The sequence below is a fragment of the Corylus avellana genome, chromosome 8 (genome assembly GCF_965113065.1).
Source record: "Corylus avellana chromosome 8, dhCorAvel1.hap1.2, whole genome shotgun sequence".
NCBI classification, from domain to species: Eukaryota; Viridiplantae; Streptophyta; class Magnoliopsida; order Fagales; family Betulaceae; genus Corylus; species Corylus avellana.
The window spans coordinates 13,953,569-14,025,657 of NC_142497.1; the positions used below are offsets into that span (position 1 = coordinate 13,953,569).

Below are 72,089 nucleotides of genomic sequence, written 5' to 3' on the forward strand. Positions count from 1 at the left end.
TAACAAAAGAATCTCATACCGAGTTCTTGGGTTAATCAAAATGGGGAACCGGGAGTATACACCTATGCCCTAGGCCTCATGTGTTTGTCGATTTTCACAGATTTATACTTTCTTAAATAACAACTTAGTATACACTCATGCTAAATCTTTTGAGAAAGAAAAGAATTAAAGTATACACCCTTGCCTAATTCGTTTCTTAGGAAAATCTATAGCTTAAGGAGTATACACCCATGCCCTTAGGTTGACAAACATTAAATATACCGGTATGATTGGCGCATTAGCATATTGTTATCTTAATTATTCTGATTAATGGTGGATATCAAAACCCTAATCCTTTTTAGTTTTAGTTTATCTTTTTATTTTATTTCTTTATTTTAATTCAATCATGACAATTGAATTTTATTTGTTAATTAAATAGGAAATTACTTCTAAACATAATTTATCAATCCTCGTGAGAATGATCTCATATTTGCCTGCTCTATTATCGATTGATCTTGTGCACTTGCAAGTAAAACGTATCAAGTATTTACCTATTAATTTAGGTGTGTATTTGGCACAAGAAGTTTTTGTTGTGCCAAATACCCCGGCAACGGCAAACATTAATTAATCTTGATATGATTGGAACATTGGCATATTGTTATATTAAATGAGTATGATTAGTGGTGGATATCAAAGCCCTACCCTTCCATTTATCTTTATTTCTTTTTCAACATATCAATTTCGTGACAATCTTGATATTTAATTTAGAAAATCAATTATAAGCAAAATCAACAATCCTTGTGGGAATGATCTCGTATTAATTTGTCGCACTATATTATCGTTTAATCTTGTGCACTTGTGAGTTAAAACATACCAAATATTCGCCTATTAATTTAGGAGTATTCGGCACAACAATAGTATGAATTTCCTTATTAATTTATGATTGACCATTGTTATGCGGTTAGTGGTAAAATCAATCCTCTATTCTTTCTCTCATCACTAATATCTTTACTTTTATGTCTTTACTTTTATGCATTTAATTTAGTTATAAACAAAATCAAATCAATCTCATTTACATTAAGTTATATTTTATCTTAAAAAGCTTGATAACAACATCCTACAGTCCTTGAGGTTCAACACCCTCTATCCCTATCCGACAAGGATTCATTCTATTACGAGTGGTTCTTTTTATTATTGATATTTTTGGACACAAAAAGACTGCATTACTTGCTATTATGATTCACGAAGGCACCAATATTGCACTAGAGGTCCTTCGATACTTATGCTTAAGGGAGCTCATGGCAATTTCATAGGGTTCTTGATGACGGTGTACTATAATCAATGCAACACTGCCATGAAGGAATGGTTATACGGAGAAGAATTGTGTTGCTGCATAACCACTTGGTCATGTCCTCTCTCCTTTACGTACCCCTTACTTTCCACATTTCACATGTATTTATTTTAGCTATCTTCTTAAACACTATAATATTTGAAGAGGCATATTCATAAAGTGCACGTAGTGTTTTTCGAGTAAAATGTTTTCCGTTCATTTGGCACATATGAAAAATCACAAATTTTTATTTTATTTTATTTTATTTTTATTTTCATTCAATCATATTAACATATATAAATTAATTTGTACACACAACATATATATATATATATATATATATATATATTTTAAATTAACCTACAAATTTAAGTTCTGACGATGGTCCGGTAAATTACGGCGATTTGACAATAAAAAGCTCAAACTCACGCGAAAAATTATTTACAATTTTTTAAAAAAAAATGAAATCATTTTACGGAACTAAAGAACCTTTTTCGGTCAAACCGCAATATTTTCGGTAGGCTATTATTTTTCATTGCATCAAATATCAATATATATATATATATATATATATATTTTTTCAAAAATTATTTTATGCCAAAATAAAGGAAGTCTTAGATTATATAATTTTGTTTTATTTCGTATACGGGAAAGGTGAGTGTGAGTTGAAAGATGTGTATGTAATGAGATTTTTAAACAAGTGCGATAGATTTGAAATATTGTCTGATTTTGAAAGTTGTAAAAGAATTAAACTAATTACTTAATGGACATAAATTTCCTTCAAACTAGTCTGGAAAAAATATTCTCCAACCTATTTAAAATAGGAGTAATTCTAAATGGCCTACTTGTGTCCTACTAAAAATGATGTGGCTATTAAAATCACTCTTGGATCAAAACTCAATAATGATCAACCAAAAGCTCAATGGTGAATTTAATAGTCACATCATTCTTAGTAGGACACAAGTAAGATACAAGTAGGCTTCCTAGAATTACTCTTAAAATAGTGCAAGTGTTTATAAACATTTAAAACGCACATTAAATTCTTAACGTCATTAATAGCAATTTACTAACTTAAACTAAATTTAATATGCGTTTTAAATGTTTATAGACATTTTACACTATTTTAAATGGGTTAGAAAATATTTTCTGCAAACTGATTTAGAGGAAATTTATGTCCTTAGTGAAATGAGAATTGATCATTTTTACACCATCATGATTATTGATTTTAAGAGAGTCAGTGTACATTAATTATGGTGGCAAACTTTATTATTGACAACAAAGTAGGGTCTTAAATGCACATTAGAGGGTGGCTGTATTAATATATGAAAAATTAGGTTCAAATGAAGCAAGAGCCTCATCAACACAAGTAATACATTAATTTGTCCATTTCTATTTGCAGTACCCAAAGCAAATTAATACCATTGGCCTTCCTAATAAGCATCTGAACTTACTAACCGTTGGATTCAACCCTGCTTTTTCCAAGTTCCCAATCCAATGGCTCTCGTCACCACTAGCGTTACGTAAAAACATTTAAGATTTGAAGGCGCATGTCAAACTGAATACACACAGATTTCCCCTAACAGAAAGTGTCAGTTTCAATTATGCAAAAACAAACAACATTTAAAACTCTCTCTCTCTCTCCATTTCATTCTATTTAGTGTAAAATAATACTGTAAATTTTGTCTTTCAAAATAATATTACTTCTCATTTTACACCGAGAAGAGAGGCGTTACTCATATTATATAGAGAAAGCCTAAAAGTCCTGTTTTTGAAAGAAAATGAATTTGGAAATGACACTCTCTAGCACCTCAATCAAGCAACCCAAACCCAAATCTGAAACCACCGCCCAATCCTCAAGCGTCCCAAAAGCAAAAGACCGCCATTCCAAGGTAAATGGCCGAGACCGCCGTATCCGGTTGCCGCCATTATGTGCTGCCCGTGTGTTCCAGCTTACTCGTGAGCTCGGTTACAAAACCGACGGCGAGACCATAGAATGGCTCTTACGCCAGGCCGAGCCATCCATTGTCGCTGCCACGGGAAATGGTGTCGTTTCCACTACTTCCACCTATCCGCGTTTAGGTATCTCGGACTTTCCTTGCAAGGCTCAGACTCGCGTGCATGAAAATAAGTTAGTGTTTTCAAGGCCTGAGCCAGTGTTGCCGCCTTTTGAATTTGATTTGATTGCAAACTTTGATTTAGAATTTTCTGCCAATGAGATCGCCATGTTGCAATCGGTAACAGAGATTGAGGAGAAAGATCAAAAGTAAGAGTGCTTATTGAAAATTTATTTTACACCTCAATGTACTTCTTAACTTGTAGTTTATCGCTAATTATGTAAAACTTGATTCATCTTTCTTCCTTCCTTTTTTTTGTTGTTTTTTTCTTCTTGGGGGTGGGTTGGGTTGAGAAAGATCAAAAGAAGCTTCATTTCTGGTTGGAAAGAAAAATCGATTCAAATGTTATACAACATATATTTTATTTTTAATTTTTCACAAGATTTCAACAATAACACGTGTGAAGATTTTAGAATAAGTTTCATTCATTTAGTCCTTGTTACATATACGGCGTAATTTTCGGTTCATTAAGGGTTGAGTTGCCACTCGAATCCCCTTAAGGTTTATTAATTTTTGTCAAAATGTATATATCCGCTTACTCTACAATAGACAAAGTTTTCCTCCAAACTGGATTAGATGAACTTCTTTCAATCTAGTCTATAAAATTAACACGTGTCTTTTTTTTTAATAACATGTGATATGCACATGAATTTTTAATATTATTTATTCTAACTTTGTCCTTGCTAGTAAAAAAATATGTGCATCTCACATATTCAAATGACACATGTTAATTTATAGATTGAGTTAGAGGAAGTTTTTCCAACCCAATTTGGAGGAAAACTCTATCCCTCTACAATGTGCATGTGTGATTTCATATAATTTTTGTTATTTATTTGAATGAAAATGGACAAAGTCTTATATTTAAAATCTTTGTAAACTCATGTCTTGAATTAGCCAAATTAAAAAACTACGGTCTAAAAAATAAAATTCAAAAAGACGTAGAAAAGTTGTAGAACATTTCCATCTTTTGGGGTGTTATGATGGTAAAAAATTTAAAAGTTAAATACTTTTTTGCCCCTTATGGTTTAACAACTTTATTTGTTGGTCCCTCAGTTTCATTTTGTACCACATATGGTATCTCGAGAATGGTTAAAAATGGAGATGGTACCTCCATTTAACTTTCGTCCAAAGTTTGACAAAAATCCACGTTAACACCCCTAAAAAAGCAACATGTGTCCATATACTTAAATAAAGGCTAAAGTCCACCTACTCCCTCAAACTACCACTCAATTGATAATGTCCCCTCCAAACCTTCAATTGTGACAATATCTCCCATAAACTACCAAAACATTATCAATGTCCTACAATGCTAGTAAAAAGATAAAAATATCCCTATGTATTTCTCACTAAGATAAAAATACCCCTATAAATTCGAGAAAAAAATAATAATTTTTTTTAAAAAAAATAATAATAAAAAAGAAAAAATTTTAATAAAAAAATAATTTATTTATAAAAAATAAAAAATTAAAAAAAAAAAAACGATTTTTTTTTAAATGAAAATTTTAATTTTTTTCAAATGGAAATTTTTATTTTAAAAAAGTACAATTTTTTTTTAAAAAAAATCTGATTTAAAAAATGAAAAATTTTATTTTTGTAAAAGTAAATTCCATTTCTTTTAAACGGAAGTTTTTATTTTAAAAAAATTATAAAATAAAACGAAAAACGAACATTTTTAATTTTTATAAAACAAAAATCGAATTTTTTTTAATTTTTTTCTTATAAAAATGAATTTTTATTATTATTAAATTTGGCCCCTCCTTAGATTTTTTTTTTTTTTTTTTCTATATAAGTTTTAGTATTTTTTTTTTAAAAAAAAAAAAAATTACTAAGGGTAGTTTCTCATTTGGGGATATTGACGATGTTTTGGTAGTTTGCGGATATTATCAATTAGATGGTAGTTTGAGGGGGATATGTGGACATTGTCAACTGAGGAAAAAAAAAAAAAAAAATGAAAAGAAAAGAAAAAATGGTGGCTCGAGCCTCCCCATTTTGCCCTAAGGGGTGGCCGGCCACCCCCATGGGGTTGGCTGGAGCCACATTTGGCCAGTTCCCCAACTTGTGGCCGAAACCACCCCCAACGCTATTGGGAGTGGAAAAGTTTTCTTCCAAATTAGATTGGAGTAATTTCCTTCAACCGAACCTATAAAAATGACATATGTCCCATGAATATGTGAGATGCACATGCTTTTTTAATAGTTGGGACAAAGTTTAAATAAATTTTATTAAAAACTACATGTTATTAAAAAAAAATTGACGCATGTCACTTTTATAGACTATATTGAAGGAGAGTGGCTCGGCCACCACAATTTGGCTTGGCATTGTTTCGGCCACCTCCAAAAGGCCAATTAAAAAAAGAAATTTTTAGGGTTGGCCTTTGAGGGTGGCCGAACCACCCCAAGCCAAACGGAGGCGGCCATTTTGCAAGTTTGGGGGTTGTTCGGCCACCCCCAAACCGGCTAGAGGTAGCTCCCGCCACCCCTTAGGGCAAAATAGGGGTGGGTGGCTCAAACCACAAATTTTCTCTTTTTTCATTTTTTTATTTTTTATTTTATTTTTAATTAGGTATATGAACACATGTCAATTTTTTAAGGATGATGACATGAATTTCCGTCAATTTTTGGACAGAAGTTAGACGGAGGTACCATCTCTGTTTTTAAGGATTATTATCTATTATCAAAATGAAATCGAAGAGTCAAAAAAATAAAGGTGTTAAACCAAAAAAAAAAAAAAAAACTAAAAGGTACTTGACCCAAAACTAAAAATGTTGTGGTTTTGGGGAATAATCAAACTCGAAAACGGACCCGATCAACCAATCAAGTCGAAAGCCAAGCTATAGCACTCAATTGGGCATTTTGATGGATGGTTATCAGTTGGGTGGGCGAATCCCAATTATTAACATTGTCGGCTCAGCAACAAACATCATCCAGGAATGTGTTGATTATTAAGTAATGCAATCAAGACAAGCCATTGTATTATTTATAAGGGGAGAGGCTTACATACAGTTCTTTTAAACTACCGCAATCTGCGGTAGTTTAAAAGAACGGCTCAGATTTTCCTAAGGGTTAAAGAACCCAAAACTACAGTGATTTTTTTTATAAAAAAAAAAAAATTGACGGCAAGGAAGATGCCGTTAATACTCCCCAGCCAAACGTTATCTCCCTCTTCCCCAAAACTTCTGTGAGTTCTGTCTCTCTGTTCTCTGGTGTGCTATGGGTAGAAAAGCCCAAAATCGACAAAATCTCCAGCCTCTCGGTGCTTGTTGACGAAGATGCCCGTTAACTCGCATCTCTCTCGTCTCCAAAACTTCTCTGAATTCTCTCTCTTTCTGTTCTCTGGTGCTCTATGGGTAGAAAAACCCAAAATCGATGAAATCTTCAGCCTCTCGATGCTTGTCGACGCCGGCAGCCCTTAAACGACGGTGACCTTTCTTATGCTTCCAATCCCGTTGTCGCTATGGGTAGAAAACCCCAATATTGATAGACCTGGGATTTCTTAGGGATTGTGGCGCAACAACTCTACCCAAAAATGGAGTCCTCGCCTCTGCCCAGAAGTCTGCAATGTTGGCCAGTCGTGCAATAAGCCAATAAGGTGCACAGTGAAGAGCGCAATGGGAGATGGGCCACACTGTTTTGGTTGATTTTGGCATGTCTTGCCATTATGAATGATGATGGTGCATTGGAAATTTGGTTTTGTTTGCAGCGCCAGACAGAGCCTTCGTCCTCATTTCATTTAGGACTTCAAACAAACACCCCATGTCCTACTCTTTCCTTCCTACTCTCTTTTCATTTTCAAAATTCAAATTTTCAATCAACTCCCTGTGTGAGTGTGACCCATTAGTTTGAATTTGCAGCTGCCTAGCAGTAGCAAATATCTGTGTGTGATGCATTTTTGGTCAAAATTAGGCTGCTCCGAAAGAGCTCTAATTAGGAAGTCTGCAATGTTGGCCGCGATGCATCCGGTGAGATTGATGTGCATTGCGAATTTTATGTTTTTGGGCCATTTTATGGTTGTTTTTTTTAAAAAAAATTTTTTTGTCATTTTGAGTTGTAAAGAAATTCAATTAATTCCATAAATATGTTAATTGTAATTTGGCACATTCCCTGGATTATGATAAATTTTCTAGAATTGTTGTTGGCATGTATGACTACTTCTGGTTCTTTCAGATATAGTTAGACCAAGTTTGGTTGTAAAGATGAATTTGCCCACACAATTTGTGCACTTCAATTATATTTCAGGTTGCAAACTGAATCCGGAAGCATGAGGAAGCACCTCCTACCGTTGCATATCACTGGTTGGATTACTAAGTGTTAAACAAGAATGACTTTAGTGCATCACTCTTCTTCTTTTTTTCTTTTTCGTTTTTATTTTTTATTTTTTATTATTATTTTTTTTTGTAACAGTGCATCACTTTAAAGTTCACACTAAGAAGGAAAATAACTCTAAACATAAAATGATCATAATTTCTGTCATAGAGAAATAATGTTGTAGTTTTAGAATTGGAACTATTAGCTAGTACTGACCATTCTTGAAATTACACTGACAAAATGAGCTCTAACTTAACAACAGACCATTCTTGAAATTTCAAAAAGAAATAAACCAACCTCAAAAGCTCTACACTGACAAAAAGAGCTATACCTTAACACCAACTAATGGTTAGGGAAAAAAATTCACCAACCTCAAAAACTCTACCCATGTTGCAATCCATTACAAATTACAAAAAGAGCTCTACACCAACAAAAAGAGCGAGCTCTACCTTAACACCAACTAATGGCTAGGAAAAAAAATTCAGCAGAGTCATGTCATGGATGTCCAAACTTGTAAGGAGAGTTGAACTACTCGCAATATCCTGCAATTTTTCAAATGAATTAATAATTACAATAGTTATTAGCACCAACATTATATATGCCTTGAATAAACATTCAAATAAAATCAATTGAAATGAAAGAAAGACATAAGAAAAAAAGGTGAATATCGGTACCTGGTTTGAATGACAATATGACAAAGGATTAGAACTATCCACTCTATGCATCGATGAAGTTGTACACTGACCCTATTTTAGTTACACACTCATTAATAAATGAAACTCATATTAAATAAGTACGTAACATGTATAAATGTGAAACATAATATAAAGTTTATAAATGTGAAACTTAACATAAAGTTGTAAGACTTACATGTATATACTGATTTGCTTGTGGGGGAAGATTGTTGATACTTTTCTTCTTTTTTTTAGCTACTTCAGTACAACTTTTAATTCGACGTCTTCCCTTGCAACCTTGCATCTTTTTTATGCCTTTAGCACTTGTGATTGCCATCTCATCTAATGGATTTTCTTCAGAATTTTCAACTTGGCTAGGATCAAACTTCTTTCTCATTACATCTTCAATCTTTTTGCTTAACTCAGCATAGTTTTCCAATGCTATATTGTATGCTTCTTCACATTCAGCTGCTCGACTGATAAGCTTGACATACATGGGGCACAAAGACCTATATCGATTTGTGACTTCTAAATTAGTGTCTATTATTATTTCATGTCCATTGAAGTCTTGCACGATCTCATTCCTTGCATTTTTGGTCCACCTCTTAAGGATGTACTTCTCTGGAAGTACCTTGATATTCATAACATCAAGAATTTTTAAAGCATGACCACACAAAATTCCACATCTCTCAAACTTTCTACAACTACATGAAACATTGTTTTCTAAAGAATTCCAAATGACTCTACGATCCTGAGGCTTATCATAAAATGACACTATATATTCATGAGATGAGTTTCTTTCCACATGCTCCTTAACATAAGCTCCTTGGAACTCTTCATATTGCTTTTGAAACTTCAAAAATGGTCGAGAAGTATAAATCTTTGCTGCTTCTACCAACATAGGTGATGACATCTTAATTTTTGGTAACTTCTGTCTTAAGTTATACTCCGCCAACAATTCCTTGTAACGCTTATCATTAAGTAATCTTTCAAAATGTGTGAAGAACTTTACAATATCATAATCTGACTGTAAATAATTCTTCAACCCAGAGTTCAAACTTTCACTTAATTGTGTAGAATTTATTCCTGCAGAAAAAGACATCTTGACATATGCTTTAGCCCATTTCTCTTTCACTTCAAATAAACGTTGTAGCCAAGAATTTTCACGTACATTGTACTTATGAAGCATAGCATCCCAAGCAATGAGCAACTCATCTTTATCTTCCCAAACTTTAAAACATGCATGGAGATCACTTTTAAACCCATTCTCATTTCTTAACAAATGACCAATATGTTTCAAAGCATTTTGCATTAAATGCCACGTACACAATCGATGGTAAGTATTAGGCATCACCAATGATATAGCTTTTGCCATTGCAGGATCTTGATCGGTAAAGATTGTATTTGGCTTTTTCCCCGACATTGACTCAAAGAAAGTTTCAAACAACCATCGGAAGGACTCTATAGTTTCATCGTACAAAAGTGCAGCCCCAAATATCACAACCTCTCTATGATGATTAAACCCAACAAACATTGCAAGCGGTCGATACTCCTTATTAGTTCTATATGTCGTATCAAAAGAAACTACATCACCAAATAACTTATAATCAATAATCATTTGCGCATCTGCCCAAAAAATATTTGTTATCTGTTCTTCTGCATCCAATTGTAATGCATAATAAAATGAGAAATTCTCTCGCTTTTTCTTTTCAAAGTATTTAAGTAAACCTCCTAACTCGCCATATTTCAACTCTCGTTGTCGTTTACTGTGAAGGTAATTCTTTTGATCTTGCTTGGTGTAACCAAGAACATCTCTTCCACCGGCTTGCCTACCCATAAGCTCATACGAATCTTTCAATTTTATACCACTATCTTCAGCCAAATCGATTTCCAATGCGTGTACTTGTGAGATCTTCCTTTGTGATGGCATCATGTGAGCACATTGTGAAACATGAAGAGCATGATTATGATTGAGTTCAAAACTATGTATATAATATTTTTCATTATTCTTACCAAGTCGAATTTTCATATGTGCTTGGCAACCTGTCCTTGTTTCAGCTCGCTCATGTGTTTTTTGACCATCTCTCTCCCATTCAACTTTAAATCCTTGTTTACAGCATACAAATTGTCTTGAAGTCACCACACCATCTACCTTTCTTTTATTACACCAATCTTTACGAATACTAAATCCACAATCTCGTCCATACTCATTATAAAAGTCGTATGCCTCTTGTTCTGAACCAAACTCAATGCCTACCTTTGGCATATAATCTGTAACCACATTTTGATCAATGTTCTTGTTCGTCTCTTCCGTGTAACTATTCGAAAAATAAATCACAAACCATAGTCATTATGAGTCTTATAGTCATTGTATGCATATTTTATAGTCATTGTAATCACAAACCATAGTCATTGTGTGTTGCAAAATATCTCAAAAAACAAATCCATTGCGAGTATTATAGTCATAGTATGCATGTTTAAAAAAAAAAAAAAAAAAACCGATAAAAACTAATCTTTCACCCAAATACTGAATCTCTGGTAAAAAAAAAAAAAAAAAAAAAACAAATACAACCCTTCCATAGGAAAAAGTAAATGAATCTTTTGTAGAACGTATATATATGACACAGGAAAAAAAAAAAAAAAAAAAAAAAAAAAAAAAAAAAGAGAATCTTTTGTAAAAAATAAATAATAATAAAATACATCTCATAAAAAAATTCTAAAATGAAGAAAATTATACACAACATGACGACAAATACTAACCTGTCAGGAGAGTGATTGACTACCTCTGTACTTGGAAAGAAAGAGTTCAAGGTCATGGCTTTTGGAGTCTTCAGTAGGGCCGGCGTTGATTAAAAATTTTTTGGGTTTTCTACCTTTAGAGAAGAGAGATAACGTTTGGCTGGGGAGTATTAACGGCATCTTCCTTGCCGTCAATTTTTTTTTTTTTATAAAAAAAATCACTGCAGTTTTGGGTTCTTTAACCCTTAGGAAAATCTGAGCCATTCTTTTAAACTACCGCAGATTGCGGTAGTTTAAAAGAACTGTATGTAAGCCTCTCCCATTTATAAGAATAATGTTAGGAACTATCTTTTTATCCTTCTAAAGCTGATATGACTTTTAAAATCACAATTAAATTGTAGATAAATCATACTTAAATTTTGATCCAATGGTGATTTTGAAAGCAACATCAACTTTAGGAAGATAAAAAGATAGTCTCTAACATTATTCATTTATAAATGCTAAAAATGGTCGTGGGACAGAAGAGATGGGGGTAAAATGGTGAAAAGCTCAACCTGCAATAAATAATTTAGATAATCACACGCAGACAGCATGAACTTTTTTTTTTTTTTTTTTTAATTGAATAAGGGAAAAAAGGCTATAGGGAAGGATCTTTACCACTCTTGATCCAAATGGAAGAAAGAATAGAAGATCCTGTGAGAATGTTTCCAAAAACAAGATTGAAAGCGACCCATTTATCTAAATCATGTGTACAGTAATTGACACATCTAGATACTTTCGACAGCATGAACATTATTAAGCAAAGCCAACCTTGTTGCAGTAAACACCAATTAGTTTCAAGTTCTTAAAAGGGTTTTCTTTCATTTTTAGTCATTCTTAATAAAAATGCCAGCAATATGCCTTTTAAGGTAATTACCAAGATCCAAACCATACATGTGACCTCAAAAAATGGCACATGCAAGCTATGAAAACTTGTGCACAAGTTGGAACAGCGTCGACAAAAAAACAGATTGCAGAATCTATCTAAGCGCAACTGCCCAGGGTAACAAGCTGAAAGGAAGAGTTTTACATCAGACATTAATCGTTTGAGAGAATGCGGTCGGTCCACAATCACATGAAAGGAGATGTACACAACGAGGCCTAAGCATAGCAGTAGTTGTGCCTTTTGGTATCCACTCTGAAAGGAACCCAGCCAAAAATGCTATGAGAGAGCTGTACAAATCTTTAGTATTGGTTAATAAAATATAACAGACGAAAGACGAAGTCTATTATTACCATTCAATCTTGATCCAGTGACTCCAAATGCTTATTTCTAAACATCCCCCTTCTTTTCTTCTTCTTAATCACAGATGCTGGCACGTCTGTATCAAACCACATACATCATATACAAAGCATTACTGAATTTAAGAACATTGCAAAAGAGTAGAAAATGGCTAATCCTGAAAGATGATTTTATCTGAAAACAATCTTGATGGGACTGATAAACCCAATCACTAGTACCAAACAGTCAACAACCCACGAATTAAGCCTGCTATAATCCCATGCATTGGTATATGACACGAAACACGCAACAACTCTATAAAGCTTTAGGGTACAACTTGCAATGGCAACATCAATCTTATTTATTTTACTAACCATCTGGGGCTGCCTAGAAGAAGGTATATTCAACTTGTCCAAACGAATCCAAATATAGGCCCCCACATTGGTATATGAGCTGAATCTGCTAGAGATATAAAAGCCTATATATTCTTCTGTTTATCCTGTACAGTGCTAGAAAGCGGGACAAATCTAAAGATAAACCCAAATCAAAAATCATCATTAGATTGGGTGCACAGAATTATGTGAAGTAAGGCATTCTAGGAGAATTATGAAGAGGGTTTCATACAACTGCAAGCTTCTGATATGAATTTATGCTCTATTTCATTTAGTGAGAGAAAGCGTCAAAACAAACAGTATTTGGTTTTCTTGAGGCTATGGTACATATCTAGATCCTTGTCTTAATTCATGTAAAGGACATACTCAATATTTGAGTTCTGGTGGTCTTTTTTAATATAAATAAAAACATGTTTTTCAAAATTTTATTAGGAGGACATTTAGATTAAATACTACTTAAACCTAAGTAATAGCAGACCATTGAAAATATTGACAGTTTGTGTGATAAGCTAGGGTGTTAAACCAGTCCTCCCCATGGCGGATGCAAGTTTTCAATAACTCTGCCTTCAAGGTATTAGATTAATCTTCAACCTTTATCTTTTTATTTTCCTCTCTCTTTATTTCCTTTTGTTTTTCATAATTCTTTTCAATATTGTTTCATTTATTTACTTCCAACAAAAGAGTTGGCTGTCATCTCCCTTGGCAGCCAATTCACAGCTAACCTAACCAAAAAGTTCTTTCTTTCATTCTAATTAAATCTATGGATGCCCAGAAATAAATAAATTAAATCTATGGACATTTCAGGATTTGGGTTATCAGGTGTTTAAAGTTTTCCTCAAAAACCAATAGGGCACTGTAATCATTTCCGTGGTTTGGCCCTCTAAAATCACGTTCAACATATATGACCCTAATGCAACATTGAAAAAGTTGTAGTTTCCCAACAAAACCCAACTGCTTGTTCAGAGCATAGACCAACAGGACCTGATAGTTGGGATTAATCTCGTTACTTAAGTAGCATATACCAACTTGCATCCAGTAGAACAATTTCAATATTTCCAGTTTATTCATAAATAATGTCTAGGAAATGGAAAATATAAAACTAATAGATGTGGATGTTTACCTCCTTCAGGGTATATTGAGTTGTAGTGCACCTCTGCCCAAAAGCTCAAATAAATTACTGCAAAAAAAGTTCATCCTCATTTCATTGCACATTATAAAGAACCAAGGTTAAGAAAGAAAGAGACACACTTCTTTTCTTTTCTTTCCGGCATTTGGCAATACTAAATTGAAACTAATATATAAAAAATGGAGAAAAGAAAAACACAAGAAAATGGCTCAGACGAATTGGTTGCCATTGAACTTAAACTCAAGAATTGATAAATTTGGGAGAAAGTACAAGGCACGTCAATCAAACCAAGAACTGGTTTGTGGAATTGGATATGATTTTCTGTTTTATCTACCATTATACAGACTGGAAGTTAAGTTTTTATGAGTTAAGAAGCCTCTCCAGAAATGACTTCCATTTTGATAAATGGAGCATAAACACATCCAAGTCCTTTACAATTTGCATTCTTTTAGCGAATATATAAGTTAAAAGTAGATATCTTTCTTTTATCTACCAAAATGGCTGCATATAATAAAAATACATGAATGAAGAATACAAGTTCACAAGTAAAAGGCATAGGTCATTAAGTACATATATCCCATTAGGGTGAATATGAACCACAAATATGGATGAGGTAAGGCAAATCACAAACGCAAAGCTAGTGTTTCAATCTAGGGGTGAAAAACTTTGTTTTACCTTGATACCAAAGCCTACCCATGGACTCCAGGGCAATTGCAGCCCTCACTATAATAATACAAACCAATGCTCATTTTGGTGAATCGCATGAAAACAAACTCCTCTCTCTCTCAAGAAAGAGAGCAAAAAGAAACAACGGGTGCCCGTGCCTCACAGCCTCCTAAAGAAGCCAACCTCTTCCTTCTTGTAAGCTCTGATTCTCAACATTCTTTTCTTTCTCTTTTTCTTTTTGGAGAAAATAAATAATATAAAAATGAGAAAATATTTAATACATCTCTTCTACATTTTTGATTGCTAAGAAATTATAAGAAAAAATATTAAATTCTCTCTCTCTCTGAATTTCTAAAGGTATGCCTTGCATTTTTGTGAAAATATTTAAATAATATCACTCTTGGAATATTGGAATTTATGATCATCAACTAGATGGTTATATGAAATTTATAAATATTACATAGTTAATAGACTATATGACCCTAACTAGTACAACTTTGAATTTTTTAGAATTTACAATTTTCATAATGATTCATGAGTCATGTTCTTTGCTTCTTATTTTGAAAACATAGGTTGAAGCATGGCAAGACAACAACTATGAAGTCATTTTTCAAACCAAAAAAAAAAAAAAAAAATTATCTTGAAAACTTTGTACAATTGAACTGTAAAGTTGACTAGATAAATGTGTGTGTGCTAGAGTTAAATTATAATTTTTGGACATGGATAGTAGTATAAAACATATGCTTTTGTGTAAAAAATTGAAAATTTAGTCATAAATCAATGGTTAGAAAACACTTTTCCTTTTCAGATTTTTGTTTTAAAGTTATATCTATCCAGCTTCCATAATACATTTCAAAAGCATTTTTCCTCTTGCTTTTTTTTTTTTTTTTTTTTTTTGTGTGGTTGGGGGTGGGGTGGGGGGTCACCATAGGAACATTATAGGCACTGACATGCATACAGCTATAATACCATAAACAATTTACATATTTTTGTACTTCAAATACATCACCACTAGATGAAGCACCTTGGGGAGAAAAATTTGTTGTAAAAGATATTAAAAAGTAGCATTAGATATATAAATTAGTTGCAGCGCATATTATCGTTAAAACAATGCACCAATATAGATTTATTCCTAGTTTCTATCACTTGCAGTTGGAAGTTGATAACTCTTTGAAAAGTACCTCGCTTTGACCTCTCAACATTAGGAAGAATTTCAATGTAGCAGGTGTCCTTGAAAGATGTTATCACAAATATTTTGACACCATACTGCAAGTAGATCACTGAGTGCATTAAACAGAAGAAATATACACTCAAAAGTGAGCACTAGGCCCATAATAGAAATTCTTGTATGTCCAAAAGCAATATAAGCCCATTAGATACTTGATGCATTCAACATTTGATGGAATTAATTATAGAGAGTGTATGATTTCACCTAATCAAGCAAAACATGTGGAATTTGTATGGAATGGACAGATAGTATTTCACATATACAGCAAGCCCGACAAGGCAAATCAACTTCCAAAACAAACCCAAGTGCAAGGTTATAAGATCAAGTCTGATAAGAGGCTTCTATCACCCACCAGAGGTGATTTCCTCATATGCGCTTTGGGTGCAGCATCCTGAACAAGAATACATTTAGTTTTAACAGCTGACCAGAAAAGGGATTGAACTACTCCAACCCCCTCTTCCCCACCCCAACCTGACCACCAAAGATGTTTAAAAAAATGTGGAGTTTAAGATCGATGGCTTAGACAAAATGATCGAGAGCAGGGTTTGAGATCAATGCCTCATAATTAGGTTATAATGCTCCTTCAAAAACTCACCTATAAATAGCCGTCATAAATGCAGAAGCAATGCACAATAAAAATGGCGACCATTGATCTAAAGCCATTTGAGACCCAATTTTAACACTTTGCAATATTGATTTCCAATAAAGTTGACAGAACAAAAGTAAAACAATGCAAGCTAAATCAATTGTAATATTTATACAGGAAAACAAAGACGAAAAGGAAGAAAAAGTGTCAGTAAAGCATACCAAATCTGCAGCAGCCTGTAAAGTGACATGATCACCCCATTCACCACTCCTATTTTCATCCAAATGATAGCGAATGCAATGTCAAAATATACCCCAAAATTAACTTATTAGGTCAACTAAAAGAAGTAGAAAAGTACTTGGACATCTTCTCCAAATAGTCACCATAAGCCATGGGAACATATCCCTCATATATATCCGGGTGAGAGTTTAGCTGATCATTCAAAATATTGCAATGAAATACACATCACAACAATAACTGCACCTAATAAACTCTAACTCATGGTTCAAAACAAATATTCGGACCATAATGCAGGAAAAGATGGCTAACCTGATTTATAACTTGCTCTCTCACAAAGTTGTGGTGCTCAGGAGTTCGATAAAATTGATCTGATATAGCACGAAACTGGGAATATAATGGAACTAATGAGGCACGTGAAGTTATCAAGTAGAATAGAGAGTTCAGCTTTCACTACAATAGGCTTAAAATGAACCACAGATTTGGCCTATGTAAAATCAAGAGTACTGTATTTTGGTAGACATGCATTGTTCTGAAATATTACTGGTTAAATTTAATTAATAAACCACCAATGGGGCTGATGATCCTAGAAGTGAATCGTAAACATAATCTAAGTTAATCAACCACCTTAAGGACATAGTTAGGTGGATAAAAATGACAGCAAAGTAGAAACTATAACCAGTCCTCATTTAAAGCCATGGGAACAAAACCATATAACATTTCATACAGATATGAACTGCGGTTCATATGAAAGCAATAAGAAAATTTTCAAATTCCTTGCTTTTGCCAAATTAGGACCCTTATTAGTCATAGTTTCCTACAAATTAGTCATTCCTGTCAATTTTTTGACAAAACTTCAGCCAGATGTCATGTTTCCCATGTAAGACCAATAGCATAAGGCCACGTGTGTAATGCGTAACATGTCAGATTTAAAAACAAATTTCAAAAACAATATCATTTATATCCCAAAAAAAAAAAAAAAAAAATAGAGAGAAGAAAGAAAAATGAATAGAGAGGGTGGGAGTGAACGCCGCCGCCCCCCCCCCCGGGGGCCGCAACTCCACAAAGGGAGGGTCTCCGAGCGTGGATCTCCACCCCCAACTGCCTCCCTTTGAGAGAGTGAAGGGGTCCACCCCCTCTAAACTCAAGGAATTTTCAGTGAATTCCCATTTTTATATCATGAAACCTTCCCGAGAAACCTTTGATTTCCTCTGTAACCACAAAGTCCAACAGCTTATATCATTCAGGATTTTACACTCATACGAACAAGAATAGTATAAAGGAAAAATCACTTCTTTTATAAGACTTAAAAGATAAATGCAATTAGTTTTTAGAATGCTTATTTGTAAAGTTATTGATGCTGATGAAAAAAAAAATCATCAATTTGTAATAAGAAATGTAAAAATACCAATAATCAGACCAATGATGAGAATGAGAGCAAAACAGAACTCAGAACATTAGCTTACATTTATCAAAAGCCCAATTGAAAGAATTAAGAATTCTTAATATTCTTGTATAAAAATTCAAAAATACTTGCAGAAAAAAATATATATATATAGAAGTTGAGAAATATAACTAACCATGTTACTTTCATAAGGCAATGTAAACAAAGGCTTCACTAATATCAGACATACATCACAACAACTTACAATCTACAGCATGCATACTATGAGCAGAACAAGCTAACCTGACAGTTACCATCTCCTTGAACTTTATGCTCAAATAAATCATACAACTGCAATCTACAAAGAAGAGAAGGGGGAAAATATTTCCAGCATCAAGTATTATAAATTAGTTTTGCATAGAAAATCCCATCTACAAAGCTAGACACAAGAAGCTTCTAAAAGTTCAGAAGAAAAAAAAAACAAAAAAAAAAAAAAAAGGAGGAAGAGAGAGACACAGAGAGGAGGGAAAATAAGAAGCAAGCATCCATATAACAAAGGCACAATACCTGTCAAGTAGCCTTTGATGATCTAATGTTGCTTCATCAACTGAAGGTATTTCCCCATTGATTCTTGGTACATGCTGCAACAAACATAAGACTTGGTATAAACTATAAACAGCCTGTTGAGTATGTCAATATCAATTGTCTATCTACGGGACCCAAAAAAACAAGAAGTTAAGTCACTATCAAGTAGTCAATGACTCCCCTGCGATTAAGAAAAAGAATAAAAAGTCTAAACACTTTCGAAAAGACGGAAGTTGATACATGCAATTCATCCAAGGAAAGGTCTAAACTTTTTTTTTGCTCCACTTAGGTAAATACAATTCACACAACCAAAAGGAATTAAATCTGTGACTCCTCTACAACCCTTATTTATGGGGAATGGAGATGCCATTTAATCTAAATAAATAAATATAACCTACGAGTCAACTGTCAACATTCTACAATATGGTCATTAAACTTAACAGATACACTACAACAGTGTAATACTATCCAGAGTCCTAAGTGAAATCAACACAATAAAACACCCACAACTGGTCAAACCTTAGTAGCTAAACTAAAATCTACATATGACGCCAAAAGACTCTTTACATAACATGAGGCACTAAATACATAATTCAAAATATCAGCAGTAGCATATGTTGAAAGGCTGATGAAGTCCTCAAATATTCTCAGGAGAAAAGGGCAAAATTAATACAATGCTTAGAACATTTTTGACGCTATACTTACAGGAACAGGAACCATCTGATTCAACCTTTTTCCCACTTCTCCATCAAGAGCATACTCATCTGTCAACTCTAATGAATATGAACACTCATCCCCACAGTAGGACTTTTGGTCAGGGCTTGAACATGAAGTAGAAGGTCCCGTATCATCAGCCTCTTCCTGGCCACACTCCTGCCCTAAAATTTATGACCAATATAAACACAAAACGCAACAGCGAGGCACACAACCTACTAAACTACGAAGGTACTTAGTTTAAAATTATTGAACTTAGCAATACCAGAGCCATAGTTTCCCATAGATTGACCAAGGCAACCTTGTGAGAAAGCAGATAGTTGCAAATGCTCCAATTCTTCATCTGAAGATCCCGGTGCTTCTGCAAGAGCAAGTTGCGATAGTTCTTCTTGAAGAGCTTGAGCAATAAGCTCATCATTTTCTACGTTGCTACATTCTGTATCATAATTATCTTCCTCTAAATACTGTCCATGATAATAATCCACGTCATCCGGCATAATTGTGCCATAATATCCACAACTAGAATATGGATCATTGTCAAATAGCTGAAGACCCCACCGAACAATGTCAGAATCTTGTTCATATGAAATCATTTGCACTACATACAAATTCTTAGCTCAGAATGTGTTTACTCCAGCCAAAAAGATCTAATCCCAGGAAAAATCTTGGTAATTAGAGCTTAAGAAAGCAATTTTACTTATTCAAAAGCAATGGTTAATCCGTCATAAGTTGCACCATCGACATCTTTGCTCTCTAAAACAAAATTATTTACGAACAGATTGTAAGATCCATATGCAATTCTCTTCTTTTTGGCGTCTCAGGAAAGACAAGATGATTTTTTATCTGCAGGAAGTAATCACACACACATTCAAAAATACTAATAAATTCAATCTTAAATCCAAAATGAAAGTATCTGTCAAACAGGAATGTCCATGAAGAAAATTGTATGAAAAATGAACTATATAATCTGTTTGCTCAAAGCAAGAGGTTCTAGGAAACCTTTATGATTGTGAAAAAGATGAGTACATCATATAGAGACCTGATCCTAAGCATTCCAAGATTTCATCAGGTGAAAAGTATTCAGCAAAATTACACAAGTTGATCGATTATAATCCATATATGCGCAATCGGGCATGCATGGTTATGTGCTTGCTTATACACATAAACCAAAAAAAAATTCACAATAGTTGGATTCATTGCAGCTAATGGATAATAATTTTAGATGAACTTTTGCAAATAATAAACATCATTAAGATGAAAAACACAGCCATATTACCTATCTATACGCACAAGTTCTACCGTATTAAAAAACATTAAGACACTATTAAGAAACGAAAAGCATTAGGAACCTTTTTTTTCAAGAGCAATAAAAAAAAATATATTAAAAAAATAAAAAATAAAAATAAACCGATAGGAACTTAAAACAGAAATATCATATACAGATCCGTGGGTTGAATGAACCACTAAAAGCAAATTACTGGTTCAGAAATTGAAATGGAGCTCTCGCATTTCTATCCCGACATGCCCTTATAAAAATTAAAATAAAAATAAAAGTACAAGCATAAACGACCTCCATTGCAAACGAAAATTGAAATGAAACAGAAACGAACAATTTTCAAAAAAAAAAATGCTTAAATAATTTCTCGCTTTTATTTCTTGTGAATGAGAAATGAAATCAATGCCAAACAGTGCCAGTTGAAAGTAACTTCTAACTAATCCTGAATAACCAAGAATCCAAAAAATCGAAAGAATAAAAAGATGAATTCCTTTTGCTTTTCCTTCCTACATTTTCTTGGGAAGCAAACAGAGCATTGCATTTCAGCAAACAAATCTTATTTCTTGTGAATGAGAAACGAAATCAATGCCAAACAGTGTCAGTTGAAAGTAACTTCCAACTAATCCTAATTAACCAAGAATCCAGAAAATCGAAAAAATAAAAAGATGAATTCCTTTTGCTTTTCCTTCCTACATTTTCTTGGGAAGCAAACAGAGCACTGCATTTCAGCAAACAAATCTTATTTCTTGTGAATGAGAAACGAAATCAATGCCAAACAGTGTCAGTTGAAAGTAACTTCCAATTAATCCTGAATAACCAAGAATCCAGAAAATCAAAAAAATAAAAAGATGAATTCCTTTCGCTTTTCCTCCCTACATTTTCTCGGGAAGCAAACAGAGCATTGCATTTCAGCAAACAAATCTTATTTCTTGTGAATGAGAAACGAAATCAATGCCAAACAGTGTCAGTTGAAAGAAACTTCCAATTAATCCTGAATAACCAAGAATCCAGAAAATCGAAAAAATAAAAAGATGAATTCCTTTCGCTTTTCGTTCCTACATTTTCTCGGGAAGCAAACAGAGCATTACATTTCAGCAAACAAATCTTATTTCTTGTGAATGAGAAACGAAATCAATCCCAAACAGTGTCAGTTGAAAGTAAGTTCCAACTCATCCTAAATAGCCAAGAATCCAGAAAATCGAAAAAATATAAAAGATACATTACTTTTACTATTCCTTCCTACATTTTCTCGGGAAGCAGACAGAGCAATACATTTCAGCAAACAAATCTTCAGCTCGACATGACATCGCAGTTAGAAAAAAAAAAAAAACCAAAAAAAAAAAAAAAAAGAAAAAGAAAAAGCTCATACCAATCGAATCTTAATAAATGAATAAAGCGATTCACCTTCGATCCGAATGGAATAACATCCGGAGCATGTTTCTGTCGATGATCGAGACAGAACGACAAAAGCTCCGAATTTCGATGAAATAATGATATAATTAGTTTTCTTTTTATAATAAATAAATTCAAGAATTTTGGTTTATCTGTATTTGGGAAAGCGGGTTCGAGACGCCACAGAATAATCACTAATGAGAACAAGGCGAGCAGCGACTAGTGAGTGAGTGAAACGGGCCAAAACCGGAAACTGACGAACGTCACGAGGTTTGGGTCAGTGTTTCAGAGGCTATAACTTGGGGGCCGAATCTTGAATGACACTGACGTTGACTCATTCACAAAAACACTAAACTCTTTTTTTTTATTATTTAAATTTAAATTACTATTACTCCAGCTCATTCATTGTAGTTATTTGTAAGTTACGATGAGCACTAGCTACAGATATGTCATTTTCTATCTGTCATTCTCTTTCTTACTCACATCAAAAAAGTTTTAAAAAATTATAAAAACTTACTCATACCAAATTTATTATATTTAACTGACCTTCAAATGTTTTTATAATATTTTTTAATGTATAAGAAATCAAAAATTGTTACCTATATATTATTTTAATATAAACATTTTTCTTTTCTCTCTTTATTCATTTTTTTTTCTTTAATTGAGAATTGTGTTGAGATTTGGTAAGAAAAAAAAAAAGGGTAAGTAGGGAATTGTAGGGATGTCAACCCGGTCCGGTTTCCCGGTTTTTGGCCAAAATCGGAACCGGAACCGGAGTATCCCGATTCTCGGTTTTGGGAAACCGGAACCGGAACCTGGGTCCCGGTTCCCGGCCGGTTCAGGTTTTACCCGGTCCGGTAACCGGTTTTTGAAAAAAATTAATGTTTGGGGCTTATTTTAGGTATTGGGCCTAAAATAAGCCAATTATTTTTTTTCATAAGTTAGCTCATTTAAGAAAAAGATATTAATCTTTTTGTCTAAATTAAAGAGGTTTTATTGTGATTGTTCCAAATAATTAAAAAATAAACATAAAAAAGCCCAAAAATCCTAAAAAATCTTAAAAAAATCAATGTTTTTGCCCATATGAGCCTTAGAAATAAAAATTCAAATTTTTTAAAATACCCTAAAAATCATTTTAAAACCTTCAAAACCGGAAAAGTGAGAAACCTAATTGCCTAAGGTTCTAAACGCTGCGTAAAAGACTAAAAGAATTAAAATATATATATATATATATATATAATATAATATAATAATATATAAATATTATTTAATAAAATAAGACCCGGTTCCGATTTTCCCGGTTTTTACTAGGTGCCAAAAACCGGGACCGGAATCGGGGTCCTGGTTTTTTTTTTTTTTTGGCAACCAGAACCGGAACTGGTCCCCGGTTTCCCGGTTTTCGGTTTCCCGGTTTTCCGGTCCCGGTTCCGATTTTCCCGGTTTTTACTAGGTGCCAAAAACCGGGACCGGAATCGGGGTCCTGGTTTTTTTTTTTTTTTGGCAACCAGAACCGGAACTGGTCCCCGGTTTCCCGGTTTTCGGTTTCCCGGTTTTCCGGTCCCGGTTCCGGTTTCCCGGTTATTTTTGACACCCCTAGGGAATTGTGTTGAGATCTGAGAGGAGGAGATTTTCTCCCCCTCCTCTCCCCTTCCCCTTTCCCTTCTACTCCCCGCTCCTACCCTCTTCCTCCCCCTTTTTTTTTAGGTGTTCTCTGACTAGATTAGCAATTTTGACTTCTCCGCTATGCAACTGTCCATCTTTTACCGTGTTGTGCCTTTTATTTCCTCCTTGGCCGTTGTTGCTCCTTGCTGATTGTTTATTTGTATGTGTGTGTGTGTGTTTTTTTTTTTTTTTGAATAAGAAAATTCATCTCTCTAGATATGTCTTCATGAACAATAATTAATAATTAGGTGTGAGCGATTATTTTTCATGGCCTAGATATTTTCGTGTAAGGGGTTATCTCTCACAACCGATTTAAATAAATTTTGTGAGAAAATTTGACTACCCATATCTTAGATTTAGTCTGCTCAAAGCATATATGCTCTTTAACTGTATTGGTACAATGTAAATATAATTTTGCAAAGCTTTACGTTTTGCGATGTAAGAATTTTTTGCTCTGCTCTATATGAACTTTAGGCTCATTATTTTTAAAATCCTTACATTTCCGTTAAAAATATAAATAAAAAAATAACAAAAAAATAACAAAATCGTTGATTCCGAGGCGCTGTGTCATTATTTTTAATAAATGTAGTTAATTAAATGTAAAAATATTCTGATTTTTATGTGATCAATGTAGAATGTCATTTGCCTAAACAATTTGTCCAAAAATATTACTTCGCAGCATTTGCCTACGAAGGAGACATTAATTAAGGGCGAAAGCTCCGGTTTTAGTGAAACAACCTCCGGTTTTGGCGCCTTCTCCAGTGAGCCTATAGATAGGGGGCCTATATAAGAGAGATCAACGGTTTGGAAAGGAGGAGGTACTAGATTGACGACCAAAAGTATGGTTCAAAATGACAACAAAAAGTAATCCAATTATTATACTTTCGAAAGCCATGTGAAACAACTGTACATAAAAAATTCCAAAACCCATGCAGGGAATCTGCATTATATCGTACGAATAAAGTTACGTATAGAAACAAACAAAAATGTATAAATTTTTGAGAATTGAAAATATTGGAAAGCCCATTAAATTTTGGACCCAATAATTAAGAATAGGCCATGAAGATATTAATAAGCAAAGTCTATTAATTGATAAGAAATATTCTGATTAAAATAATATTGAAATGAAGAAGTTCAATTTTAGCTCAAACTCTTATGAATCCTACCTTATCTCTACAAAATAATCTTTTAGGTTTATCTCTACATAATAATTGTTGATGATTTATTTAAATATGATAGTTGATGAGATCTATTTCAACTCTTGACTCTCAAATCAACTCAAACAAAGAGAACTAATACAAGCCTATAAATAGGCCCTTACACAAGGTACAAAAACATCTTAAATAATCAACTATCTTCTCATACCCTATAAATATTCTCTCTTAGAGTAATGATTTGGAGTAGAAATTTTCGGCAGCCTAAGTCTTTTTTTTTTTTTTAAATAACGTCAAATATTTTGCTTTTTTTTTTATTTTTTATTTTTAAATTGAAGAATATAAATATTAAAAGAAAATTTAAATTTAAGGTATTAGCACCAAATTTAAGATGATCTGGATAATACAATTTTTAAAAAGTTAACCATTCACCCTTAAATTTTAATTTTAAATTAAAAAAATTTTAAAATATTAAAAATTTAATATTAACTCATAAAAATTGAAGTAAAAGAAACTGACAGAATTTGTTTTATTATTTTTTTTAATATATGTCCTATACAGCTGCATAGCAAGACTTAGTGATTTGAATTGCACACGATTTGAAAACCCAAAGAAACCGCACTCCCCATGAAAGAAAACTGTTCTGTTTGGCATCCTTGTGAGAACGATTCTCATAAAAAAAAAAAAAAAAAAAAAAAAAAAAAAATTCATAAGAGTCAGTACGCCTTCCGGCGAAAACCAACCGGAAGGAGGTGGCTTCCTTTGCCAAAATTCTGTCACCGATCTGCCTTGTCCATAGCATATCTGCATAGATCTGCCTCCCACCTCTCAGATCCACGCTTCAATTGAGACAAACGGATTCTGAGAAAAGAGCCAAGCACGCAGCGCCACGTCACTGACTCCCGCTCCTGTGGCCACAGATTCCCCCAAGCTGGCTTCACTCCTTCACGACTGGACTGCCGGAGCTGCTAGACGTGTCCACAGTTTGAGATCTGCTGAGCCAACCGCCGATTCCTGGACCCCAGACCCGCAGCGCTGCTGTTCGCCGGGCCTCCGCCGATCGCCGATCTCCGGACTGCATCGTCATCGATCTCCAGACCCGTAGATCGCCGGACCTCCAAACCAGACCGCAACACCTCCGATCCCAGGGACCCAGAGCTGTCACCGCCGTCGCTGACCACAGATCCTGGTAGCTCTCCGTTCGGCAACCCACTGCTGCCGGAGACCCACAGCACCGTTGATCCTCCAAGCCGGAGCTGCTTCACGACCGGACAGCCGCAGATCACCGGATCTCCAAACCCGCGGCACTACCGTTTGCCGCAGATTCGCACTCCACAGCCGTTCGCCGCGGATTCGCACCACTGCCGTTTGCAGACCCGCACCATTGCCGTTCGCAGATCGGCATCCTGCCGCACCTACGCCTCAGGATCACTGCTGCGCGTAAATGGACCTGTGAAAAAGAAAAGGAAGAAGAAGAAAAGCGAAGAAAAAAACAAAAAATGAGGTTCTGACGCCCAAGAGAAAACAAAAAACAAAAGGTTCTTAAGCCATATGAAAAAAAAAAAAAAAGTGTCAACCCGGTTCGGTTTTTGGCCAAAACCGAAACCAGAACCTCAATTTTGAGAAACCAAAACCGGAACCGAGACAACCGGGGTACCGGTTACCGGCCGGTTCCAGTTTTATCCGGTCCGGTAACCGATTTTTTTTTAAAATTGGTTTTTGGGCTTATTTTAGGTATTGGGCCTAAAATAAGCCAATTTTTTTTTTAATAAGTTGACCCATTTTTTAAAAAATCTATTAGTTTCTTTGTCTAAATTAAAGGGGCTTTGTTGTGATTGTTCCAAATAATTATAAAATAAACCTAAAAAAGTCCAAAAATCCTAAAAAATTAATGTTTTTGCCTATTTGGCCTTAGAAATAAAAATTTAATTTTTTAAAATACCCTAAACCTAAACCTAAGTGTAAAAATATATATATATATATATATATTATTAAATAAAATGAAAACCTGGTTCCGGTATTCCCGGTAAAAATCGGGTACCAAAAACCGGTACTGGAACCGGGGTACCCGGTTTTTGAATTTTTCAAACCGGAACCGGAATCGGGACCCTGGTTTCCTAGTTTCCGATTTCCCGATTTCCCGGTTTTCCAGTTCCAGTTCCGGTTTCTTGGTAATTTTTGACACCCCTAAAAAAAAGTCTTGCTTGGCTATGGACTTGGAAGAAATCCTTATTCCAGTACAGGGTTTGCTTATTCCGGTGTTAGGATTCCTTATCCTAGATTTGGTATTAAAAAGGTTGGGCTGTTTGGTAATAGGGATAGGTTGACCCTTATTTCAACTTATTGCATTCTGGGGATATCCTATCCTGGATAAAAAGGGAGAAGAAAGAAAAAATTTTCATCATTGTGGCCTCAACGTGATTGGGAAGCGTGGCAATCCAACAACCATAAACAAAACTAGCCAACCAGGTTGGTTTGTTGGTCCAACCTAGTCCAAAACCGGTCAACCGTACCCGCCAGGCTAACCCGATTATCCATCCACCATCAAATCCTGTTATCCGCATCAACCCTGTTGATCTCTTAGTTCAGCAGGGACCGATCCAGCACAACATACCTCCCCGTCAACTAGAAATGAGAGATCCTAAATGCTTTGCGGAGATGGCAGCGCAAATCAAAGCCTTGACTCAGTAGAACGCAAAACTCCTTTTACAGGTATTCGAGTAGTCTCATCGTGAGGAAACCTGTGGTAAGCGGGACGAAAAAGAGCACAACAGTCGGGTTGACACTCATAACCCACCCGGAGGAGGACATCAAGAAGGCAACTTCGAGCAGCATGTAAACCCGAAAGAGGAAAACTGGGTGAATGATAGCAGAATCGGTGGTACCCAAGATAGAGATGACGAACTCAACAGGAGGATGGCAAAGTTTGACAAGAGGTTCACCAACCAGGAGATGGAGCGGAAGAATAAAGGGAAGGACACCTTCGTGGAGAAAATGTTGCAGGGAACCAGTTCACCTTTTTCCCCACGTGTGGAGGAATACCGGTTGCTCGAAAAATTCAAGGCCCCTCCTATGATGAGTTACACGGGCGTCGGAGATCCGGTTGAGCACTTGGAAGATTTTCGGTCACATGTGCGCCTCCTTGGCATCCCAAACGAGGTGGCTTGCCGGGCCTTCCCCTTCACTTTGTCAGGAAGCTGCCCCCGGGCTTAGTCGACAAATTTGAAGATCTAGGCCGGGTATTCTTAACTCAATTGACCCGGAAGAAACCACCATCCTATCTACTGACTTTGAAGTAGCGCAGTGATCAAACCTTGAAGCAATTCATAACTTGGTTCAACCTGGAGAAGACAAAATTTAAAGAACCTTCGGATGACTTGATATATTTAGCGATTTATCACGGGCTCTTAACCAAAGAGCTGGTGATGACGAAGATGGCGCGGAAACCACCGAGCAATCTCTAGGAATTGATGAGCAAGGTAGAAAAGTTCATCAATGAGGCCAATGTTCTGAAGGCGATAGACAGCACTAGACAGCTGGAACAAAAGGAAGAAAAAATGGAAGAAAAGAGGAAGAAGGAGTCCCGGAGGATTCTGGAAGAACAAAACCCGCCAAAGAGGAAATTCAAAGACTATGTCTTCACACCACTCAATGCCGAGATTTTAGAAGTTTTGATGGAGGTCAAGAAAGATCCAGAGTTCGTCAGACCACCAAAAATAATAAGTAATCCCCCCGAGAAATATAGCAATAATTATTGTGAGTTTCACGAAGCTGGAGGCCACTACACAGAAGGATGCATAGCACTGAGGCTATTAATAGAGAAGTTCATCGAGGATGGAAAGTTGAGTAAATTCTTGGGGGGTTGGAGGGATCAACCAAGGCATGACCGAGACAACCGTACCCGGGAATACCGTCCACGGAACCACTCGCGCAAGGATGGAGGAGGCCGGGAAACCATCCTCGGGAAGATGAACCCCAAGAGCATGGTTATAGAAGAAGAGAAAAGAGCCGGAATCGAAGTTGGAGCCAAAGCCAGCAGCATGGAGAGTTGAGACACCAGGATGCAATAGCTGAGATCCGGACAATAGTTGGGAGATTCGCCGGAGGAGGAGACTAGTGAGCAGTTCATCTGTGTTACAACAGAGAGCGTCCTCAGGACCATATATTGCAGCAAAGAGCAGTAGCGCACCCTAGTGTGGTGCCCAGGTATCATCGTTTGATTTATGTTATGTCTTTTATTATTCGATTGTCTTTCAATAGTAAATTTGATTTGAATAGAGAGTAATGCTGATTGAAGAACCGGAGTGCCCCCGGTCCTCGTGCGACCCCTTTGACTTACTCTTTGGCAGGAAGGACAAGGAGAAAGCCTTGGATAAAAACGAGTAAAGGGAGAAAACCCTAAGAAAAGTAAGTAACGGGAGACAACTCGGTAAAAAAACAAGTAGCCACCCTGAGGCGGAGGGGAGCAAAGGTTAGTTTGTCAAAAGATTCATATATCATGGTTAAAGATTATTTTGCAGGTTAAATCTTAGTTTGTCAAGTGGGATTCAAAGAAGTACCGGGTAAGTCACCCCCGGACATGTCAAAGAATTACCGAGTATGTCACCCCCGGACATGTCAAAAAAGAACCGGGTATGTCACCCCCGAACATGTCGAAAAAGAACCGGGTAAGTCACCCTCGGATATGTCAAAGAAGTACCGGGTAAGTCACCCCCGGACATGTCAAAGAAGTATCGGGTATGTCACCTTCGGAAATGTCAAAGAAGAACCGGGTAAGTCACCCCCGGAGACGTCAAAGAAGAACTGGGTAAGTCACCCCCAGACATGTCAAAGAAGAACAGGGCATGTCACCCCCGGACATGTCAACGAAGTATCGGGTATGTCACCCCTGGATATGTCAAAGAAGTACCAGGTATGTTACCCCCGAACATGTTAAAGAAGTATTGGGTAAGTCACCCCCTGACATGTCAAAGAAAAACCGAGTAAGTCACCCCCGGACATGTCAAAGAAGAACCAGAACAGTCACCTCTGGACATGTCAAAGAAGAAACGGGTAAGTCACCCCCGGATATGTCAAAGAAGAATCGGGTATGTCACCCCTGGATATGTCATCATACCCCCCCGAACATGTCAAAGAACAACTGGGTAAGTCACCCCCAGATATGTTAAGAAAGAACCGAGTATGTCACCTCCGGATATGTCAAAGAAGAACCGGGTATGTCACCCCTAGATATGTTGAAGTTAATAACCGGGCATGATCCCCGGGTCCCTCAAGACTAGGATGGGTCTAATCCCCGAGCAAAGGATAGAGCTGGGGGGTGCTCCCAGGAACTCAGACGATGCCAAAAATAAAGTTGAAGAGCTCCAACTAATGAGCTCAAAGCACACTCACTAGGGAGACACAAGTCTCGGACAAGGTCAAACAACAAGCCACCAGAAGGCTTTGACTAAATTCCCGTTACCCAAGTACCTTGGCTAAGGGAATTGGGGGGTAACTGTTGGGAATAAATTTGATAAGTGCCAAATATTGCATATTTGAACCCATTCATTTGCATTTGCTAAGCCTTTAGCTTTATTATTTTATGATGTTTTGTGTTTTAGTGTTTTGTAGATTGCTAAGGGAAAAATGCGACTTTAAAAGAAAAAATGCAGCTCATTCTATTAATTTTGGGGCTTAAACACTTTAGAAAGCATTGACAGCAAATTTGGATCGAGCGATTATTCGCACCCAATGAGTCCCACTAAAAATGCCATATTTAGAGTTGTAGAGCTCATATTGAAGTGATCTTGGTGTTATTGGAAAGCTAACTCAAAGATCTACAAAATCATATTTCACACGAGTTGGCTAATTCTGAAGGTAGTGCTCTCGAACGCACATGCGCCCATCGAAAGTGGAAAGTGATGCACGAGTGCGATCTAGCGCACCTCGAGTGTGACCAAGTGCAGTCGGCCGACCTGGTAGCACCGAAACCCTAAAATTAGCTTACAAATATCATTCTTTTCTATTGTAAATATACGGAGACGTGCCAGAGGCGTCGTGCTTTGTCAATTTTCATGTTTTTTGAGTTTTTTGGAGCTTTGAACTCCAATTCTTTTGTAAGTATTTGATCTTTATGAAGTTAATTTAGTTTCTTTATGATTTATTTTGTCATGAGAGGCTAAAATCTTCAACTAAGGTTGAAGACGAAGCCTTGCCATTGATTAAGTTTTATGTTTTCATGTTTGTTCGTACAATTTCGACCTTATGTTCGTTTCAATTCAATTATGTGACAAAATTGTGTTTGATTGTGCCGAAGTTGGATATTCATTGTGTTTTATCCAACAAATACATTGCATCTTTTAATTTACTTTAGATATCCATTGTCTTTTAGGTAAAGCATGGATACATTGGATCTTTTGAACTAAATTGGATATGCATTGTCTTTTGTCAAATGAATGGATTCATTGAATTTTTCAATAGGAACAATAGATGCGTAGGGTTTAATTGTTTGTTGAATTTATGAACTAAAACATGAGAATGTATGCTTTAATTTGGTGAGGTGGATTCTGAAAACCTTAGTACCTTTGTATCATTCCATTTAATCATTTTTAATTTTAGTTTATTTTTATTTTGCACGACAAAAACCACGAACTTTGGAACTAGGTTAAAATAGGATTAGTTTAAATAGAAATTGATTTACACAACACAATTCCCCGTGGATGGACCTCGCACTTGCACATACACTATATTGCACACGACTCATGCGCTTGCGAGTACAATTAAATATGCACAACAAAATTCATACTACAAGCCCACCAAATTCTGGGCCCAATGGCCAAGGATAGGCCCATGAAGATATTAATAAGCAAGGGCTATTAATTGATAAGAAATATTCCGATTAGGATACTATTGAAATGAAGAAGCTCCATTCCAGCTCAAACTCACATGAATCCTAGCTTATCTCTACAAGATAATCGTTCAGGTTTATCTCTACACGATAGTTGTTGAGTTTTATCTCAACTCTGGACTCTCAAACCAACTCAAACAAGGAGAACTAATCCAAGCCTATAAATATGCCCCTACACAAGATACAAAAACATCTTGAATAATCGACTATCTTCTCATACCCTCTAAATATTCTCTTTCAGAGCTCAATTAGTCCCTTTGAGCATATTGACTTAGAAACTGTCTGACTTTGGCATCGGAGTGTCCCCAGTCTCCTAGGAACCCCCTTTGACAATTGCTCTTTTGTAGTGATTTGGAGTGCACGACGACATATTGAAGACTCCGAAGAAAACGCATCCATCGTGAAGAAAACTATTCTAACAGAAAACATATTTATTTATGTTAAAAAAAAAAAAAAAAACATATGTATTTATTATTATGTTCATTGTGTATGGCCAAGCCCAATGGCCGACCTATCTCAAATAGTAAAAAAAAAAGGGATAAATGTAAAATTGATTCTTGTGGTTGACATAAATTACAAATCACTTCTTTTGGTATAAAAAATACTCGGAAACTTCACTTACCCCCATGAACTTTTGCGCCTTTTGCAAACACTCCCCAACGTTCAAAATCTCTCACTTTAGTGTATCGAATCGTTTTGTTCCAAATACCCCCTACCGTTAGATATTGTAGTGAAATCAAATGGTGAAAAAAGTAAATGAGCCCCAAAGTTAGTCAGCAACCACTCTTCTGTTAGATACCCTTTACCGTTAGATATTTTAGAGGCTCTTCCTGTGATTCTTTTCTCTAGCGTACGAGTGCACTCGATCGCATGTTTGCGATTGAGTCTCTTCTTGTGCGCAAGAGCGCAAGCCTGTTTTTGACACTCTCTGGTAGTGCGCTTGAGCTCAGGTCCCCTGCGAGCAATCGCACTGTTAGAACCTCTAGCTTTTCCCAAGTTTGCTCTTTTATGCTCGAACTTTCCATAAGTGCTTCCTTTTCTTCCATGACCTACAAAAACATAGAAAACACAGAAAGGAAATAAAATTGCACAAACTATCAAAACTAAGGAATTAACAAATATAAATTAAGGGCTAAAATATGAATATTTTGGCACTAATCACACCCCCAAACTTAAATATTGCTAGTCCCTTAGCAATACGAAACTAAAAACTAAATGGAAAACAAAAAGATAAAACCTTCTTTCGTAGGATGTACGATTGCATTTAACATGTGCAACAAGCCTTTCAAACCCACAAGAATTCCCTAGAGGACGAGTGAAGGTAAACCCATATGTACCGATAAATTATTTTTTGGGGAAACTTCACTTACCTCCCATTCGCCCCTTTTGCAAACACTCCCCCAGCGTTCAAAATCTCTCATTTTGGTGTAGCCAACTTTGATTTCCTTCAACTTTCCCCCTTCAGTTAGGATTTTTTGTTAAATCCTAACGGAAGGGTGTGAAATTCCTAAAATACCCTTAGTTTTTATTAAAAATAATTATTTAAAAAAAAAACTCTTGACCTGTGGGTTCATCGGTGGATCTAACCCGGTATATTGTGACCCACTGGTCATAATTAAAAAATAAATAAAATAAAATAAAATAAAAAAGACGCTGGGTGAGTCAAAGTGACCCACCGTGGGTCACCAACGAAGGGTCACAACTTGTGACCCCGCCATGGGTCACAAAGTGACCCACAATGGGTCACTTATACTTTTTTTTTTTTTTTTTTTTTTAATATAATAATTATAAGAGAAAACCTTTTATCAGAACCATCTTGATAACACCCCTTTTATAGCCCTTAATCAATAATCGACACATAAGCAAAAACATAAGAAGTGCACAAAAATAAGTTGGACTAAAATACACTAAATTTTAGTGTGATAAAATTCCTAAAGGGTTAACCTTCCACTTCTAGGTTTTAGTTTTGAATCCAAAAACGAGTTTTGAGGCATTAGAAACGTGTTTTGAGACATTAGAAATGGGCTTTGGACATTCGAAACGGGTTTTGAGGCATTAAAAACGAGTTTTGAGGCATTATAAACAGGTTTTGGAGCATTAAAAATGGGTTTTAGGGCATTAAAAATGAGTTTTGATGCATTAGAAACAGGTTTTGAGGTGGGTCACGGCCGGTGGGGTTTGAGGCCTTCACCGCCGGCCAGACCTGTGGGTCCGACGAGACCCACGATGTGGGTCTGGCCTGGGTCTTGCCGGCTACCGGTTTTTTTTTTCTCTGATTTGGCGTGATTGTTTTCATTTTTATTTTTTTTTTCCATTTTTCTTAAATTGATGATATGTCACATAGTAATTGGAAGCTGCAAAAGGAGTGTTAGTAGGATGGACTTGATAGTAGGGGATCTCTAATAATAATAATAATTTTTTATTTATAAATAAGGGTACATTTTGATAAGTGCCAAATATTACATATTTGGACCCCTTTATTTATATTAGTTAATCATTTAGCTTTGTCGGTATTTAATATTTTGTATTAGTTTTGTGTTTTTAGTATTTTGTAGGTTGTTAAAGAAAAATTAAAGTTTTGAAAGAAAAAATGCAAAGTTTGGAAGAAAGCATACTTTAAGGAGACCTAGATGATGTGGTTAAGTTTAACCAAATCCAAGAAAAGAATAAATCGGATTAAAGATCAGATTAGATTAAATTTCAGATTGGATAAAATTTTGGATTGGATTCAAATTCAAATTCTGCACACGTCTCAGTATTTTGACCATAACTTTCCGCTCAAGTATCGGATTGAGGTGATTCAAGCGGCATTGCAAAGCCAACTCAAAATAATACAGTTCACTGTGAAATAGGATTTCAGAATCCTATTCTGATTTCAGACTTCTATTTGGACTGGGAGACAAACCTCCGAATTATCTAGGTTTAATAGGGCTTCTAGGACTTCCCTAAGCCTATAAATAGACCTCTTTGCATTCAAAGAAAAGTATAGAACCCCAGAGAGCAAAATTCTATAGTTTTTCTCTTTAGTTTAGTTTAGATTTAGATTTTAGTTTTATTTATGTGGAGTTAAATTCTCAACTGAGGTTGGGGGAGGAAGCCTCACCAATGAAGAACAATGTTACTTTTATGTAAGTTTTTATTATTCCGATTTTATTAAGTTTAATTTCAATTGTTTTACTTATTTTCAATATGTGGAATAATTCTTGGATATCTTGTTGTGGTTTAAGGATACACTTGATGATTTAAGATAACTTTACATAATTGATTGCTTGGTTTATTTGCTTAAAAATTGGATATCCCTTGTAATTTGTTCTTTAGATACATTTGGTGTTTCAATTAAATTTGGATTCCTTTTGTGATTTGTGTAATGAATGGATACATGAGATGGCTTGGATTAATCTTTTGAAGCATAGTAAAACATACATAAGATTTAATTTGTGAGAACTTCGAATTAATATTGATGAACATGAAGTATGTTGTTATGATTCGGTGAGTGTGAATTCCCAAACCTTAGTACCTTTATCTTTTGTTTTACTCTATTTAGTTTATGTTGTCTTTTAGTTTTAAGAACCCAAAATCAAAAACCTTTTGGAGCTAGGTTAGGATAAAATTAGCTTAGATATAAGTTGTTATTTCAAAAATACAATTCTCTATGGGTTCGACCTCACACTTGCAATCCATTAAACTACAAACGATTTGTACACTTGTGAATTAAATAAATTTGCACAAGAAGTTTTTGGCACCGTTGCGCCACAGCCTACACAACAGTCATCATTGGAAGACATGGTCAAAGCGTCCATACAGTCAAATAACCAGAGAATACAAGAACTGCAACAATCCAGGCGAGAACTTGAAAGAATCCATGCAAGTCACCACCACGCATGCCCGCTATCATTGGAGGAGAAAACTTTACTGCACTTCCCCCTATCATGAGCATGCCCAAGTCACTACCACGCTAGGGATTGAAGAAATTGTGGATAACCTTGAGGGAGAAGAGGAAGAAGAGCAAGTGGAGCACTATGAGAATAGTGAGCCACCAACAGATCCTGATCTACCTAGTGACATGGAAGTGAGTACTGAAGCTCCTACCTGCATCACTGTCCCTCTTGAGACATATCAAGAGCCCAAAGCTTTATCGCTTGAATTTCTCAAAGAGCTACCTTATGTCAAGATACTCAAGGATTTGTGCACGAAAGCACGCAAATGTAGGAACCACTTTCCTAAGAAGATCCTTCGAAGCAAGCAATTCTACATAAGATGGCGAAACATCCTTCCAAAAGGGTATGAAGTTTTGAAGAAGAAAGGGTGGAAGGGATTGGTTGGACATCCACATAATAGGGGGAAGCGCTATAAAGTTTTCTCCTCCAGTTTATTTTCTGCACTTCACTCCACAAATTCTTTCTTTCATTTTTCATTACATTTTTTTTTATTTGCTTTTATTTCTAACAGCAATTAATCTTTTGATGTTTGTTTCTATGAAAATATTGCTGTTAGTTTTTGTTGACAAGTGTTTTGTTGTTTAAGTTTGGGGGACGCCCTGGCCTTGTTCACACCCAGATTTCCTTACTTCCGGTAATGTATTTCTATACTACATATTGAGGACAATGTGTAATTTAAGTTTGGGAGTATGGAAAAACACTTTGTCTGTTTATTTTTGTTCTTATTTGTTTATTTTTATTTGTCTTTTTGTGTTAAAAAAATTGAAAAAAATAAAAAAAATTTGTTATGTTTCTGTCAAGTTTGAGTTAAACTGTGACCGTGGTTTGCTTTTCATTGGCTTGCTTAAAGGGTTGAACACATCATTATGTCATTAGGAGTCTGAGTCCTTTGACTTATTTTTGGGTAAAAGAGATTTCACTTCTTTTGAGATAGATTTTTATGAGTACATTAGCATGTTTTCTGTGAGGTATGATGTTTGAGCTTAAGCTTGTTCTTTTTGAGATTTGTTGGATGACCTATTGATGAATAACCTTGGCTTGCAAGATATAAAAAAATAAAAAAATAAAAAGGAAAAAGAAAAGAAAGGTCATGTTGAGTTTTTTGCTAAGTAACCGAACCTCTTACCTCACTAAGCACTGAGTGTTTGCGTCAAAAGATGTGAAATTCAATATTGATTTATGATATGGCGAGTCTAGATTCATAGCCTTTTTGACTTAAGTTAATAAGCCCTTAGGGATGTTCTACATCTAGTGCCCTAAAGCCATTTGGCTTGGGAGTCATTGACCTAACACTTGTTACATGGGTCAATTAGAAAGCTTAAGGGAGTTAGACATTGTAGAGCCTGTTTAGAAAAATAAATAATAAAAAAAAAAAGAGAAGAAAAATGGATATCTTGCCTTTGTTATTTCATATGTTAGGGATTCTTACAAATTTTGTGGAACTTGTTTTGAGTTTAAATTGAAAGCTTAATGATTTTATGCTAATTACACTTTTCAGAACATATGAGGTCTCAATTGTCCATTTATGAGTGATTTGATTCGGGATTTCCTTTTGATTGAAATGATGGTGTTTGTCTTTTTAGGCTTGCTCATGAATAAGAACCATGGTTTGTGTGAAACTTCTTTCTTGTTAACAACATAGTGCTACAATGTTTGTGGGTATCATTTCTATTAAGCCCTCACAAGACTTCACTCGTCCACTAGGGATGCCTAGGGGTTTAAAATGCTTGTTGCATATGCTAAATGCAATCGTTTCTCCCACAAAATATTTGAAAATTTTAAAAAATTTTAGGGGTATAAAAGTCTTTTACCCTTAAAATTCAACGGTTTGATTTAGAGGAAGAGCCCCATTAAAACTCACAACAGGCGTACGTCAGGTCAGTGAGTTAGGCAATCCAGAAAAAGTGGAGGTTTCTATAAAATCTATAGGCTACTATATCTCCTCCTAGGCTATTGAATAAATACACATACATCGTAAGAAAACTCGACATCATGCGATACAAGGAATCAAAGAAACTTTTAAAACTCTTTTGGAAACATTTCTTGATTTTGTAAGAAAGAATGCAAGAACTTTAACATGATGCCTTTAAAACTCATAACATTTAGAAAAGCAACAATAATGACAACAAGAGGTTAAAAATGGTTAAGGGATTACCTGGGAAATTGGCAAGAACACACAGCTTCTCCCTTCTATCCAAATTCCTCTAAACTCACAAGAACACTCACATTTGTTGGTTATAGAGAGCCTGGGGGTGAAAGAATGGGTTCAAGGGACGGTGGGGGGTTGGTATTTATAGGCTAGAAAAGCTGAGGTCACTACCAACTACTCTGAAAAGCAGTGTACATCCGGTACTATTGGGGTGTACGTCCGGTATTGTTTATTTAAGGGTCCAAAGGTTGCATCGTACGTATAGTTATTAACCAATGATCAACCTAAAAGTAGCATACGTCTAGTGTGGTCCCCAATACGTACTCACTAAAAGTGAGAGGCGTACATCCAGTGGTCCCCTAGTGTACGTTCGGTACTAGAGACAAGAGCGTACATACTTTACTATTGGAAATATGTATGGTCAGAAAGGGGTGAGCTTGGGTTTTTTCCTCAAAATGTATAGGAATCTTGGTTATATGTATGGGCTTAGGTCTTTTTGCTATAAAACCTTGTTCTATATAAAATCTTTTAGTCCCTCTTTGTGGAAAACCTTGTAGTAAAGACGATTGTTTTATCGGAGTATTTCATTCTCCCATCCTTATAAGAATTTCGTCCTCCAAACTTGGTTTTAGTAATAAACAAGATCCTCATGGAAGAGAGGGTTTTCAAAAACAATTAAAAGTTTGGAGAAAACGGTTGAAAAGAAACATATGGTTTTGAAAAGATTGGTAAGATTTAGGCATGCATAATTAAATCCAAGGAAAGAAAGAAAAGAAAGAAACAATCGCATACAAATTCCCATAACCAAGCATTGCAAAACAGTCATACATCACACATCAAAGTTGCCACTACCAAGGTGGACTTATAATGTAGCCAAAACATACAAGGTTGCCACCACCGTGGGAGACTTAAGGAAAATAATATCGGAGAATTGCTCTAAGAGCGAGATCGTCTACTCCTCTTGGAGCTAGGTTCCGCAGATCCTCGACTAGGCGTGCCTCTCGCACTTGGGCCTCCTCTCCCCTTGTTGATGCTTGGACTATTGATGCCGTAGTCCCTGACGTCAAGGGATCCCATCAAGTGGTTCTGCAGCTGTATAAGAATGGCGTGGTCCTCTGCTCGTGCTGCATGTAGCTCCTGGAGAGATTGTTGCATCTCTCAAAGCGTATCCTCCATACAACTCACACACTCATCCTGGCTCGCAGATGAAGATGCCCCACCAGCTTTGGCTCTTCTTGGGGGCAGCGGTGGTCTCTACTCTGGCTCAGCTTCTTGAAGGTGAGCATTGCTCACTTTGAGGAATCGCGGGGTTATGGGCCCTTTGGGTGGTGGTAGCTCTTTCAGGCCCCTAGTGGACACTCTGGCGTGCTCGGTGATCCGGGTGACCAAGGCTCCTTACGGTAGGGCAGTGACTTGATCTACTAGACGTACCGTCATCATTGTCGATGTGACCAGGGAACCAAAATCGATGGGGGTCTCTGTCAAGATAGTGTAAAGACATCGAGCTCTTTCGATGGTGATGGAGGTGAGGCTGGCTCACTACTGGGAATATCCAATTGACCATGATACGGTAGATGCACCGGTCATCATCCCTGAGGTTGTTAACCTGAAAACCTCCTTCTCCATCCATCTCCATCCGGTGTGGACATCCGTTGGCAAAGCGCTCAACTAGTTCCGCGTGGGTGGGAAGGCAGTCAACTGGCCATGGATAACCCAGGTTACACACTTGTGGTGCATTGGTGATGAGGCTAATGAGGGTGGGAGTCACTATGATTGGCTTGCCTTGGAGCCAGGTATGAAAAGAATCGCTGCACCTCAAGTGGATGTTGGCGTAGAATTCATGGACTAGCTCCTCGATTGCGGGACGGTGATCCTCCACCATGTCTGCCCACCCTTGGGCGTCTAGCAATGTCCGTACCCTCGGTGCGCAAAATAAACAAACATAAACTAAATAAAATAAAAATAATCAAAAGATAAATGACTAAGGTTTTAGAATTTACCTCACCAAATCAAACCATACATTCTCATGTTTTCATTCATGCATCCGACAAACAATTAAACCCTATATATGTTCTATTATTTTTTATAAACCAATTGAATCATTCGATGAATCCATTTCTATTACAAATCACAACGAATATCCATTTGAGATCAAATCATCCACTGTATTCGTAAATCACAATGGATATAAGTCTCAATCAAATCATTCGATGTATCTGTTGTATGAAACACAACGAATATCCAACGTTTTCATGATTTATAAACAACAATCAATCACAATTTTGTCACACAATTGAATTGAAGCGAACATACATTACATTAAATGACGGATTTGTACGAACAAAACATAAAAATATAAAACTAATCAATGGCGAGGCTTCATCTTCAACCTTAGTTGAAGATTTAGCCTTTCATGACAAAAGAAATCATAATGAAACTAAATTACTTAATTAAAATTAAAAACTTACAAAAGAATTCGAGTTCCAAGCTACAAAAACACAGAAAACGACCAAGAACGGCGCCCCCGGCGTGTCTCCGTGCATTTATAATGAAAAAGAATGATATTTATAAGCTAAAGAATTCGAGTTCCAAGCTACAAAAACCCAGAAAACGCGAAAACGACCAAGAACGGCGCCCCCGGCGTGTCTCCGTGCATTTATAATGAAAAAGAATAATATTTATAAGCTAATTTTAGGGTTTTAGTGCTGCCAGGTCGGTCGAGTGCGCTCGATCGCACTCTAGGTGCGCTCGATCGCAATTGTGCAATATGTATTTTGCTGCGCAGGGTACGAGGGCGCTCGAGCGCACTTCCAGTCGGAATTTGCCTACTCTTATGAAATATGAATTTGTATATCTTTGACTTAGCTTTCCAATGACACCAAGATCACCTCAATCCGAGCTCTACAACTCTAGATATGGCCTTTGTAGTGGGACTCGTCGAGTGCGAATCATCGCTCGATTCCAATTTGCTGTCAATGCTCCATGAAATGTCTTAAGCTCCAGAATTAATGGAATGAGTTGCAAATATCACATTAAAGCCGTATTTTTCTCTTAACAGCCTGCAAATCACTAAAACACCAAAACTAACCAAAACATCAGAAAATAATAAAGCTAAAGGCTTAGCATATGCAAATTAAGGGGTTAAAATATGCAATATTTGGCACTCATCAGGCATGAAGAGTATGAAGCTGCTACACTGGCTTTTGTCCTTGCCATCGTCCTGCATGAATTACTTTTAACACTATGCTCACACATACCCATGCAATATCCTATCCCCACTATGCGCAAAGCGTCCTATTCCTGAAATGAAGTTCTCTAATTAAGGTGAAAATGCAGAAGATAGTGCAAGTCATGAAAGAGTGTCTATTGGTGATTCCAAGGTGATGACCAAGCTAGGATTGGGATGTGGTCAATGGATAAGATAATTTGGAGTTTTAGGTGAAAATGCCAGAAGAAATGGGATATTTGGATTTATGACTTAAATACCTTTAGGTAATCAGTGGATGGGGTAGTTGATTCAGAAATCAGGGTACGGTTTTGAAGGGTATCTTGGCAAATTGTTAAATTCGGGCAAAATACCGAAGTTCAATTGGGCTAGGGTTCGTGATTCGAGATGTTCGGTGCTGATTGCAAAGATAAGTCCTTACAGTTGCGACGCAAGTTTACTCAGGTAAGAAATCTCTAGGGTTTCAAGACTAGGGGTATTGTGGTAATTTTGAAGCTATAGCCGAAGATGTTTGAAATCGAAAATGGGTAAACGTACTAGGGGGCTCTCAGGGGTTCAAGGTCAAACTTGACAATTGGTTCTGACCTATTTGTCAAAATTGGGTTATTAGGACAAAAATACCCATTTTTAGGAGGAAGGATAATTTGGTAATTTTATAGTCTAGACAAATTATCCAAATCAGACAGTTAGGTCCATGGGTTAGGTTTTCAATCAAAAGGTCCAATGGGTAGGTCCAACCCTTTAACAAAACTGGGTCGTCCCTAGGTTAGGTGAAAAAAATACCCAATCTTAAGGGCAAGGGGTAATCTGGTCATTTTCGGACTTGGACAAAAATTTTCGAATCCGGTTGGTCAAAAATGTAGATCAGGTCCCCAACAATGGGAATTTGTTTTCAATTGGTTCATAGGGCCCAATTGATGTCATGAAATCAACAGAATTCGAATTTAGGCAAAAACTCCTAAATTCAAACTAGGGTTTAGTTTGATCAAGATCGGTCAAGGGGGTGAGTGGACCTTGTTCTAGGTCAATTTAGGGGTATTTGGGTCACAACCCATGCATCAATTGCATGGTGGGGTCAAGAAATCACAAGGATTTCGGATTTAGGGCAAAAACCCCCAAATCCGAATGTGTAAAGATTTGAAGTGAAGTTGTTGCGTAATGCAAGCATAGCTACCCTATAGCATGATCCTAGTCCACAACCATCCAGCTAAATGCCATGAAATGCAAGAAAATTGGAAATCCAAAACCAAAACCCTAAAATTTCAAAACTAAAAATGTCAAGTTTAAAAAGTCACATACCTTTGTTAAAAAGATGAAATGGGCTTTGATTCTTGGGGAGACACGGCTGAAATTCATCTTGAAAGTGTTTGGCTTGAGAGAAAATGGGAGAAAATTGGAATGAATTGGGTTTAGGGTACGTTCGACAGTTTTTAGATAAGGGGCACTGAAGAATTAGGGTTTTTGTACGTACGTCTAGTCACGGGGGTGTACATTGTTGTGCAAATTTATTTAACTTGCAAGTGCATGAATCGATTGTAGTTTAATAGATTGCAAGTGTGAGGTTGAACCCACAAGTGTGAGGTCGAACCCACAGGGAATTGTGTTTTTAAAAGAGCAATTTATATCTAAACTAATTAAATCCTAATCTAGTTCCAAAAGGTTTTTTATTTCGAATTTGGTTTTGAAATTAAAAGACAAACATAAACTAATTAAAATAAACTAAGAGATAAAAGACTGAGGTTTGGGAATTCACACACATCGAATCATAACAACATACTTCTATGTTTATCAATATTAATCTGAAGTTCTCACAATTAAAATCTTAGATATGTTTTACTATGCTTCAACAGTTAATCAAAACCATCCCATGTATCCATTCATCGCACAAATCACAAAAGGAATCCAATATCAATTAAATCATCAGATGTATCCGTAAATCACAAAAGATATCTAATCTTAATTGAAACACCAAATGTATCCGTAGAACAAATCACAAGGGATATCCAATTATTTAGACAAATAAAATCAAGCAATCAATTATGTGAAATTATCTTAAATCATCAAGTGTATCCTTGAATCACAAAAGATATCCAAGAATCACTCTACACATTGAAAATAAGTAAAACAATTGAAATATTAAACCCAATAAAATCCGATAAATAAAAACTTACATGAAAGTATTGATGTTCTTCATCAGTGAGGTTTCATCCCCAACCTTAGTTGGGAATTTAGCTTTACATAAAAATAAAACATAAATCTCAAGAAAACCTAAACTGAAAAGAGAAAAACTGTAGATTTTGCTCTCTGGAATTCTATATTTTATTGAATGCAAAGAGGTCTATTTATAGGCTTAGGGAAGTCCTAGAAGACCTATTAAACCTAGATAATTCGGAGGTCTGTCTCCCAGTCAAAATAGAAGTCTGAAATCGGAATAGGATTCCTCCAGATTTGTGTCCTTTTATTGCAGGGCGATTTTGGCATAGTAACCGTCCGAATTAGGAAAGTCATATTTCACAATGAACTGTAGTATTTTGAGTTAGATTTCCAATGCCACTTGATTCACGTCAATCCAATATTTGAACGGAAAGTTATGGTCAAAATACTAAGACATGTGTAGAACCTAAATTTGAATCCAATCCGAAATTTTATCCAATCTGAACTTTAATCCAATCTGATCTTTAATCCGATTTAACATTTTCTTGGAATTGGTTAAACTTAACTACCTCATCTAGGTCTTCTCAAAGTATGTTTTTTTTTCAAACTTTGCATTTTTTCCTTTAAAACTGTAGTTTTTCTTTAATGACTTACAAAACACTAAAAACACAAAACTAACACAAAATATTAAATAATAAAGGATTAACTAATGTAAATAAAGGGGTCCAAATATGCAATATTTGACACTTATCATACATACAATCAAAAACTAATTTTTTTTTTTTTTTTGAAAGAGAACAGTTGTAAATTGATTTTCCTTTTTCAAACAGATAGAGAAGCATAGCAGGGCTAGGCAGGTGTTAGCATAAAAACCGATTTTACAAAAACTCGAGGTACGAGTGGAAATCCATTTTGTTTCAAAATTTCATTTCAAAAATGCATAAGTACCGAATACAAAACATACTACTAAGTATGGTGCGTGGCCTAGCTACCTAGTTTCTAACTTATCCAAAAGCTACCTCGAGGCCTAACACTTTCCGGTTGATTCTTCTAATGGGTCTTCTTCGTCCTTGACCAATTCCTCATAATCCTTATCGATGCTGGTGAGGAAAGCGGCTTTCTATAGATTAGATCTGTTTGGCAATGCTCCTGCCTTTAGATATCGAATCTCTTCTTGCATCATTTGGGCATACTCGTCCACAATCTGAGTCAATAGCACATGCATCTTCACTTTCCTTTTTGTGCTAAGGTAAGGGTTGTACTTCCCAGGAATGGGTGGGAAATCTCGTATAGCTGACACGTTGCCGCGTTTCCACTTTGTTGTAGTTGGGCCATCCTTGAAATCTGCTTGGCTCCTACCTTTTGAATCTTCTTCGGTGATGGGGATTTTGGCCTCCGAAAGGGTTGAGTGGAAATCTTGCGCTCGGTGTGGCGAGGCTTGTATCCGAGTGCATATGGCCCGTACTCTGCCGGCCATTCGCGAACAGTTGCCTAGTGTCGACACCCATCGCACACTAAGTGTGAAGTAGGATCAATTGCCTGTAGCGCAGAATAGGCGATCCCACTCAACTCTTAAACTAAGCAATCAAAAAGGCTGTTACTGTAGCCCGCACCTCAATCAAACAACAATCAGAGAACCTAGCTCTATCCTATGCTCTGGCCTTTACGATTGATACCTAAAGGTATTATAACCTATTCTCAGATTATCTGCTACGGTCGGAAAGACTGTATACTCTGATATCATACTATAACACCCTTAAAATTAGCCTTGGCTAACCTGGTAGGGTTATTGTTAAGTGCCAAAATATTCATATTTTAGCCCTTAAACTTATATGTGTTAGTTCCTTAAGTGTTGTTAATTTATGCTATTTTAGTTCTTTTATGTGTTTTCCATGCTTTTGTAGGCTTTTGGAATAGAAGGAAGTAAATCTGGAAGATTTGGGCTCAAAGAGAGAATTTGGGAAAAGTTGGAGTTTCTGGTAGTGCGATCGATTGCAGGAGACCTGCAATCGAGCGCACTGCGAGTGCACATAAGCTGCGATCGAGCACACCCGTGCACTGGAGAACAATGAGCTGCGGCCAGACTCCTTTCCTTCTATATTAGGGATTTCCAAGTCCCACTTGTAATAGAACTAAACCCTACGAATTTTCTAGGTTTACTAATGTGTCAAGGATTTCTAAAAGCCTATAAATAAACCTCTAAACCTTGAGAATAATCATCCTTGAATAGACATAACTTTGGGGAGAGGAATTGGAGGCTACTTCTAGGAGTGGTTTTCGGTTATTTCTTTTCCCTTTATTTTAATTATGTGTAACTAATTACTTTAGTAGGGCTAGATTGAAGCCTTAATTATGTTTCTTTAATATATCAATATTGGCACCTTTGTGATAATCATATTGTGATGCTTAACTTGATTAATTCCTGTTTTATTAAATTCCTCATATGTGTGTGATTGGCCATTATATGTATGTGGTATGGATTAATTATTTAAGTCAATTTAGATGATCAAGTCATGGGCTTAATAGAGTGACAAAAGAATTTCCTCATGGGTTCTTGGGTTAATCAACATAGAAAATCGAGAGTATACACCCATGCCCTAGGCTCCATGTGTTTGTTGATTTCCATAGATTTATGCTTTCTTAAAGAACAACTTAGTTTACACCCATGCTAAATCCTTTAAGAAAGAAAAGAGTTAGAGTATACACTCATGCCTAATTCGTTGCTTAGGAAGGTCAATAGTTTAAGGAGTAGACACCCATACCCTTAGGTTGGCAAACTTTAGGTATTCATAATATGATTGGAACATTGACATACTGTTATATTATTGAGCATGATTAGTGGTGGATATCAAAGCCCTACCTTTTATTTATCTTTGTTTCTTTTCAATATATCAATATCAATTTAGTGACAACTTTGATATTTTAATCAATTCTAAGCGAAATTAACAATCCTCGTGGGAATGATCTCGTACTTGCACCCTATACTGCTGTTTTGATCTTGTGCACTTACGAGTAAAACGTACCAATTATTTTCTATTAATTTAGGTAGTATTTGGCACAACAATAGTGTTTGGAACTACAGTTGGCTCTCACTCTCACTCTTTCATTGAGAAAATGAAAAAAATGTTTGATATGAGCATGATTGAGGAGCTATCATATTTTCTTGGTCTACAAGTTCAACAATCAGACCAGAAATGTTTGTCTTTTAGACCAAATATGCCAAGGACCTTGTGAAATATTTGGTCTCGATGGAAAGAGTCACGTTCAGACCCCAATGAGCATTGATGTAAAACTTTTAGCAGATCTCACTGGAAAAAGTGTTGAGGAAACACTTTACAGAAGTATGATAAGAAGTCTTATGTACCTCACTGTAAGCAAATCGGACATCTCCTTTAGTGTTGGTGCGTGTGCTCGGTTTCAAGCCAATCCCAAGGAATCACATTTAACTGTTGTCAAAAGCATCATCTGTTATGTTAATGGTATTGTGAATTATGGGATTTGGTATTCCAGGAACACCAACCTAAACTTGGCAGGTTACTCTGATGCTGACTGGGCGGGTTGTGCAAATGATAGAAAGAGTACCTTAGGTGGATGCTTTTATGTGGGAACCAATCTGGTGGCTTGGCTAAGCAAGAAACAAAACTTTATATCTTTCTCCACAGTAGAAGCTGAGTACATTGCTGCTTGAAGTTGCTGCACAAAACTCCTATGGATGAAGAAGCTTTTGGCGGACTATGGCCTTGATCAAGAGAAAATGGTGGTGTTTTGTGACAATCAGAGTGCAATTAATATTTCCAAGAATCATGTTCAACACTCTCGTACTAAACACATTGACATCAAGTATCATTTCATTCATGATTTGGTTGAAACTAATGTTATCACTCTTGATCATGTTACTACAGAACGATAATTGGCAGATTTATTCACTAAACTTTTGGATGTGTCTCGGTTTGAGTTGCTTCACTTGGCTATTGGTATTTGTGAACAGCCTGAATTGGCTTGAATGGGTTTCAAGGAAGGTCAGTGTTGTATATATTTTTTTGTTGTTTCCTTATTTTATTTTTTTGTTGTTACATGTGTTGTTGGGAGTCCTTTTCGTACTTTATTCTGAGGTGGTTTGTTGTTATATTCTCGTATGGATGTATTCTCCACATGTTAGTTGCCAAAATATTCATATTTTAGCCCTTAACTTTTATGTGTTAATTCCTTGGTTTTGTTAATTTATGCTATTTTAGTTCTTTTATCTGTTTTCATTGTTTATGTAGGCTTTTGGAAGAAAAGGAAGCAAATTGGAAGTATTGGGCTTAAAGAGCAAATTTGGGAAAAGCTGGAGGCTCTGGTAGTGCGATCGAGCGCACTACAAGCAGAAGGACCAGACAAGGGTAGCCTTGCGCTTGTGCGCACACAAGCAGATCGACCGCAGAGGTGCGATCGAGTGCACATAGGCTGCAATTGAGCACACGAGAATTCCAGAAGCTGCGGCCAGACCTATATTGCTTTCCATATTAGGGCTTTTCTAATCCTAGTTGCACTAGGACTAAACCCTACGATTTTACTAGGGTTTCTAGGTTTTCTAGAGTATTCCTAAGCTTATAAATATGACCACTAAACCTTTAGAATAATGATCCTTGAATACACAATTTGAAGGAGACAACTTTGGGGAGAGGAATTGGAGGCTACTTCAATGAGTCATTTTTGGTTCTTTATTTCCTTTTTCTTTTTAGTTTTATTTTAATTATGTGTAACTAACTCTTTAGTAGGGCTAGATTGAAGCCCGAATTATGTTTATTTAATATTTCAATATTGGCGCCTTTGTGATAATCATATTGTGATGCTTAACTTGATTAATTCCTGTTTTATTTCTTATATGTGTGTGATTGGCCATTATATGCATGTGGTATGGATTAGTTAATTAAATCAATTTAGATGACCGAGTCTTGGGTTTAATACGAGTAACAAAAGAAATCCACATCGGGTTCTTAGGTTAATCAACAAGGAAAACCGGGAGTATACACCAATGCCCTAGGTTCTGTGTGTTTGTTGACTTTAATAGATTTATGCTTTCTTAAAGAACTTAGTATACACTCATGCTAAATCCTTTGAGAGAGAAAAGAGTTAGAGTATACACCCATGCCTAATTCGTTGCTTATGGAAATCGGTAGCTTAAGGAGTATACACCCGTGCCCTTAGATTAGCAAACATTAGGTATTCATAATATGATTGGATCATTGGCATATTGTTATATTATTTGAGCATGATTAGTGGTAGATATCAAAGCCCTACTTTTATTTTTATCTTTATTTCTTTTTCATATATCATTATTAATTTCATGACAACTTTGATATTTTAATCAATTCTAAATAAAATCAACAATCTCCGTGGGATCGATCTCGTACTTGCTACACTATACTACTGTTTTGATCTTGTGCACTTGCGAGTTAAAATATACTAAATATTATCTATTAATTTAAGTAGTATTTGGCATAACAAGTTTTTGGCGCCGTTACTAGGGATTATTTGATTTTGTTTGGAATTTTTTTCCCTTAGTTTATTTTTGTTTTTATTTTTTTTTTCCAAGTTTTTCTGTAGTTACTGTTCTGCCTCCGGAGGTGCGCTCGAGCACCCATTCCTGGGTGATCGAGCACACCAGTGCGATCGAGCGCACCTCACGGTGCGATTGATGGCACATTTGGACAGCAGCACTGTTACTGCACTAATTATAGATCTGATTTTTTATTTTCTTTTCTTTTCATGCTGTTGAGTCTGCATTTTCGTAAGTTTTTTTTTTTTTTTTTTTTAATTTTTAATTTTTTAAACTTTTTGTTATTTTATTTTTAATTTTACACATGTGAGCTGGCATTTTGATGCCCTATGGACCATGTTCATTATGCCATGACCCCCATGTTAGAGACTGTCCTTCAATGTGACAAATTTCCAACAAAATTTTTGGGCATAAGAACACATTATTCTCTAGTCCAAGGAATGACTGCTATTTTGATTCCTATAACCCATCATGGAGCCAATAGGTCAATCTCTCATGGCAAGGTCAAGCTCCTAAAATTCATACTCCACAATCTCATGGATTGCAACATCACTCATATCAGCGATTCTATGATCATGCATATTCCTCTCAATTAGCTCCACAACAGCAATATCAGGCTGAACCGCCTCCTCTTAAGTTTTCTGAAGAGATGTTAGATATGATGAAGACATTGATTAAGACTCCTCAAAACCTCAAACCGAAAGGCAATAGTCTCAAAGAAGAAGAAGCATACCAAGAGAAGCCATCTTCCACCTATTGGCCTCCATAATACCAAGAAGAGGAACCATCTCCATAGTTATATGGTCAATCATATTCTTGTCTTAGCCACAGTCTAAGGCAATCCATTTTCAAGATAGTAGCTCATGAAGAGGAACCATCTCCGATATATGATCATTCGGATTCTTCTCTACATCAACAATATCAAGAACCACCTCCTCCAAAAAGGTCTGCCTTAAAGAAGCAGTTGCTGCCTTAGAAAAAGAGTATGCTACCTATAAAGAAGAGGTGCCAGCTTATCTTAGCCGCATGGAGGAAAGAAAGCGATCATTTGAAAGGATGGAGGCCTTTCGCACACAATCATTTGAACGGACGGAGGCCCACCTCAAGCAAAAATCAGATACACTTAAAGAAGAAGAAAAAGAAGAGTGTTAAGGTCAGTTGGTGGCAAATCCTAATGAGCACTACATGGAGGAAGAGTGCACCTACTATCATGAGCAAGCTGTCACATTAAGGAGTGAAGAGGTGGTTGAAAATCAAGTGGAAGAGGGGAAGGAGGAGCAAACCGAAGTTCCACAGGAGCCACATTAGGAAAAAGAAGAGAGCACTGACATTTCTTCAACATTAGCTCTTATTCCTAAAACACTGTTGTATGAAATACTACCTAAATTAACAGACAATATTTAGTACGTTTTACTCGCAAGTGCACAAGATCAAACAATAGTATAGTGCAACAAGTACGAGATCGATCCCACAGAGATTGTTGATTTTGTTTTAGAAGTAATTAAAATACCAAAATTGTCACGAGATTGATATTGATACTAAGGAAAGGAAATAAAAATAAAGATAAGGTAAAGGTAGGGCTTCGATATCCACCACTAATCATACTTAGATAATATAAAAATATGCCAATAATCCAATCATATTATGAATACTTAATGTTTGCCAACCTAAGGGTATGGGTGTCTATTCCTTAAGTTATTGATTTCCCTAAGCAACAAATTAGGCATGGGTATCTACTCTAATTCTTTTCTTTCTTAAAAGATTTAGCATGGGTGTCAACTAAGTTGTTCTTTAACCAAGCATAAATTTGTGGAAATCGACAAACATATGAGGCCTAGGGCATGGGTGTCTACTCCCGGTTCCCCACGTTGATAAACCCAAGAACCCGATGTGGATTTCTTTTGTCACTCTTATTAAACCTAGAACTCCATCATCCAAATTGATTTAATTAACTAATCCATACCACATGCATATAATGGCCAATCACATACATATGAGGAATTCAAGAAAACATGAATTAATCAAGTTAAGCAATACAATATGATTATCACAAAGACGCCAATATTGAAATATTAAATAAACATAATTAAGGCTTCAATCTAGCCCTCCTTAAGAGTTAGTTACACATAATTAAAATAAAACTAAAAGGAAAAGGGAAAGAAAGAACCGAAAACCGCTCCTAGAAGTAGCCTCCAATTCCACTCCCCAAAGTTGTGTTTATTCAAGGATGATCATTCTAAAGGTTTAGAGGTCTTATTTATAGGCTTAGGAATACTCTAGAAGACCTAGAAACCCTAGTAAAATTGTAGGGTTTAGTCCTAGTGCAACGAGGACTAGAAAAACCATAATATGGAAAGCAAAGTAAGTCTGGCCGCAGTTTCTAGAATTCTCTAGCGCACAGGTGCACTCGATCACATCCCGTGTGCGCTTGATTGCACCTCTGCGATCGATCGTATGTCTTCTGTGCTCAATCGCAATGCGAACGAGTCTTCTCTTGTGCGCACGAGCGCACGCCTTGCATCCGTTCATCTAGACCTCTCTGGAAGTGCGCTCAATCGCAAGTCCCCTGCGATCGATCGCGCTACCAAAATATTTTTGCTTCTTTCAAATCTTCTAGCTTTTTTCCAATTTTATCCTTTAAGTCTGATACTTCTAGGAATGCTTTATTTTCTTCCAAAAACCTATAAACCAAAGAAAATACAAAAAAGAAGTAAAATAGCACAAACTAACAACACTAAGGAATTAACACATATAAGTTTAAGGGCTAAAATATCAATATTTTGGCACTTAACAAACACCAAGAGGCCAAGAGAGAAGTTTGTTAGAGCTACCACATGAGCGAATTGAGGACATCAATATAGAGAAGCTCCCTGAGTTTTCTTCCTACTTCATTCCAGTTCATGATTCCCCACCGGATGAAAAAATTATTTGAGAAAACTCAAAGTGGTCCTCCCCGATCTACAGACATTTGGAAGCATCTTGCAATAGGAAGAATTCATTCCCTTTAGTGCAAGAGAAGGAAAGACTGGTGCTTCAAGTTTAAAGTGCCACAGTCTAGCTGAAGATGTTAAATTTAGCGCTTATGGGAGGCAACCCACAACATATCCTTTTTATTCTGTTTGTTTGTTTTATTTTTATTTTTTATTTTGTTTTTGTTTTCCTTTGTTACGTTAGTGTTTTGCACAGACAAATGTGCTTCAATTCAAGTTTGGGGGTGTGCTATGAGCCCTACTATTCCAAACAGTTCGTCCATTGCCCAAGTAAATTCTTTCCATGTTATACGCACATTGGGGACAGTGTGTAATTTAAGTTTGGGGGTATAGGAGACACTTTACACACACTTTGTCCCATTTTTGAAAAAAAGAAAAAAAATATGCATGTTCATGTTATCTTAAAATTTTTGTTGATTTTAAAAATTGTGATTTGATTCTCATTGGTGAGCTTACAATTTTGAACACATGATCTGATGATAGGATTTTTCAGTTTGATTACTTGATTTTGGCAATTGAGAATTCGCATGTTTGATTTGATCTTACATAAGCACATGAGCACATAATTTGTGGGATATGACATGAAAGTCTGATGTGTGTGTTTCTATGTCTTGGGTGAAACTGGATGACTTATTAGATGGATACTTTGGCATATATATATATGAAAAAAAAGAAAAGAAAAGAAAAAAGCATTGATAAGCTTTTCACTAAGTAATTGGACCTCTTGCCTCAAAGTATTGAGTTTCACGTCAAAAAGTGAAGAATTTTGATTTGGTTAATGTCATGGTTAGTTTGGTTTTGTAACCTTTTTGACTTGAGTCAGTAAGTCCTTAGGGGTGTTTTACACCTAATGCCTTAAAACCATCTGGTTTGGGAGTCATTGGCCTAACATTAGCTACATGGACCAATTAGGAAGCTTAAGGGAACCAAACATTGCACAGCTTGACCAAAAAGAAAAAAAAAAAAAAGTTATGCCATAGATATTTATTCTAATAGGGATTTTAGTGAACTTTGAGATTTTGAGACATTGCACATTGGAAACAATTGGAAGCTTCATATTTGTGTGCTAGTTCACTGTACACTGTTTCGAACTTGTGATGTCTTAGCATGTCTTTTGTAAGTGATTAAACTTTAAAGTTCCAATTCATTGTGAAGATAGAGTTTTTCTTTTTAAGCTAGCTAGTGAATAAAAATTATGGTTTTGAGTGATACTTAAATTTTTGGGATAACATGAACTGTACATGATGTTTGTAGGTAATATTCTTGGAAAACCCTTATGAGACTTTGCTCGTCCTCTAGGAAATTTCTAAGGGTTTAAAAGGCTTGTTGCATATGCTAAATGCAATCATACATCCCACGAAGATGGATTTATCTTTTTCTTTTCTGTTTTTCCATTTAGTTTTTAGTTTCGTATTGCTAAAGGACTAGCAATATGTAAGTTTGGGGGTGTGTTAAGTGCCAAAATATTCATATTTTAGCCCTTAACTTATATGTGTTAATACCTTAGTTTTGTTAGTTTATGCTATTTTAGTTCTTTTATGTGTTTTCTTTGTTTATGTAGGCTTTTGGAAGAAAAAGAAGCAAATTTGGAAGTATTGGGCTTAAAGAGCAAATTTGGGAAAAGCTGGAAGCTTTGGTAGTGCGATTGATCGCAGGTTCCCCTGCGATCGAGCACACTACAAGCAAAAGGACCAGACGAGTGCAACCTTGCACTTGTACATACACAAGGAGATCGATCGTAGAGGTGTGATCGAGCCCACATGGGTTGCGATCGAGCGCACCCATGCGCTCGTACATACACAAGGAGATCGTTCGCAGAGGTGTGATCGAGCGCACACGGGTTACGATCGAGCGCACCCATGCGCTAGAGAATTCCAGAAGCTGCGGCCAAACCTATATTGCTTTCCATATTAGGGTTTTTCTAATCCTAGTTGCCCTAGGACTAAACCCTACGATTTTACTATGGTTTATAGGTTTTCTAGAGCATTCCTAAGCCTATAAATATGACCTCTAAACCTTCAGAAAAATGATCCTTGAATCCGCAATTTGAATGAGACAACTTTGGGGAGAGGAATTGGAGGCTAATTCAAGGAGTCATTTTTGGTTCTTTCTTTCCCTTTTCTTTTTAGTTTTATTTTAATTATGTGTAACTAACTCTTTAGTAGGGCTAGATTAAAGCCCTAATTATGTTTATTTAATTGGCACCTTTGTGATAATCATATTGTGATGCTTAACTTGATTAATTCCTGTTTTATTGAATTCCTCATATGTGTGTGATTGGCCATTATATGCATGTGGTATGGATTAGTTAATTAAATCGATTTGGATGACCGAGTCCTGAGTTTTAATAAGAGTAACAAAAGAAATTCACACCGGGTTCTTAGGTTAATCAACATAGAAAACCGGGAGTATACACCAATGCCCTAGGTTCCGTGTGTTTGTCGATTTCCATAGATTTATGCTTTCTTAAAGAACAACTTAGTATACACCCATGCTAAATCCTTTGAGAAAGAAAAGAGTTAGAATATACACCCATACTAATTTGTTGCTTAGGAAAATCTATAGCTTAAGGAGTATTCACCCATGCCCTTAGGTTGGCAAACATTAGGTATTAATAATATGATTGTATCATTGGCATATTGTTATATTATTTGAGGATGATTAGTGGTGGATATCAAAGCCCTACCTTTATCTTTATCTTTATTTCTTTCTCATATATCAATATCAATTTCGTGACAACTTTGATATTTTAATCAATTCTAAATAAAATCAACAATCTCTGTGGGATCGATCTCGTACTTGCTGCACTATACTATTGCTTTGATATTGTGCACTTGCGAGTTAAAACGTACTAAATATTATCTATTAATTTAGGTAGTATTTAGCACAACACCACACTCACAAGTTAGAATCCATTAGTTGATCGGGAAGCTTGAACGAACTTATTTCTTTGTTTGATTTAATCAGAGTGACTCTTCTCTTGTTTTTCTTGCTCTAAAACTGTTTGTAATAACAAGTTTTCTTGTCCTGAATCTCTCTAAAGTATGTTCAATGTAACCTCGTGTGTCTAAGTATAAGAAGGTGGGATTTTCTTTGACTTCATTTATCTCTCAAATATTCTTCTGTGTTTGTAACAAATTGACCCCACAAGTTTTACTTGTCTCTAAAAAGTGTTCATGGCATCGCCTCTCTCAATGACAAGTTTCTGATTGATCAAAGATCAGTACTCAATTGTAATGAGTTCAAATGCTATCCTGCTTTCTCATCCTTATAGAAAAAGCCGGTGTCTTTGTACTGTAGTAAAAGGTGAAACACCAACGGGATTGTGATTTCTTATTAATTGTTGGACAATTGAGGAGGAATGGGTGTGTGACCTTCTATTGATCAATAAAGAGGTTTGAATTTTGTGAATCCAATTTTTTGTTTGATGATTTGTCCTATCCTAAAATGTTCTCCATCTTCTTGCTTCAAAGAATCTTGACTTTTGTTGCACTGAACATGTGTTAGCTTGACTTTATGGTTCGACTTCACTTGTTGTCGCAATATGGGTGCGAGTTGCTCTAAAATCTGAATCACTCGTGTTGTTTCAAACAAGGTTTTGTTGTCCCTTCCCACTTCCTTCCTACAATTGTGACTTGTGAGCTTCTTGTAAGGATATATCGATCCATGAATACTGATGTGTGCCAAATATTGCATATTTAGACCTCTTAATTTACTTGTGTTAATCCTTTAGCTGTGTTATTATTTGATGTTATGAGTTAGTTCTATGTTTTTAGTGTTTTATAGATTGCTAAAGCAAAGGTGGGGGTTTTATGTGAAATTGCATACTTTGGAAGGAATTTGCAAGAGTTTGTCAACATAATTGAGCGCAAACCACTAGGCTCGAGCGCACATGCGCTCGAGGCCAGTGCCCCACGATCTAGTGCAAATAAGCCAAGTTCAAAACATAGTGCGCGCACATGCCTGCGTGGCAAGGGAAACCTACGTGCTTGAGTACACTCGAGCGGAGCAGGTGGGCGGTCGAGCGCACCGTCCGATTTGGCAACAAATTTAAGTCTATTGCAAATTATAAACCCTAGTTTTAGGCCTATAAATAGAGAAGAATAGGTTAGGGAGGCTACGAATTTTGAGATTTCAAAGGAGAAAGAAGAGAGTTTTAGGGTTTCCTAGCTTTTGGATCTCAACTTTGTTATTCATATTTGTAAGTGCACAATTTTCCATTATGAATTCAATTAATCTTGTTTTGTCTTTCAATAACATGAGAGGCTAAACCTAAAAACTAAGGTTGAAGTTGAAGCCTCACTTATGATTAGCAACTTTGTTTCATGTATGTAATGTTTCCCAATTTAATGGTTTAATTGCCCTATTGGTTTACTTCTAATCAATTGGATTGAATAATTCTTGGATATCTTTTGTAATTCAAGGATACACTTGATGATTTGAGATTATTCAATACAATTGATTGCTTGTTTTTTTTTTTGTTAAAAACACTGGATTTCCCCTGTGATTTATTCTCTGGATACAATTGATGTTTTGATAAAAATTGGATATTTTCTTGTGATTTACGGATACAGTTAATCATTTGATTGAATATTGGATTTCTTTTGTGATTTGGGTTATGAATGGATACTTGGGATATTTTGATTAATTCTTTGAAGCAATAGTAAAATAAACCTAAGATTTATATGCGAGAACTTTGGGGAATATTATAGACCATGAAATTATGTTGCTATGAATTTGTGAGTGCGGATTCCGAAACCCTAGTCCTTCGTCATTAGATTACAATCACATTAAATTTCTTAGTCTTTTGATTTTTCATTCAAACAAAAATCTCTCAAAAATTTGGAACTAGATTAGGGTTCAATTAATTTAGACTTAAAATTGCTTTCAAGAATACAATTTCTTGTGGGATCGACCTCGTACTTGCAATCCATTGACTACAATTGATTCGTGCACTTGCAAGTTAATTAAAATTGACACAACAAATACTCTGTTATTTCTACCCCTTTGTCCCTTATGACAAAATGGGGGAGAGTGTGTTTTGAAAACTTTTTCTTTTGTCCTTTGCCTTTGCTCCTTGAAATCTTTTGTGGCTGTTTTTTTCTTTTCGTTTATTGAATAAGCAGTAATGTTTTCTGTGTGAAGTGTTTCAGAGTCAAGTCATTGTGGCATTGATAGTTGGATAATCTGATGGAGATTATTCTCACTTATTTTGGAATAGTGCAACAATGGTCTTTTGGAGTAAGTTCCATGACTTACCACTTTGGTTTGCTTTGGTTTGGAAGGAGTGGTCTTTGTGGTTTGATGGTTTTTGTGGCTTTGAGCCTTGTAAAAGTTTTAAACATTTGTTTTAGGTTTTTTTCATTGAATGCCCAAAGCGGGAGACTGTTAAGTTTTAGGTTGGCCATATTCAATGTTATTTCTTATATGTTTATGTGTTTAATTGTGGAACTTTGAGAGTTTATTCTAAGGTTTTAGGGCTTCTTGAAGTGTTTTCTGTTTTCCATCAGAAGTGCCATCAGAACGAGGTTTGTAACGGAACCAAATAAAGAGCCCCCTGTTTTCCCATCAGAAGTATTGTCAAAACGAGACATGTAATGGGAGCAAAAATGGTCTCCCTAGTTTCTTGTCAGGAATTGCGTCAGGACAAGTATGTAATGGGAATAAAGGTTGGATTCCCTGGTTTCTCGTTAGGAGTCTCGTTAGGACAAGATATGTGACGGTCTTGGTTGTTGAAGCTTTTGTTTTCTCATAAAAAATGCCGTCAAGACTAAACATGTAACGGGAGTTACTATCGCCACGTCAAGAGTCTCGTTAGGACAAGACGTGTGACGGGACTGAAAGTGAAGCTATTGGTGCCTCATCAGATACGCCGTCAAGATGGGACATATAATAGGGAGTTACTGTTGCCGTGTCAAGAGTCACGTTAGGACAAGACATATTACAGGATTGAAGAATGAAGCTACTATCAGAAACTTCATCAGGACGGAACATGTAATGGGAGCAAAGGTTGGGGTTCCTGTTTTCCTGTTAGAAGGCATGTTAAGATGGGACATGTGACGAAGCAGAGGCATTTGGCCTTCTCGTCAGAATAGGACTGCTGCACGTTAGGACATGGATATCTCAGATTTGGGAAATCTGGTCTTCCAGTTAAGACGTAAAGGAGGAAATGTTTTCCATTATAAAAGGCCTTTAGTCACTGTTCATTCTTCAGACTTTGAAAATTTATTTTGTGAGCTCTCTTCAGTGAAGTCTCAATATTTCTCCACGAGTGCTATGTCTCGGTGGTGCTATTACTCAAGAGGGGAGGTGATATAGCTTTACGCTGCCCTTTACTCTTGATTGGCGTATAGCCTTTGGCGTGCCTTGTTCACTTGCTATTTATAAAGATGGTTACTTTGGATGCTTTGTGAAGGAAGTCTACTAAAGGGTCAGTAAGGAGATGCACATTGCTTGAAGATGGTCACGATGGAGACAAGTTGGAAAGGTTGTTGTTCTTACTAAGTTTAGAGTTCCTTAAGGGAGTAAGTATCGTCTATTTTGTAACTGTGAATCTTCATTTAGTGGTTTCTTGGGTTTGGCTGCCCCGGAGTGGCTTTTACCTTGAGGTGCTCAAGGGTTTTCCACTTCATAAACAAACCTTGTGTTGTGGTTATGTTTGTTTGTTTTATTCGGCTATGCATATTATGTGTTTGATGAAATGGCTTAATTGCTTTCTTTCGAATTTTTGATTCGAAGAGGTAGAACACGATCCTGATAAACTTTCAACATTGAATATGGCTATGGATGTGAGAAATGTGGTTATCACACAAGGTCTTAATCCATAATCTTTGTATCCTAAATAAAGATGTTTGCAGTCGGTAAATGGATCTGGCATTCCATTTTGTGAAAGACTGTTACACATCGAGTCTCAGTTATTTACCTTGATCAAGCGAAACGGAGAGTTCAGATTGATGTGTAGGTGTTGAGACCCTAAAGCACTGAACTGACAAAGGAATCATCTTTCCACAAAGATATTGTCTATAAGGAAAGACAATAACTTCTTAAAGACTACTTATGACTTTGATTCTAAATCTTGAGGACATTGTGGACTCCGATGTTGCATGGAGATTATTTTGATACACCAAAGGGTGAACAAATATACGATCAACAATTCTGGTGTGTTAGACAATTACATGCAATATTGTGGACAAGTCTTTTCTAATAGGGGAGTCAAATCCTTTGTCGAAGAACAAAGAAACAATAAATTTCCCCTTGAGATAGATTTTATGGATATTATTCTCAGAGTCTTTGGCCGGGGCATTTTGGTTGGTATACCAAAATATATACATATGTTTTCACAAGTATGAAAATAATGTAAAATTAGCGACTCAAGGATAAAGAGGTAGAAAATTTAGTGGCAGTATTTGTTGTGAGTTTTAAAGTACTCGCAAGTGCACGAGTCATTTGCAATATAGTTTATGCAAGTGTAAGGTTGAATCCACAGGGAATTGTGTCATGAAATTTAATTCCTATCTAAATCAATTCTATCTTAATCTAGTTCCAAATTGTTTTTGATTTTGAAAATAAACAAACATAAACTAAATAAAATAAAACTAATCACAAGACAAAAATACTAAAGTTGTGGAATCCACACCCACCAAGTTGGAACAACACATTCATGTTCATCAATAAAATCTTAAGTTCTCACAAATACAAACCTATGTATGTCTTGCTATGCTTCACAAATCAATCAAAAAGATCTAATGTATCCATCCATTGTACAAAATCATAAAAGATATCCGGATTTAACCAAATCATCAATTGTATCCATTGGACAAAAAACAAATAAATATCCAATTTTATTTTAATCAAGTGATGTGCCAAATACTACCCAAATTAATAGATAGTATTTAGTATGTTTTAACTCGCAAGTGCACAAGATAAAAACAATAGTATAGTGCAGCAAGTACGAGATCGATCCCACGAGGATTGTGATTTTGTTTTGAATTAATTAAAATATCAAATTTGTCACTGAATTGATATTGAGAAAAAGAAATAAAAAGATATAAAGATAAAAGTGAAGGTAAAGGTAAAGGCAGTGCTTTGATATTTACCACTAATCATACTTAGATAATATAACAATATGCCAATTCTTTGATCATGTTATGTATATCTAATGTTTGTCAACCTAAGGGCATGGCGTATACTCCTTAAGCTATAGATTTCCCTAAGCAACGAGTTAGGTATAGCGTATACTCTAACTCTTTTCTTTTCTAAGGGATTTAGCATGGTGTATACTAAGTTGTTCCTTAGGAAATCATATGTTCTATGGAAATCAACAAACACATGAGGCCTAGGGCATGACATATACTCCCGGTTCCCCATATTGATTAACCCAAGAATCGCGTTGTGGATTCTTTTGTTACTTCTATTAAACCCAGGACTCGGCTATCCAAATTGATTTAACTAACTAGTCCATGTCACATGCATATAATGGCCAGTCACATACATATGAGAAATTCATGAAAACAGAAATTAATCAAGTTAAATATCACAACATGATCATCACAAAGGCGCCAATATTGAAATATTAAATAAGCATAATTAGGGCTTCAATCTAGCCCTCCTCAAGAGTTAGTTACACGTAATTAAAATAAAATAAAAGGAAAAAGGTAAAGAAAGAACCGAAAGGCAGCCTCCAATTCCTCTCCCCAAAGTTGTGCCTCTTCCAAGGATGTTTATTCTTGAGGTTTAGAGGTTTATTTATAGGCTTTAGAAGTCCTTGACAAACTAGTAAACCTAGGAATTTTGTAGGGTTTTAATCCTGTTACAATTGGGAGTTGGAAAACCCTAATATGGAAGGAAAGGGAGTCTGTCCGCAACTTCTTGAATTCTCCAGCGCGCAGGTCTGTGATCGATCCTTCTTCTGTCCTGCGCTCGATCGCTCCTGGCCTTATTTGTGTTTAATCCTCTCAGGTACTACGCTTGATCACAAGTACCTTGTGATCTATCACAATGTCAGGGAGCTCCAATTTTCTCCATCTTCTCTCTTTGAGCCCAAATCATCTAGATTTACTTCATTTTCTTCCGAAAGCCTGCAAAAATATGAAAAATGCAAAAAGGAATTAAAATAGCCTAATTAACTAAAACCAAAGGATTAAAACATACAAGTTAAGGGCTGAAAATATGAATATTTTAGCACTTATCACAACCCCAAACTTACATATTGCTAGTCCCTTAGCAATACAAAACTAAAAACAAAAATGGCAAAAACAGAAAACAAAAGATAAATTCATCTTTCGTGGGATGTACGATTGCATTTAGCGTATGCAACAAGCCTTTTAAACCCCTAGGAATTTCCTAGTGGACGAGTGAAGTCTCGTGAGGGTTTTCCAGAAATGTTACCCACAAACATCATGCACAGTTCATGTTATTTCAAAAATTAAAGCATCACTTCAAGATCATGGTTTTCATTCATAAGCAAACTTAAAAAGATGAACTCCATCTTCACAATGAATTGGAATCTTAGAGTGAAATTACTTACAAAGGACATGCTAAATCATCACAAGTTTGAAATTTGTGTACAGTGAATTAGTACAAAATTACGAGGCTTCCAAATCTTTCCAATATGCAATGTCTCCTTATCTCAGAATTCACTGAAATTCCTATTAGAATGACACACTGGCATATTTCTTTTTCTTTTTCTTTCTTTTTTTTTTTTTTGGTTAGGTTCTGCAATGTTGGTTCCCTTAAGCTTTCTATTTGACCCTTGTAGCGAGTGTTAAGTCAATGACTCTCAAACCAGATGGTTTTAGGGCATTAGGTGTAAAGACACCCCTAAGGACCTATTAACTCAAGTAAAAAAGGCTACAAAACCAACTAACCATGACATTGATCAAATCCAAATTTTTCATCTTTTGACGTGAACATTCAATGCTTTGAGGCAAGAGGTCCAGCTACTTAGTGAAAAGCCATCAATGATCATTTATTTATTCTTTTTTTTTTCATCACTATATATGCCATAGTGTCATTTAATAAGTCATCCAATTTCATCCAAGATGCAGAAACACGCATATTAAACCTCATGTCATACCTCACAAATTATGTGCTAATGTGCTTGAGTGCTTGGATCAAACATGTGATTTTTTAACTGTCCTCAACAAGTAACCAAACTAACAGATTCACTCATCAGATCATGTGGTCAAAATTTTAAGCTCATTGATGAATTCAAATCACAATTCTTTTTAGATCAACTTAAAATTTTTGAGCAAACAAGAACATGCATAAACATTTTTTTTATTTTTTTTTAAAAAAATAAACGAACAACAACACAAAACAAATAACATGAAAACTAATCATAGGTTAGCAGAGGTTTTATGTGATGTTGTATCCTTCTAGCTTCGGCTATAATTTGCATTTTCAGGGCTTTGTGCTCTTGCGATGTAAGAGCTTTATGCTCGTGATTATTATCAATGAAATTGGAATGTATTTCTTTCAAAAAAGAAGAAGAAAAAAACATGAAATTGGGACAAAGTGTGTGTGAACATGTGTGCCCATACCCCCAAACTTAAATGACACATTGTCCCCAATGTGTCGAAGTAAAGGAAAGAATGTACCTGAGAGATAGTGGACATAGTCTTGGAAAGCATGGCTCATAGCACACCCCCAAACTTGAAGTGAAGCACACTTGTCCCTGCAAAATAAGAAAACACACAAACAAGTAAAAAGGAACAAAACAAAAACTAATTAAAAAAATTGAACTGAAAACTCATTAAAAAAAAAGAAAATGATAAACTATGGGGTGCCTCCCATGAGCGCTAAGTTTTACGTCTTCAGCCAGACAGTGGTCCCATCTCAATGCTGTCCAGAAGTAGATGCTCCAGATGGTAGTGGCAAACGGCTTAGGATGGTTTGCATCAATTCTTCCAAGGCAGCTAAGCGTTGATCCATTAGCCTTATCTTCCCGAGCCTCCTTTCTTCGATCAGCCAGCTCTCTCCGAAGGCCCCCATTTCTTCACAAAGGGAGTGGTATTGGGCGGCTCGAAAGTGAAGCGAGGCCTCCTCCTCATCTGCTGCTACCAGCTCAGCTGCCAGTTCATCTTCTTCCATTGGCTCGGCCTCGTCCGCCTCTTCGCCAGCTTCCGGAGGAGCCTAGGGTATATGGAAGCAGCTCTTGTTCCATTGGCGAATGCCATATATTGGAGTAGTAGTGACCGGTTCATTAGCTGTAGTGCCCTTGATGCCCTTTTTTCCAGAGAATGTATGTGATCAAGTATGGGAAAGGCAACCCCCATGAGTGTGTGGACTCTGCTCCCCCAATGTGCACTCCATTCCAAAATTTATGGATTTGGTTCCAAATGATGTCAGGAATGGAGTACCAGGCATCCTTGTGGAAGGAGTAAAAGGTTTGTAGAAATTGATCACGCCTTTGAGTTTTGTGTCCTAAGGGGAAGGCATTGCGAAGCAAAACGGAGTCCACAAACCACTGCCTTCGAGATAGCTTGGACCGGCTACCAGCATTATGGTGGGCATCCACAGAGTGCCCTTGGCACATATCTTCAATGATTTTCGTCACATAGTATCGGGGCGGTTGCTTGGCAAAATGTGCAGCTTCTGGAGGATGCTCATCGTTGCATTGAAGGGCGGCGGCAATGTCGGCCCTAGTCACATCAATAACTCGGCCTTGCACCTTTGAGGAGAGAGCAGCCAGGTTGTCATAGTCATGGGAAAGCTTGGCATAAAATTCAATGACCAACTTCCGGTAGGCGGTGGAGGTGACCGGCTTGAAGAGCTTCTTGAGTCCCCTTCGCTTAAACTCGACGACTGCTCATTAAGTCGCCTCATGGCTTTGAAAGTCTTCGCGAATGGCGAAGGTAGTCTCAAACAGCAGCTCCCGCTCCTCAAAAGTGGGTGGGGGAGAAATAGCATGGGTCTCGAACCCCTGGAGGATGAAGCACGGGTTCTTGGCATGTTGTGCTTGTTTTGGGACTTTTGTCGAACAAGTGGTGTGCACTTCTGATGACCACAAAAACAAAATGCAGCAAAGGATGCCCAAAACTCCCTACAAAGATTTAAAAAAACCCAACACAGAGGCAATGTGGGTGGATGAACACCCACAGTTGCAAGAAAACAAAAGAAATTTGGAGGTTGGGTGAGTTGTTCGGAGATGGGTGTTAATGGGAATGGTGAAGGGGTTATGGGTAATGTGGTGGTAAAATGGGAGTATGGTGGCCAGAGAGGTGACCTATGTGGTGGTGGTGTGGTGGATTTCATGAAAAATAGGAGAAAGATGGGAGGAGTACAAGTGCCGAAGGTGGGTGTGGTTAGAACCTGTACGGCGCTGGGAGAAATAGTTGTGGGGTCAGGAGAAAAAGTGACCTAAAATAGGTCACTTGCCCTGATGTCTGAGTGCGCACGATTGCATTCGGCCAGAGGTGTGTGTGTGTGGGTCATGTGCGCTCGATCGCACCTAAGGTGCGTTCGATCGCACTGACAAAAAGTGTCGAGCCACCCTTCGGTTACTGTGCTCGATCTCACGCAGGGTGCAATCGATCGCAGTAACAGAATAAAAACATAACAAAAGACTTGAAACACTAAGACATTAAAGTAAAACAAAACACAAAGAAAAACAAAAACAAAATATAAAATAAAACAAACAACAAAATAAAAAGGATATGCTATGGGGTGCCTCCCATGAGCGCTAAGTTTAACGTCTTCAGCCAGACGGTGGTACTTTAAACTTGAAGCACCAATCTTTCCTTCTCTCGCACCAAAGGGAATGAATCTTTTCTGTTGCAAGGTGTTTTCAAGTGTTTCTAGATTGGGGAAGACCACTCTGAGTTTTCTCAAACAGTTGCTCATCCGGTGGGGAATCATGAACTAGAATATAGTATGAAGAAAACTCAGGGAGCTTTTCTATCTTGATGTCCTCAAATTGCTCATGTGGTAGCTCTAACAGACTTCTCTCTTGGCCTCTTGGTGTTTCAGGAATAAGAGCTAATGGTGAAAAAGTCTTAGTGCTCTCTTCTTTTTCCTGATGTGGCTTTTGTGGATCTTTGGTTTGCTCCTCTTTCCCCTGTTCCACTTGATTTTCAGCCACCTCTACACTCCTCAATGAGATAGCTTGCTCATGATAGTAGGCACACTCTTCTGCCTACACTCTTCCTCCATGTATTGTCCATTGGGATTTTCCATCAACTGACTTTGACACTCTTCTTCTTGGTATTGTTGACGCCAATTGATGGGAGATGCCTTCACTATCCTGGCCAATTTTCCACGGACTTCCAGTCTTTGAATGGCTTGGTTAGTCTTTGTATTGAATTGTTTTTGATCAGCCGTGAATTGCTGTTGTGAGGCCATGAACTGTTGTTGAGAAGTCATGAACTGCTATTGAGAAGTCACCAGGGCACCAACTCATATAGAACCCTTTGCTGTGCATTTGTGCTCATGCGATGTGATAAGTGCTAAAATATTCATATTTTCAACCCTTAACTTGCATGTTTTAATCCTTTGGTTTTGGTTAATTAGGCCATTTTACTTCCCTTTTGTATTTTCTTTGTTTTTTTAGGCTTTTGGAAGAAAAGAAAGCATTTCTGGAAGAATTACAAGCTTAAAGGGCAAATTGGGAAAACCTAGAAGATATGGTTAAGCTTAGCCAATCATGGTTAAGTTTAATCCAATAAAGGAAAGGCGCAAATCGGAATTTCTCAAATAATAGTCAAACTCGGATTGGATGCAAAATTGGATTCTGGACATGCCTCGGTATTTTGACCATAACTTTCAGCTCAGACATCCGATTGGAGTGATTCAATCGGAATTGGAAAGCTAACTCAAAGGGATACAAATAATTGTGAAATAGTATTTTCCCAATTCGGAGCGGCGCAAGGTCAAAATTGCGCCACAAGTTAAGATCGCAATTTTGAGCGAATCTTACTCCGATTTGGACTTAGGTTTTCTCTATCCTAATTGGACTTGGACTTAAAACTCCGAATTTCCTAGGATTACTAGGGCTTCTAGGACTCTCCTAAGCCCTATAAATAGACCTCTAAGCCTCACAATTAAAATCATCCTTGGAGACAATTAGAAGGAGACAACTTTGGGGAGAGGATTGGAGGCTACTTCTAGGAGCGGTTTTCGGTTCTTTCTTTCCCTTTTCTTTTCTTTTTTTCTTTTTTTCTTTTTATTTTAATTATGTGTAACTAACTCTTAGAGAGGGCTAGATTGAAGCCCTAATTATGTTTATTTAATATTTCAATATTGGTGCCTTTGTGATAATCATATTGTGTTGCTTAACTTGATTAATTCCTATTTTCATGAATTCCTCATGTGTATGTGACTGGCCATTATATGCATGTGGTACGGACTAGTTAGTTAAATCAATTTGGATGACCGAGTCCTGGGTTTAACATAAGTGACAAAAGAATCTACACCGCGGTTCTTGGGTTAATCAACATGGGGAACCGGGAGTATACACCCAGACCCTAGTCCTCATGTGTTTGTCGATTTCCATAAAACATATGCTTTTCTAAAGAACAACTTAGTATATACCATGCTAAATCCTTTAGTAAAGAAAAGAGTTAGAGTATACACCCATGCCTAACTCGTTGCTTAGGGAAATCAATAGCTTAAGGAGTATACACCCATGCCCTTAGGTTGGCAAACATTAGGTATTCATAATATGATTGGATCATTGGCATATTGTTATATTAATTGAGTATAATTAGTGGTGGATATTAAAGCCCTGCCTTTACCTTTATTTTATCTTTATATCTTTTTATTTCTTTTTCACAATATCAATTCAGTGACAAATTGATATTTTTAATTAATTCTAAACAAAATCACAATCTCCGTGGGTTCGACCTCGTACTTGCTGCACTATACTATTCTTTTGATCTTGTGCACTTGCGAGTTAAAACGTACTAAATATTATCTATTAATTTAGGTAGTATTTGGCACAACACGATGCTGCTCCCTGGTGGCTTTCTTCCAAAACTCCGTATTTTTCACTTTAAATGCACAGTTTTCCTTCAACAACCTAAAAACACTAAAAACAAAAAACTAACACAAAGCATTAGATTACGACACAGCTAAAGGATTAATTAATGTAAATTAAACGGTCTAAATGTGCAATACTTGGCACACATCAGTATTCTTAGCCTTAATTCTGCTATAAAATATTGCATGGAGGGATCATAAGTCAACATTAAGTAAGTCAAAATGATTAATTGTTTTAATAAAAAATATTTATTGCAGTGCATTCACAATTCTTTAGTGGAATTAATTATGATTAAAATATCGTTACATAACGAATGTCAGAGAGATATGATTATGGACATATTTAAGCCAATAATTATTATTTTTCCTTTAGGTCCCTTACCAAGATGATGAAATTGAACCAAAGTTAGGTTTTCTTATTTATTGGGCTACTTGTTTTATTTATTTAAAACATGAGCAGAGATGCATGTATGAAGAATTGCACTTGGTATAAAACTTAGAGGTCCAAGGGATAGTGGGAACACATAAGGCTAGAGAAAAATTTCATAGCCTATGCATTGGTCTCTAAGAGGATTGGGTTGGGATAAAACCCAAAGTCCAAGGGAAAAATTCTCTGGCCTCACGCGTCACATATAATAGTAGTGGCTAGGGTTTTTCAACCCTAGCCGTCCACCATACTCCTAGTGTAACTAGGTCTAGCCTCTTATTATCCTATATGGATTAAAACTATTGTTTTGTCTCACATTGGTTATTTCTCAACCTCTGCTAACATACTAAACCTATAAATAGAGAAGAACCTAAGCTTTCAAATTACTCATCAAATTCCCTTAATAATTAATTTTGAGAATTTCTCTGAGAATTAATAGCTCTTGTATTAACTCACGAAGAACAAAAATTTAAGATTTGAAAAGCTAAGTAAGAGCCCACACTCTCCTAGTTATTATTAGTCATTGGTGAGAAGATCTAGATGTCTCATTATCCCTGAGATCTATTGTGTTCTTGGAGAAGAATAAGCAAAAAGATTTTTCCCAAAGCCAAGTGTGGTCCTTGATATCTAAATAAGTGTTATTTGTTCTTGTGATTTAATTTTAAATAACAAATTTTCTTCACATGTTCTTCTTAAAGTTGTTCTTGGGCATGTAAATTTGAATTTTTCGTTGTGTAATTTCTGATTTGCATACCTATTCCCAATACACTAATACGATTGAGTTCAAGCTTGAACTCGCACAAAATTTACCCCTTGGCGAGCCAAGCTCTAACAAAGTTTTTTGGCTATAGCTTTACTAAATATTACATGAGCCAAGCTCGAGCAAGTACTACTAGCTCAAACTCGACTTGCATACACCCCTAATTGCAATACACCAAAGCTATGATAGTAAATAGGCTTGCTTGTACCCCTTCTACAATCATGCGGAGACCTTGCGTAGTGGCCCTCTCCCCTAACCAATAAAGATTATTTACAATTGTGAGCTCAAATTGTTTGGTGGGTAGCTCGAAGCCCACATGTCTTGAGTGTTTGAGAGTGCAGGGTCCACTTGTCCCGCCCTTGTAGTTTCCTTCTCTATGGGACTACGCAAATTACATAAACAACTTTGATCCATTTCCTCACAAATAGGGTAAGTCATGGATGCAGTGGTGGAATCAGGAATTTATCTTTGCGAGGGCTGATTTTTTTTTTTTTTTTTTGTTCTTTTCATGTACTATGTTTTCACTATACAAAAAAGATATAATAAACACAATCTAAAATAGAAATGAAATATTTTATAACATAATATGTATACAGCAAAAAACATATATATCGAACCTCAGAAATATGTGTCATGTACAATTGATATATTAGTAAGAGCACATGTTGCAGTGACCCAAATAATTAACTAAGCTTAGGTAGCTTAGTTAGAAGGTTAATTTGGGTTTTGGGTCACTAGGAATAGCTGGAAGGGCACTTTGGATATTTTGGACTTTCTGACCAGACGTACGCCCATCAGTACTGAACATACGCTCATGTCATTAGTAGAGCACGTACATGGGGGGACCACCATACGTACGCCTGCAAAAAGTACAAGGACGTATGCCTGGGCACCACCTAGACGTACGCTGCTTTTTGGAAAACCTCTGGATAATACCTAGATGTACGCTACAACCTTTGGACCACTGTGTAAATAGTACCGGACGTTCGCTACTTTTCAGATTCTCACCTATAAATACCCCCTTACCTTCGACCTCTCACACCCATTTTCACCCCCAGGCTCCTAGAACTTTGTGTAAGTGTGTTCTAATGAGTTTTGTGAGTTTTTATGAAGAAGGAGAGGAGGTTCTTGAAAGTTGCTTCTAGGAGGTAACCCTTTACGGTTAACTTTTCTTTCTATGTCGTTATGCTCTTTTAACGCTTGATTAAACTAGCTTAGTTGTTTTGAGTTTCAAGCTAGGTTATACTTTGATTTTGGCAGATTAGTGTTTTACCTTTGTCGAACGTGTTTTCGTATGCATGGAGACCTTATTTTGAGATAGGAAGCCTTAGAAAGCCTCTTGGTAACCTTAGAAATTGGTTTGGGAGGATAGGAGGATGCATGGACGAAATAAAGTTCCACCTGAAAACCTTCTAGGCAGACGTACGGCATCGAGCTCGGACATACGGTCATAAGTATTCCAGGGAATGCTATTTTGGCCAGGCATCCAATAGCTCTTGTTTTCAATTTTAGGGTTGTTTTAAGTTAGACTTAGAACTAATAGATGGTTTTCCACAAATTTGGAGAACCCGAACCGTTTGGAGGAATATTCGGAGACTTTGTTCGACCTAGGTGAATTTTAACTCACATAATGCTCGCCATTTACTTTCCCACATTGCACGTCTATTTTGTGTACCAAAACATGCATATTTGCAACTCTCATGATACACACTTTATTGCACATGAACTCTAGCTTTTTGAGGAAAAATGTTACGCTGAACATGTTAATGAAAGTGAGACTTGTAAAAAGGGCATGCATATAAAATATGGACAAGATTAATTGCATCGTATGACATGGTACACCGGTACGTGCGGGATAACGGCCATGGGCTTACTATACATGTTAACTTTATGGTCAAATGTGTGTGTTATATGGGCATTGGATCTACTGGTTGTTTCATGACAGGTGCAGCCTTAACAGGCGGTCATTACAGGACAGACATCATTAGTGGTGTGGGCCACCCGAGGTCAGACTCGGTCATGCCGCTAATGGGATGTACGGTAGCATATAAAGTATGCACCGGTGTTGTATTACAGGTCCCTCGGGACAGCGCCAACCCTACTGAGAAGGGGTAATATCTTGGGTAGACCATACTATTTAACTATCATTGTTACTCTATATCATACGCATATATCATATATTTATATCACACTTATGGAAAATTGTCATGATGAAACTGTTGCATACTTTATAAAAATAGAGTTCATCATTAAACTGATATAAGTATTATCTATATTAACATTCACTAAGTCTTTAGACTTACCCCCTTTATTTTATGTTTTTCCCTCTCCATTACGAATAATTGTGCATTTTAGCTAGCATAGACGAGGATGCCTATGGACTGGACATGGGTGATTGTGCAGGACTTGATCTGAGTCTTTTTGAGGATATGGACTTAGTTTGGTTGAAGTTCATGTGGGATGACGGAGGAACTACCCAGGCAGACATGATCGAGATTATTATCTCTTTAGCTTTGCTTAACTTAGGATTTGATCTGTTGATCTTTTGTAAGACAATAGGAAAATTACAGTTAACTCCCCCAAAGTTGTTAGCGATTTGTAATTCCGCCTCCAAAGTTTCAATTTTTGCAATCCACTCCCCTAAAGTTTCAATTTTTTTCAATTCAGGCATTTTGTCAGTCAAAGCGGCTTTGACTGACGGAACAGTGATCACGTGCGACGCACGTGATCACTTTATGCGGTTTGGTGCCCAAAATACCCTCATCAACATTCCCTCCCTCACTCATGCCCTAATCCAGCTGACCCAAGTCCTAACCCAGCTGACCCATGCCCCAACCCAACCCAGACTTACTTACTTTAAACAACAAATAAACAAGTGAAACTGTCAAAAGCCAAAGCACGCACGAGGTGAAGAACTTGCTGACCTACAATCGAAAGGGACGCGATAGACGTATAACCCACCTCCTCGACAGCCACTCGACAATCTACGCGACAACCACTCGAGAACAACCCAAAGTTTGAACTTTTGCGCATTTGTGTACGACGAGGTAAGTTTTTGCTCTTTTTGATTCGTAAATTTGCACTGAACTGTGTAGTAGCTTTCTAGGGTTTTTGGTAAATTGGGGTTTTCTTGAGGGGGTTTTTAATTTGGTTATCCCTAACTCTGTGATGTTGATTTATTGTTAACAAAAGTTGTTTTCTATTGTATATGGATTTATTGCGAAGAGAGAGAGAAACGATGGAGTATACCTTAAGTTCTAGAACTTCATCTTCACCGTAGAGGCTTTGCTACTGTGAGCGGCAGATGGTTGTAAAAATAGCTCAAACATAGCACAATTTCGGAAGGGGTTTATGGATTACGAAAATTACAGGGCACGTTTAATGTTTATGATGAGTGTTGCGAAAATTTGGGCAAGTTCTTCAAACACGTAATTTCTTGTTTATGGTTGTAATTTTCGTAGTGGGTTCTTTAGGGTTTAAGATAAATATTGATAATTTCTTGTTTATGGTTTTAATTTTCGTTGTTGGTTATGTGTTGAAGTTGAGTACTGATAATTAGGGTTTAGGGTTATGGTTGTGGGTTCTTTGTTTAGTTATTTGTTTATGATGTGCTATAATTTGTTTATGGTTTAGGGAAATTTGTATGGAAGAGTGCTTTCAATCTACGCACATGAGTGGTTTGAACATGTCATACTTCTCGCGCATGGCTTTTATTGTCAATATAGAAGAGCATCCAGAAGGTTTATGCATTTTAAAATTTTATGTGCAATGGTTTAGGCGTGATGCTTGTGTAATGGTTGAAAACCAAAATTTCGGCAAGTTCTTCAAACACGTAATTTTTTGTTTATGGTTGTAATTTTCGTAGTGGTTTTTTTAGGGTTTAGGATAAGTATTGATAATTTCTTGTTTGAATTTCTTGTTTATGGTTTTAATTTTCGTTGTTGGTTATGTGTTTAAGTTGAGTACTGATAATTAGGGTTTAGGGTTATTGTTGTGGGTTCTTTGTTTAGTTATTAGTTTAGGGTGTGCTATAATTTGTTTAGGGTTTAGGGAAATTTGTATGGAAGAGTGCTTTCAATCTAAGCACATGAGTGGTTTGAACATGTCATACTTCTCGCGCATGGCTTTTATTGTCAATATATAAGAGCATCCAAAAGGTTTATGCATTTTAAAATTTTATGTGTAATGGTTTAGGCGTGATGCTTGTGTAATGGTTGAAAACCATTTAACTATCGAAT

At 36.4% G+C, this 72,089-nt stretch overlaps 3 protein-coding genes across 5 annotated transcripts; 1 reads left to right on the top strand and 2 right to left on the bottom strand.

Moving 5' to 3' along the window:
• The first annotated feature begins 3,099 nt into the window (after positions 1 to 3,099).
• LOC132162955 (uncharacterized) lies at positions 3,100 to 3,576 on the top strand. The gene has a single exon (XM_059573163.2). The coding sequence runs from the start codon at positions 3,100 to 3,102 to the stop codon at positions 3,574 to 3,576; it is 477 nt and encodes a 158-aa protein (XP_059429146.2).
• A 3,187-nt stretch (positions 3,577 to 6,763) lies between these two features.
• LOC132189231 (protein FAR1-RELATED SEQUENCE 5-like) lies at positions 6,764 to 11,217 on the bottom strand. The gene is made up of 3 exons (XM_088518766.1): positions 11,162 to 11,217; positions 8,598 to 10,719; positions 6,764 to 6,874 (listed from the first exon to the last, which is right to left on the bottom strand). The coding sequence occupies exons 1-3, from the start codon at positions 11,215 to 11,217 to the stop codon at positions 6,764 to 6,766; spliced, it is 2,289 nt and encodes a 762-aa protein (XP_088374892.1).
• A 943-nt stretch (positions 11,218 to 12,160) lies between these two features.
• On the bottom strand, positions 12,161 to 22,244 carry LOC132162759 (OVARIAN TUMOR DOMAIN-containing deubiquitinating enzyme 12). Of its 3 annotated transcripts, none has more exons than XM_059572985.2 (14): positions 22,000 to 22,244; positions 20,017 to 20,162; positions 19,585 to 19,917; positions 19,311 to 19,483; positions 18,588 to 18,661; positions 18,324 to 18,378; positions 16,949 to 17,023; positions 16,758 to 16,831; positions 16,621 to 16,669; positions 16,166 to 16,204; positions 15,767 to 15,851; positions 13,914 to 13,970; positions 12,416 to 12,501; positions 12,161 to 12,317 (listed from the first exon to the last, which is right to left on the bottom strand). In XM_059572985.2, coding segments are annotated over exons 2-13 (1,098 nt in total). In that variant the 5' UTR covers positions 20,018 to 20,162; positions 22,000 to 22,244; the 3' UTR covers positions 12,161 to 12,317; positions 12,416 to 12,418. The 3 variants fall into 3 exon arrangements, with proteins under 3 accessions (XP_059428968.1, XP_059428969.1, XP_059428970.1); XM_059572986.2 differs by having other exon boundaries at positions 21,965 to 22,244; XM_059572987.2 differs by lacking the exon at positions 16,166 to 16,204 and having other exon boundaries at positions 22,000 to 22,241.
• Between the last annotated feature and the right edge of the window lie 49,845 nt (positions 22,245 to 72,089).

Coding starts and splice junctions, on each gene's coding strand:
- LOC132162955 (XM_059573163.2), top strand. CDS start 3,100: ATGACACTCTCTAGCACCTCAATCAAGCAACCCAAACCCAAATCTGAA.
- LOC132189231 (XM_088518766.1), bottom strand. CDS start 11,217: ATGACCTTGAACTCTTTCTTTCCAAGTACAGAGGTAGTCAATCACTCT. Junction 10,720..11,161: donor GTCAATCACTCTCCTGACAG/GTTAGTATTTGT, acceptor TTTTTCGAATAG/TTACACGGAAGAGACGAACA. Junction 6,875..8,597: donor AAGCAAATCAGTATATACAT/GTAAGTCTTACA, acceptor TTCTACCCATAG/CGACAACGGGATTGGAAGCA.
- LOC132162759 (XM_059572985.2), bottom strand. Junction 16,832..16,948: donor GAGAGCAAGTTATAAATCAG/GTTAGCCATCTT, acceptor TTGAATGATCAG/CTAAACTCTCACCCGGATAT. Junction 16,670..16,757: donor TATTTGGAGAAGATGTCCAA/GTACTTTTCTAC, acceptor GGATGAAAATAG/GAGTGGTGAATGGGGTGATC.